Genomic DNA, 72089 nt, shown 5'->3' with positions numbered 1-72089 from the left:
GGTGCCATGAAGCACGCGGCAGTGGGCGCGGCGGCAATACCAGGATGAGGGCTTCACCCCCTTTTGTCTTCTTTACCCAGTTGAGCAAAAGCTATGGAAAATGCTTTCGTAGCAAAAATGTTTGCCTTCTTTTGCTGCCGTGCCCACGGCCCGTACTTGACTTGATGTGTAGTTTAAGTGTTTCACTGCGATTCTTGTTGCTCCTGGGGGGTGATATCGAGGAAAACCCCGGACCAGACAATACGATTTCGGAGCAATTGAAGTTGATTGCAGCAGACATACAGGAAATAAAGAAAGGAAAAAATGTAACGAACCAGAAGCTGAACGTTATTGAAAAGAAGCTGAAAGAGATAGGAAGCCTTAATTAAAAACTCATTGAATGTGAAAAAAGTAACTGAATTGGAGCAACAGCTGTCCTTAATGACAAAGAAAATTGTTGATTTAGAAAATAGAAGCCGACGATCAAACCTGATTGTTTTTGGCATAGTGGAACAAGAAGAGTCTGACGAACAACTTCAGACTATCGTAACAAAAGATATTCTTGAAGATAAGCTGAAATTGACAATTTCAGGTACTGAAAGAATACATCGGCGCGGTAGACGAAAGGCAGACAATGGAGGCAAAGATAGACCTGTGATCCTTATGTTACTAGGCTACCGTGGTAAAGTGAACATTTTAAAGCAGTGTTCTAAATTTAAAGGGTCTACCTATTCAATCAGCGAAGATTTTTCACAAAGTGTCCGAGAGGTAAGGAAAAAGCTGTGGAATCGAACCAAAGAAAATCGTGACAGGAAAGATTAAAGTGAGGCTGACGTATGATAAAGTCCTAATAAATGGTTCTCTTTTCACATGGGACAATGATAGCAACGACATCGTTGAACTAGGATCAAAAAACGAAGAAAGCGAAGTAGAGCACAGTGTGGAACCACGGACCACTCGGTCAGGGCGCGGCAAACATTGATCAATGTAGAAGTGCGCAGCCTTATCAAATCACCATGAATGAAGTAAAATGTAAAAAATATTAACAAACACTTTTTTTCGTTGTCTCCATGTGAATTCGCGGTCTGCCGTAAATAAAACTGCTGATCTTGAGTACCTATTTAATAAACTAGATACATTTGAAGTGTTTATGATTACGAAAACATGGTACTCCTGTGATGAAGAAGTGGTTAATATGCCCGGGTACAACTCGTTCTTCATGAACAGATCGTTAAACCGTGGTGGCGGTGTTTGTGCTTTAGTAAAAAAAGTGTATAAATTGTGGCCTAGTATCAAGATTTTGTTGTTTCACTTGTGACTACGAAATGGTCTGCTTAAATTTTGACCGCACTATTATTGCAGTTTGTTACCGCCCTCCTGATGGCCGAATTGCAGAATTCTTTTCTTTCGTTAACATATTTCTTGAATTTTGTGAACTCTAACAACTTCAGTGTCATTCTAGGCGGCGATTTTAATGTAAATCTGCTTTCCGATAGCAGCGCATCAAAAGATTTGCTTCTGCTGCTTTCCGCAAATGGCTGCATTAACACAACTGATACACCTACTAGAGTTACTATGCATACAAAATCACTTATTGACCTTTTTATTACTAATTTTGATGAAAATAGCATTGTGTCCGCTGTCTTTCATCATGACATTAGTGATCATTTCCCAGTACTGCTAGGGGTGAAATCAGGCATGAAGAAAAAACCAGCACGTGCTTGCTTTCATCAAGCGATAACTGAAAAAACCTTAATTCTTTCAGACAGGCTGTTTCAGATATAACCTGGTCTGACGTCCTCTCTATGACAGACGTCGACGCCGCTTATGATAGCTTTCTTGATAAATTTAAAGTGCTTTACACCCAACATTTTCCATACAAGGCGCACGTAGCACCTCTAATAGGGCGCAAGGAGTGGATGACGTCACAATTGCTCAAAGAGATACAATCTAAAGAAACAATGTACCAAGACTTCAGTAAAACACGTGATCCTGAACTATTAGCAAGATACAAAGTCCTCAGAAATAAGCTAAACAAAAAGTTAACGCGTACTAGGGCTTCGTATTACTACGGAAAATTCGAATCATGGGACGGTGATCCCGAAAGTTATGGAGCCAGATTAACAACCTTGTTTTACGTACACCGCAGCCTAGCTCTCCTCAAAAAGTACTTATTCAAGGACGAAGTGTAAATGGGCAGGAACTAGCAGAGGCGTTCAATCAATATTTCGTTACCCGAGAATACCAAAGTTCGTCAAACATGTCATATGATGCTCTCATCAGGCAAAGCAGCGATTCTATGTATTTAAGTCCAACTGCATGTTCTGAAGTATTCACTGCGTTTTTTAACATGAAGAACAGCAGATGCCATGATGCGGATGATCTACAGATACGGCCTGTGAAGCATGTGTAAGATATTCTAGCTCCAATTCTTGCACATATATATTTAAGTTATGAATGCGGAGTGTTTCCATGCCGCATGCAAATTGCTAAAGTGACTGCCTTGTATAAGAAAGGAGATAAGCTTCGTGTTTCAAATTACAGCCCAGTTTCCGTGCTGCCAATCTTTTTTAAAGGACTGGAAAAAAATTATCCACACGCGAATATTATGCTTCTGTGACAAACAGCAAATAATAACAGATTTGCAGTTTGGTTTTATCAAACACAAATCTACCGAGACAGCATTACTAAGCCAAAAAGAGTATATCTTACGGTGTTTCGAGGAAAGAAAACTTGCCCTTGGTGTTTTTATAGATTTCTCGCAGGCTTTCGACTACATCAGTTATACTTTTGGCAAACCTTTTCGACTGCGGCTTTAGGGGTCGTGTTCATGCGCTTCTTTCGTCATATCTTGCACACCGCTTTCAGTTTGTAAGTATTAATAGCTGTCAATCCTCAGTAAAAAAAGTAACTGCTGGCGTACCTCAGGGAAGAATCCTTGGACCGCTTCTTTTTAACCTATATATAAATGATATCGTTAATCAATGCCTGCATGCGAAGTGTGTTATGTATGCAGATGACATCTCACTGTTCTTCTCATCAAGCTTATGTGGAGATATGATAAACGAGGCAAATAGGACACTAAGTGCACTCCATCAATGGTCCCTTAATAACCAGTTGAAAATTAAAGTAACTAAAACTAAGGCTATTATATTGAGACCAAAAATAAAAACATTATTATACCATGCAATCTTAAGCTAGGTCTGGAAACGATAGAAATTCTAGACAATATTAAAATATTAGGGGTGTATCTCAACAGCCAGTTAAGCTGGGATAATCACGTTAACGCTGTCATCAGTAAGCTTTCTCGTGTCACAGGTATCATTAACCGGCATCGTTACTTACTTCCATGCAAAGTTAAACTTCTCCTGTATCATACGCTCTTTATGCCCCAAGTAAACTATGCGCACTTAGTTTGGGGAACCACTACAATTACCAATTAAAATAAGATTTACGTTTTACAGAAAAGGCTCTACGTGCAATACTCAATGTCGGTTCAGATATAGAGACATGCGACTTATTCCGCCAGTTCAAGGCCGTAAAAGTATCTCAAATGTATAATGTTAGGCTGGCTGAGAGATATAAGAAGGACCTAAGACAAAATGTGAATTACTTGCGTGACACGGCACACCTTTCGCTAAATGTACAAGTTTACCCTAGCAGACACAGCGAACTATGGCATATTCCAACATGCCGCACAATATATGGTACATATAGCCTAACAAACACGCTGCCCCGTCTTTTAAATAAATTTCATGCCGCAAAAGTTGATGTATCACGAGCATGCCGCGAAAATATACAGGATGTATGTGCTACTTTTTAGATTTCATCATGCTTTCACTACTTCCTTATCTCTTTCGTTGCATAAAGTGTTGACCTGATTTGAATATTCAATAACATGTTTTTCTGTGCAGTATATTTTTCTGTTGCTTTTTTGTTGTCATTTTTTTGTGTACACTTCATTTCCTCATTGTCTTTTCTGGTGACTTTTGTGTACGTATATTGTCTGCTGCCCTGCAATGTAGGGGCCGAGGGGCATGTCAAGCCACAAATTCTGGCTTTTTTCCCTCGACCCTCACCATGTATACATGGGAAATAAATTAAAATTGAAATTGAAATCGTCCACGAGGAGCTACGCCAATTACTGCCATCCTCCCCACATCCGCAAGCAGCGACTCTCGTGGACGTGGTACGGGAAGAAGTGCAACAGGCACTTGGCGCCCCGACGGCCACAGAAACCCAGGCCATGACCTACGCCGCTGCAGTACGCACTCCTCAGCACCAACGACAACCCCTGCGTCTTCCCCAACATGAACCACTTGTTCCCAAACACCGCCGCCCAGCCTATGAGCGACGCTCAGGCCCCAGGAAATGCAACGCCTGGAGGACTTCCGACAACCGGCCGTTGTGCTTCCATTCCACTAAGGCCAGCCATAATCTTCGTCACTGCACGTACCGATGTATCAGTCTTTGAGGATTTGCCGTTGACGCCCTACGATCACGCTTCGGCCAAGGTCCGCACGAAATCGACTAGTACCTGCGTCAAGAGGAGTACACGCAGAACCGCCTTTCGCGCTCACCATCGCCGTCCACCTCGCGCTTTCCGTCACCACGCAGCAGCTACGCAGCCGCGGTACGAGGAAGGCCTCCCGGCCCCCGTAGGGGAAACTAAAGACAGCAACCTCTGGAGGTGAGGTTGCTCATGAGCGAAACTCCAAAGGTCCTTCACCCAGCATGCCCCATAAAGACACTGCACCCGCTACACCGCATGAAGAAGCTCAACTCGCGGCACCGACGCCGCACGAAATGGCAACCCCAACCACGACGCGACCTGCACTCAAAACGACGCCGCCACACAGAAAAGCTCCGACCACACGCCCAACCCGTGACTCGCATACGCGACGAAGCCGTGACCCGACGCCGAAGTCGAATTGCAATGCAAGAGCCAAGACATCAGACTTAGAAGTGACTATCGACGGCTGGAAAGTTACCTCTCTTGTCGACACAGGAGCCAATTGCTCGGTGATGAATGACACATTCATTGCGCAGCTGAAAAAAGTCATGACCGCTTGGGACGGCCCATATATTCGCATCTCAGGGGGCCACCTCATTACGCCATCAGGACGATGCGCAGCGCGAGTGACTGTCAAAGGACATATCTATCCTGAGAAATTTGTTGTGCTACCACAATGCTCCCGCGACGTGATCTTGGACATTAATTTCCTTAATGAGCATCAGGCGATCATCGACCTGCGATCCAAGCTGATCACGCTTTCGACAAACGAGGCCATTACTTCGATGATAACTCTGGAAAATCACGTTGCCCTGAGTGTCCTGGAGGACGAAGTGAGCATCCTACCTCGTTCAAGCGCTATCGTGACCGTAGGCGCCACGAAAGCCATCAACTCTGAAGTAATCATCGAGGGGAACATGCAGTTGATTCTAGACCACGGAATCTGCATCTCAAGAGGCATCGCACATTTCCTAAATGGCCAGACCGAATTACTGCTAACTTCAGCGAGAGAGAGAGAAACATTTGTTGCAATCTCGATGAGATTAGAGGTGGGCCGTCGTCTTCATCGTTGACGTCTGGCCTCTTCGCAAGGTCGGGCCCCTATTCCAGGGCTCCGCTGAGTAGTGCTGCTTCGCATGCGTGCTGCACAAGGGCCCTTTGGGCTGTGAGCTAGCTGCTGGTGAGCAGACCCTCCCATTGCTCCGCACTCGGGGTTTTGAGTTTGTAGAATGCATAATTGCGTTTGCTTTCCCATGTAATGTGGTATAGCGTGGGGGTTGCCCCGCACCACGGGAATGTGTCCCTCAATTCTGTATAGTACATTTTGTGTAGAATGTATAGGTTGAAGAATGTTCCTGTTTGCAGTCTCCGCCAGGCCACTGCTTCTTGTTGTGTTAATGAGTTGTGTGGCGGAGGGTACTTGAGCCTCTGTCCTCTGTAGCAATTTAGCAGCTCTGCATATATTTCAGCGAAGAATAATGGCACATTAACAGAGGAACGACGACTGCTTTCTTCGACGAAACATCCGACGTACGTGACTCCTTCGCCCTCTACGACCCCTCCCCAGAAGATTCGCCTGACCAAGAGAACTCGCCCACTTTCAACATCTACCCAGTCCTGCCCCGGAACAGACAAGACCAGATCCGCAATCTGCTTCGAAGCTACAGCGAGTGTTTTTCGTCATCGCCGAAGGTCTGACAAACGCCGATTGCCAAGCATCGCGTTATAACCGACCAGCACGCCAGACCTCTCCTTCAAAGCCCCTACCGTGTGTCGCCGCGAGAACGACAAGCCATCCGGGATCAAGTTGAAGAAACGCTTCGCGACGACATCACCCAGCCATCAAAAAGCCCATGGGCGGCACCGGTTGTTCTAGAAAGAAATAAAGGCAGCGCACTTCGATTCTGCGTTGATTACTGTCGCCTGAACAACATAACAAAGAAGGACGTCTACCCCCTTCCCCGCATCGACGACACACTGGACCGCCTCTGCAACGCCGAATATTTCTCATCGATGGACCTCAAGTGCAGCGACGGGCAAATTGAGGTCGATGAAAGAGATCGCGAGAAGACGTCATGCATCACTCCGGATGGGCTCGTCGAGTTCAAGGTGATGCCATTTGGTCTCTGTTCCGCACCAGCGACGTTTCAGCGAGTAATGGATACAGTGCTGGCAGGCCTGAAGTGGCAAATTTGTCTGGTATATGTAGATGACGTCGCTGTCTTCGCCTCGAACTTCGATGAGCACCGCAAAAGACTCCGAACAGTACTAGACGCCATCAAGTCGCCTGGCGTAACCTTGAAAGCAGAGAAGTACCACTTTACCTATGATGAGCTGCTGTTTCTTGGTTACATCGTTAGCAAGAAAGCAGTACGCCCAGACCCGCAGATAACAGCTGCTATTGAAAAGTTTCCACCGCCAGTCGATAAGAAAGCAGTGCGCAGATTCCTCGGGTTGTGCGCATATTACCAGCGATTTGTGAAAACTTTTGGCTCAACGCCGAGTCCCTGACAAAACTGGCGAGGGCAGATGTTGCCATTTAAATGGGAAGCCCCGCGAGATGAAACCTTCAAAGAACTTCAGCGTCATTTACAGGCCCCTCCGATCCTCGCGCATTTTTATGAAACCGCCGATACTGAAGTTCATACCGATGCAAGCAGCATGAGGCTAGGCGCCGTCCTCGTTCAAAGAAGCGACGGGCTGGACAAAGTCATCGCATACGGTAGCTGCTCCCTTTCCAAGGCCGAGGCTAACTATTCCACGACTGAGGATTGCCTCGCGATCATCTGGGCTACGTCGAAATTCCGCCCCTACTTGTACGGACAACCGTTCAAGGTAGTCTGCGATCACCACCCGCTGTGTTGGCTTGCCAATTTGAAGGTCTCCTCTGGCCGCCTCGCTCGATGGAGTCTACGCCTCCAGGAGTTTGACGTGACCATCGTTTACAAGGCCAGACATAAACACTCTGACACCGGTTGCCTCTCATGAGCCCCTGTAGATGCGCCGCCGCCGGACGACAATGAGGACGCCTTCCTGAGAACTATCAGCTCCAGCTCTTTTGCCCAGCAGCAGCGCTCGGACCCCGACCTAAAACGCCTCGTCGAGTACTTGATTTCACCCCCCGCCTCATTCAAGTGAGGACTTTCTTCTTTCTGTGTACAGAAAGATGTCCTCATGAAGAACTTCGCAACGAACAAAACAGCCTACCTCCTTGTTGTGCCTGCTTGTCTCCGCGAAGAAGTTCTACAACTTCACACGACGAGGCAACAGCTGGACATCTCGGCTTTACTCGCACCCTCCGCTCCATTCAAGACAAGCACTACTGGCCCCGACTGTCTGCCGATGTCGCACATTATGTGAAAACCTGCCGATATTGTCAGCGCCGAAAGACCCCTCCCACCCGACCAGCAGGATTTCTGTACCACACTGAACCCCCTTCAAGATCCTTTCAGCAGGTCGGCATGGACTTGCTTGGTCCGTTCCCATAGTCAACGTCTGGAAATAAGTGGATCATCATAGTGACAGACTACCTGACCCGCTACGCCGAGGCAAAAGCCCTACTGAACGGAACAGCAGCAGAAGTCGCCAAATTTTTCGTGGAGTCCATTTTTCTGCGACATGGCGGCCCCGATGTGCTCATCACGGACAAACATTATGGTGTTGTAGATAGGGACAAAAATTATGGTGACTGATCACGGACAGAGGAACAGCATTCACGGCGGAACTAACGCAAGCCATCCTGCGTTACAGCCAAACCAGCCACCAGAGGACAACTGCATACCATCCGCAGAACAACAGGCTGACCGAGCGCCTGAACAAAACCATCGCCGATATGCTCGCCATGTATGTTGATGCCGAACAGAAGACCTGGGACAAAATCCTGCCTTACGTCGTCTTCTCCTACAACACCGCAGTGCAGGAGACCGCCCAGATGACACCTTTTAGGCTCGTCAATGGCAGAGAGGCAACGACCACGCTAGACGCCATGCTACCCAACATTACCGAAGAAGAGAACGTCGACGTCGCCACCTACCTTCAACGCGCAGAAGCAGCTCGAAGGCTTGCCCGATTACAGATCAAATACCAGCAGCGGACCGACGCCAGACGCTAAAACCTACGAAGACGCAACGTGGAATACAAGCCAGGAGACCAAGTCTGGGTTTAGACGCCCATTCGCCGCCGTGGATTGAGTGAAAAGCTTTTGCGCCGCTATTTCGGCCCTTAAAAGGTTCTTCGTCGGCTAGAATTATGAGTCATCCCTGACGAAATGAGTACATCCCAGCGACGCTGCATACGACCAGAAGTTATCCATGTCGTCCGTCTGAAGCGGACCAAAAGTGTTTGTTGGGAGGCAGCTCTCAGCGTTATACGACTTCTACAGTGTAGCCTGAGTGTCCAGTGACGAATATTTTATTGCATCCCGACCATCAACACACAAGGTGCCGCCCTTCTCTAGTGTTCAGTGCATGTGTATGCATATTGCTGCAATATTTGAATATTTGGGGTTATGCAGTGAATATCTGGCCTTGCCGCTGCTTCATTCCACTCAGTGTTGCTTCAGAAATTCCTATTCGTTGGGTACAGTGTGAGCTGTGATATTTTTGTTTGAAAGCTTTCCCTCCTGCAGAGAATGTGTTGTAGTATGAATTCGCGAAGACAGTAGTGACGTTGTGCCATCAAATTGGCTTGAAGATGAGCAATGCTTTTGGCCAACAAACCTCAAGGCTTCAAGGACAACTAAAGCTGTGAAATACAGGGAAGTGCCCAACTCGACATACAAGAAGCATAGCATCGTCATCTTAAGCATAGAAGGCAGGGCACATCAACATTTCCTACACCTCGTTTCCGTTTTTTGTGGCTGGTTGCACGTATTTGAGGAATTTTATTTTCAAAATGAGTCAAATCCACAAACCGAAACTTAAGTCAACCTAACCTGTAGTGGCAAGCAAATCCAGTCAACTTTCCTTTGAAGAACAGATCGGAATGAAATTGATCAAATGGTGCCCACCAAAACAGCTCGCAATTCAAATTTCAAACCGAAAATGAGCCAGATCCTTCTGCTGTATGGATCGAAATGAGCTAAATCCATTCACCCAATGGGAGAGTGACTTGGAGACCACGTGATTCAGCCAACAAGGCAGCCGCATTGTAAGTTTGCCCCTGATAGCACGGTCTCTTTCATAATTCTCAGGGATCTATGAATCTGAAGTCAAGAATTATACAAATTCTGCATATATGCAGAACGCTACCGCGTCATACCCTTAATGTTTATGGTTTACGGGGTTAAACGTCCTGTTGCGACGCATGCCTATCGAAGCTCGACCGACGTTACTATAGGGTAGCGTGGCGTCGTCGGCCGGCTGCTGGCATCCGGTAGACCATGGCGACCGAGCAAGGACGAGACGATTTCTAGTGCGAAACTTGCACAGTTTATTCCAAGGTTGGTGAAAGATAAAGAGAAGATAATGAATAGCTTAAAAGTACACTTAGGAGCCCCTTAAATAGGCTCTTTACAATCGTCGGAGAGATCTTGCTTCCGTCGACGTCACGTGACTGGCACAGAGTCTGGTTGGCGCAAAGAAGTCACGCCTCATTTCGACGAGGCATGGTGAGAGAAGGTCGGGTGAAATTCCTTTCTGCACGTGGTGTCAGACGCCAACCAGCAGGAGAAGTCACGCCTCATTCCGACGAAGCATGATGAGACACGGTGGGGTGAAATTCCTTTCTGCACGTGGTGCCAGACGCCAACTCTGTCAGGAGACGTCACGCCTCATTTCGACGAAGCATGGTGAGAGACGGTCGGGTGAAATTCCTTTCTGCACCTGGTGCCAAACGCCAACCGTAACAGCATCTCCGGCGGGGGAGGAAGATCCCGACGCGTAGGGGCCAGCAGCCGCTATGCGAGGGATCGGCGTTTCAGTAGCAGAATTCCCCATAGAGGTGACGACCCCTTAGTTCGTATCTGGTAGGTTCCTGGGAGTTGTCATCAGTCCTCGTGGCGCTCTTGTGGCTTTTCTCCCTGGTCTTGTCCGGTGAAATTGGTCTTGCAAACAGGTCTCGCAACTTTTCGTGTCCGGCGTGGGCAAGCAATCCCCCAGGATAGTGCCGGACCTGCAACCACAAAACAGCGAGCGCAAGGCCACCCTCCTCTAAGACACACTAGGGTTTTAAAAAAGAAAAGAAAACCCGCTACAGCTTTCCCCTTACTTACGCGCGTCCCTCCCCCCTTAACACTAAAAACAGCCATTTCTTTAAAGCGCTAAGACGTGGTTAGTAAAATCAGCTAACAATCGGCTACACTTCGAGAAAAAAAAACGCATGAACGAACATAAAAATACCACGGAAACACACGTGAGCATGAGGCTTTTGTTACTCTAGGGGCAACGACTCAAGCCGTCGGCATCGCCGTTAAGCTTACCCTTCTTGTAGCGAATATCGAAGGAGTACTGTTGAAGAGCCAAGCTCAAGCGCAAAAGACGGCCGTTTTTCGTAGACATGGACTGCAGCCAGGTGAGGGGACAGTGGTCAGTCTCTATGGTGAACCTTGAACCAGCGATATAGCAAGCTAGCTTCTGCACCGCCCATACTACGCAGGCGCATTCCTTTTCTGATGCACTGTATGCTTCCTCCCGAACTGAAAGCTTTCTACTGGCGTACAGTATAAGGTGTTCGTTCTCGTCATCTCGCTTCTGACAGAGCGCCACCCTCATACCCCAGTCGCTGGCATCACACTGAAGAATGAATGGCTTAGAGTAGTGGGGTGCGTTCAACACTGGCTGACTCGTTAGTGCTTTCTTCAGCATACTAAAAGCCTTTTCTTTTGCGTCATCCCACTTTATCGTTTGTGGTTCTGTTTTTCTGAAAGCATCCGTTAAACGACTCGCAATGTCGGATTACCGCGGGATATATCTCTGGTACTAACCCGCCAAGCCAAGGAATGATCTGATGTCCCGCTTGGTGTGTGGTTGCGGGAAGTTGTCTATTGCGGTCAGTGTAACCTCGGAAGGCCGACGATGACCTTGCCCTATTACATGACCTAGATAAACTACATCCGCGCGCCCTTATTGGCATTTGGGAACCTTAAAAGTTAAGTCGGCCTCTCGTAGACGACCCAGAACGGTTCGCAGGTGTTGCATATGGTCCGCTCATGATGAAGAAAAGATCGCTATGTCATCGAGATACGGAAGTGCAAAGTCCTCCATTCCTCGTAGCACCTGGTCCATAAGGCCAGAGAAGCAATATGGTGCATTCTTCAATCCAAAGCTCAGGTCTTTCGGACGAAAGGTTCCCATCGGGGCAATATACGCCGCAAGCCTGCTTGCCCTCTCGGTCAACGTAACCTGCCAGTACCCTCTGACAAAATCCAGCGTAGAGATGAAATTAGCACTGCTCACTTTCTCAAGCCTTTCCTCGATATGCGATATTGGATAAGTCTTGTCCTTCGTGATTATATTGAGCCTGCGGTAGTCGATACATGGTCGCGGCTCCTTTCCTGGGACCTCAACCAAGATAAGAGGCGAGGTATAATCACTCTCTCCGGGATCGATTACACCTAGCTCTAACATCTTGTTTATTTCAGCGGTCATGATTTCACGCTGACGAGGCGAAACGCGATAAGCTTTCGAACGGACTGGGTCCGACGAGGTTAACTCGATATCGTGAACGATCGCAGTGGTCCTGCCCGGCGTGTCCGAAACTACGTCTTTAAATTCAAACACGAGTTTCCTCAGTTCGGCCCTCTGATTGGGATTCAAATCCGCCTGTTCTACCAGCTTGTCAATGGTCTCGTGAATGTCTTTTGCCTCCGTCACGGCTGTTAACTCCGGAAAGTCGACAGGCATCTCCTCAGGTTGGTTAAGGGACATGTTCACAATGGCATCCCTCTGCCGGTAGGGTTTAAGTAGATTTCTATGGTACACTTGTGGTGTCCTTCGTTTTCATGGTACCGCGATTACGTAGTTTGTTTAAGATATTTTCTGAATTATGTCAACCGGTACCTCCCATTGAACCTCTAGCTTGTTTTTCACTGAGGTTTTCAGGATCATTACTTTTTCCCCAACTTCAAAGCGTCGCGTGCGAGCCGTCCTGTCATAGTAATGCTTAGCATTGCTTTGTGCCTTACGCATTTCCTTCCCTGCTAAATCTTGAGAAGTGTGCAGACGGTCCAACAGCTCTAGCACGTAGGCCACAACCGTAGGATCGTCTGCCTGGCCTTCCCAGGCTTCTTGAAGAATGCAAAGAAGGGAGCGAAGGCAGCGTCCGTAAAAAAGCTCTGAAGGTGAAAAACGTGTTGATTCGTGCGGTGCAGTTCGAAGCGCGAACATCGCTGCAGGCAAGCAATTCTCCCAGTAGGCTTTGTGCTCATAACACAGGGCTCGCAAAAGCCGTTTCATGACTGAGTGGACTTTCTCTACCGCGTTTTACTGCGGGTGGTACGCTGAGTTATGAATGATTTTAATACCGCACCTTTCCAGAAACGTCGTGGTCAGTGCGCTCGTAAAGACGGATCCTTGATCTGACTGGATTTCTGCGGGAAACCCTACTCGCACGAAGATAGACAAAAGCGCGTTAACGATCTCCACCGAGCTTAATTCCTTGAGAGGCGCTGGCTCGGGAAATTTTGTTGCGGAGCATAGTGCAGTAAGAATATGTCGATAGCCAGACAGCGTTGCAGGAAGTGGCCCCACTGTGTCTATTATGAGCCTGCGAAATGGCTCCGTGATAATGGGAACAAGTCTCCCTGGTGCTTTAGCCTTATCTCCGGGCTTGGCTATGCGTTGACATGTGTCGCAGCTTCTTACAAATGCTTCTACGTCTCGAAAGCAGCCGGGCCAGTAAAGTTCCTGCAATAAGCGGTCCTTTGTTTTATAAATGCCCACATACCCTGTCCAAAAGCCCCCGTGAACCAGGTGCAGGAGCTGCGACTGGTGTACTTTCTATAGAGGACGCCTGCCCTCTTGAGGAACTTTACGTTCCTTTTGGCCACACCTTCTTTAGCGTCCGGACTTAGGTTACGCAGAGTGGAATCTTTTTCCCGCTCAGCAATCAACGTGGCATGGCTTACATTCAATAACTTTTGTCTGCATTCTGCCTCGCGAGACCTTTCAGGCTCCGCTGCTTTCCTGACCCCTTCATTAGCTGGTGTACTTTCTGCATTATCCCCTATAAGGCTGTCCTGTTTGGTTCTGGGTGACGAATCCTCCGTTAAACTTGTGTCCTCCACCACTGGACACCCATACACTGCTTTGGCCGCGAGCTCCCTTGCCTTGGAACGAGTTAAGGCTTGCACTATCCCTTCACTAAACCCGATTCCCCTGTGTCGCAGCAAATACTCAGATTTGTTAGAAAAGAAATATGGATATTGAAGCGCGAGATGTGCCGAGACGGCAGCTTCAGTGTCCAGTACTCCAAAAGGGCCTTCGATACGAATCTTGGCCACCGGGAGACAAGCACTGGAGGTTTCCATGGCTTGCCTTATCCAAGCACATTCTCCCGTGAACTGGCCTTCCTCTACGTACGACGGATGCACCACGTCCATTGTGGCGGCCGAGTAGCGAAGCACTCTACACGGTTTTGCCATTTACCACGAGGTCTCGAATGTACGGTTCTAGCAATTTCAGATTTTCCTCGTTACTAGTTAGTGACAACAACAAAAATTTGGGATTTTTGCATCCCACGGATATATGCCCTGTTTGCTGGCAGTTGTTGCAAACTATTAGTTTCTTGGCCTCGAAAGCTTTTTTTCTTTTGCCTTTCTGCCTTCTGTTCGGGTGACTCCTCCCTTCCCTTGCTGCTCTCGTCACTACTTTTCACCGAAGCTGATCTTTCCTTTGATTTATACTGATTGGACTTTGATCATCGCTCTGGCTTGTCGGGTCTCTATTTAGTCACCTCCTTCTTAGGAGCTTCGTTGCCTTCGAACGCACGGCTGGTTACGTACTTCTCAGCGAGATTGGCCGCTTTCGTGATAGTGTCTACGCCTGGCCTATCCTGAACCCAATACTTGATGTTTACTGGCAGCCGGCGGTAGAACTGTTCTAAGGCAACGCACTGCATTGTCTTTTCGGCATCGCCGAGTGCACCCTCTTCTCTGAGCCATTCCTTCAGGTTTACCTCCAAGGTGTATGCAAAATCTGAGTATGACTCGCTTTTGGTCTTCTCGACTTCAATGAATTTTCGCCTGAATGCTTCTGCTGATAATCTGCACTTTTTAACCAGGTTTGCTTTGACTTTATTGAAGTCCTCTGCTTCTTTCCCCATGCGGGAGATGATATCAGCTACCTCACGTGGCAGTAGCGTAAGCAAGCGTTGCGGCCACGTGTTTCTCGCGAATAGTGCCTTCTCACACGTGCGCTCAAACTGTACCAGAAAAAGACCTATGTCCCCTCCTACTGCGTAGGGTGCCATCAAGTCTGTCAGTCTGCACTCGCTTTCACGTGCCTCTGTGCTAGGTCTTTCAGTATTTTGAGCTTTCAGAAGCTCAATCTCTAGGCGCTTCATTTCGAGGTCGCGCTCTTCTTTGGCCTCTAGTCGCGTACGCTCTTCTTTTTCCTCTAGGCGCTTACGCTCCTCCTCTTTCTCTGCGATGCTCTCTCGGCCTTCCTCCAGTTCATCGTCGTCTGCCCCGATCGCTTCGATCGCCTCTATGATATCCGGCTTTCTCTTTGATTCGGCAATTTGGAGGCCCAACTCTTTGGCCAAGCTCAACAATTCCGGCTTCTATAGTGCCTTCAAGTTCATTGCTGCCCTTAGTGCTGCTAACTCTTCGCTCTATAACAACCTTGACGTACTCAAAACTTCCGTCACCGGTTAAAGAAAAATCACTCCATTGTACTTTCCACAAAATACGTAAAGCCAAGTGATATCTTAGTGAAGAAAAGCCGTGCACTCACCATATGCAGTCATGAATCCTGACACCTTCCTTCCGAACGTTGTCGCCAGGACGAAGAGGCTACGGTCTCGTAGTTGTCGTCCAAGTTGGGGTCTCCAGGGTTCGGTTTCCAAATCGCTGCCAACCAGTTGTTGCGACGCATGCCTATCGAAGCTCGACCGACGTTACTATTGGGTAGCGTGGCGTCGTCGGCGGGCTGCAGGCATCCGGTAGACCATGGCGACCGAGCAAGGACGAGACGATTTCTAGTGCGAAACTTGCACAGTTTATTCCAAGGTTGGTGAATAATAATAATAATATTAATAATAATAATAATAATAATAATAATTGGTGTTTTGGGGAAATGAAATGGCGCAGTATCTGTCTCATACATCGTTGGACACCTGAACCACGCCGTTAGGGAAGGGATAAGGGAGGAAGTGAAAGAAGAAAGGAAGAAGGAGGTGCCGTAGTGGAGGGCTCCGGCATAATTTCGACCACCTGGGGATCTTTAACGTGCACTGACATCGCACAGCACACGGGCGCCTTAGCGTTGTTCCTCCATAAAAACGTAGCGAAGAGAAGAGATTGAATAGCTTGAAAGTACATTTAGGAGCCCCTTAAATAGGCTCTCTATAATCGTCGGAGAGATCTTGCTTCCGTCGTCGTCACGTGACCGGCATGCTTCCGTCGACGTCACGTGACCGGCACAGAGTCTGGTTGGCGCAAGGAAGTCACACCTCATTTCGACGAGGCATGGTGAGGGAAGGTCGGGTGAAATTCCTTTCTGCACGTGGTGCCAGACGCCAACCCTGTCAGGAAAAGTCACGCCTCAATTCGACGAAGCATGGTGAGAGACAGTCAAGTGAAATTCCTTTCTGCGCCTGGTGCCGGACGCCAACTGTAGCTGTCCCCGTAACAATCGTAACAGTCCCAAAGCAACCCAGGCTATAAGGAACGCCATAGTAGAGGGTCCGTAAAATTTTGACCGGCTGGCTTTCTTTAACATGCACTGACATTGCACAGTACACACACCTTGAGCATTTTGCCTTCATCAAAATGTGACCATCGCGGCTGGGATCAAACCCGCGCCTTTCGGGTCAGCAACCCAGCACGATAACTACAAAGCCACTGTGACGGCTTCGTCATACTGTTATGGTGGAGCTTATGTGCCCCCTCCAGTTTTTTTTTTGTTGTGTGCCCGGCAGTAGACTGGGAATGCCTGGGAAATGCAAGTTTTAATGCTTGTGGCCGGCTAAGGATGACTATAAAAACTGGCGGGGGCACAACGGATTCACAGTGGGCAAAATTTACACTGTGTGCAAATGCTCTGGACAGTGTCAACACGGGAAAGCCGGTGCTTCAAATCCACACGAAGAGCGTCAGCACAGTGCAAAACTAAAAACTGCAATAAGCAGCTCCATTAACCACTTCTTGGCAGTTTCTGCAGGTAACCCCTCTGATAAATCTGGCCTCAGATTTGACTGATGAATGCAAAAAGCATGAGTTAGTAACTGATGCAGAGATTCTTTGGACACTTAAAGTGACTTGTTCAAGAGAATGTTTCCGGATAGCGAAGTTGCCAAGGCCTTCAGCTGTGGAGAACAAAAATGTGCATATACATCACTTGCCATGGACTCAGACCTTATTTTACGTCTTCTCTACATTGAGCACTAAATTCAGAAATCAAAGCATTCCTTAAAACCCTTAAAGACCCGTGATATTAAAAGATCTATATTCAAGGCCTTGAAAACCCTTGAATTTTTTTAAGTACTGGAAAGTCCTTGACTTTTACAATCTGCTAGGCTTAGTGGTTTCGACTGAGCGTGTGGCCACATGCAACAAGTCCTAATCCAAGTCAATCCAGTGTACTTGTTCCTTGCTTTGTGGCTTACTCGCTCACTAAACCGGACGACGCTCTGACTGTGCTGTGGTCAGAGTGGTTCTTGGACTGTGAAGAAAACTTTTCTGCTATGCCAAGAAGGTGCAAGTTTCAGCGGTCCTAGCCGGACCATTATGTTTATGAGCAGTGGATTTCTCCAGCCCCTTCAGGACACTCATCGCACGAAGTGTAGGATGTGTGGTAAAACCTTTATGCTCCATCATGAACTAATCACGCGCACAACTTGGACACATTTGTTGTTGTGAATATAATTTGTGTATATTACTTCTCCCCTTATCCTCTCTTCCTGTCCCCTCCCCTCTTTCATTTCATTTCTCCATTCTGCCTGCTATCCTTTATTTCCGCTGCCCGAGCTCATGTACTTCAGTATCAGTGGCAGATGCCGTGGCTAGCAAAAATCTTTTCCTAGCTTTTTATTATTATTTTAATAAAAAAACCACTTACTGCTGTATAACCTTTGACATTTCCTCCATGGGCGAGTCAGCACTCAAAAGTCACATGAAAGGCACAAAGCACATTGCAAATATAAAAAGCGAAGTGCCAGAAAACTCGACAGAAAACTACGTAGTGGCTACCGTCATTGAGCGACTGGAAAGTGTCATGCCTTCAACGTCATCAGACTTGCATCATGCATGAAGAACGAACAAAGTTGTGACCATTGCTGAGGTATTGTGGACTTTGAAAGTGGAAGCTTCGCAATACTCGTGTAATTCATCTTTGCACACGAGGAAACTTTCAAAAGATAATTCCTGGCAACAAAATCGTGAAAGCCGTCTCCAGCGGCGAAAATGCGCATATGTCCTGTGTAACATATTCCTCCGTATTTTCTCTTGTGTTTGCAGCGTGAAATAGAACAACACAACTCTTACGCTGTCCTGTTCGATGAGTTATTAAACCACTACCTGCCGTGAAAGCATATCGACATCCACGTACAGCGGCACTGGGATGCCGTTTCTAAAAGCAGCAACTGGCGGCGGGGAACCCTCTCTCACTGATGGCCCACGCTTGACTGCCCTCGAGTAACCCCTTCGCTGCCCACCGGCTCCTGAACCCAACGCCAGTCGACAGCAACGACTTGGTAAGCTACTGAACGTCGATTTTTCAAATAGAACATTCTTCCGCAATGTGTTTTGCCACGCGTTAGTATAATAAACTAATTCCTAGCGTGCCCTGCCATTGTTAATTTTGTCCGGACCTGCCGTGGCTGCGACTCTGCGCCACGGAAACGTGTCGCGTACGAGTAACGCCTGCGTGTAACTGGAGCGGAAGGCCGGCTGGACGCAGAGTGACACCGTATCTTGTCGCCCGAACGTGGGGCGAACTAGGCAATTGAGTAGTGAACTTTGTTCGAGTGAACGACTACTGTCACCCAAAAGGATGACAGCTGACAGGCCTGACTATCTTTGTTCATGCTGTCAGAGCTAGTGGCATAGAATCAGGGCTTCCTACTTGACGCGCCTTTTGCAGGGTTTGGTGTTGAAAATCTTGCACGTTCAACGCGGAATAGCCGAGGGACGTCCCCTGACGCATTGGCAAGACTTAGGTCTGGTATGGGGGCTCCGCATCGGGTGCCTCGCCGCTCCGCGGGGCGGACAGTGAGGCACTTAGGCCTCATCATTCGACGCCATCAGTGGCTGCGCCCAACTCCGTCCGCAATCATCCTAGGTGCTCTCGCAGAATACAATGCAGGTTATGCAGAGTCTAACGGGCATTTTGCATAACGATTTGGAAGCCCTGGCCCAGGCACCACGTGTTAGGGTAGACTGGCCTACCTACTCGGGGTACCATGACGGTACGGGAGCAAATGAGTACCTCGACCGTCTGTTGCATTATCAGCAAGTGGCAGGAATTGCGGACAGCGAAATGCTCACGCGGGTTGTCCCCGTTTCTTTGACAGAGCAAGCGGCTCGCTGGTACCCACTATACGACAACCGAGCAAGGACAACGGAGGAGTTTTGCGCAAGCTTCCACGACGAATTTCTTCCCGCAAACTACGAGTGGCATTGGAGGAGAGGGCTGGAGCTCCGCACCCAGCACCCCGACGAGTCTGTTAGAGTACGTCCGAGCGACATACTAACTTTATCGCCTCGCTGACCCTCGAGCCACGAACACTGCGAAAGTTGAGCGTGTCACGAGACAAGCGCGCTTGACTTTCACGGCCTACCTGAGAAAAATCAGGTTCAGAGATTTGGATGAGCTGGCTGCTGAGGCGAAGCGCATTCAGGGAGACATCCTGTCTGCACGAGCGTATTCGCCGCCACCACCCGCATCGCTGTCACTTGAGCCGCGCTGCGCGTGGCATGGCAGCTCAGCGCGCAGTCCATCGAGAGCTGAGGCGTCAGCACAGTTTGGTGACGAGCATGTCCCAAGGGGTTGGGAGTTGTCTGACCGCGCTTTGGACCCATTCAGCTACGCGTTGCAAACAGCACACGCTGCCGCAGAGCGGAGGAATCTAGGTGAGCTCGCGAGGCCTCCACGTGGCGACCAGCGCCTAGCCCGTCAGGGCCCGGACAACCGTTGCTACCAGTGCGACTAGGCGGGGCACTTTGCCCACGAGTGTGGCCGCCCTCCCGCCCGTGACCAAACACGGTCGGGAAACAGCCGAAGCCGCCAGTGATCGACCTTCGATCCCGCGGTGCGTACACAGAGAACCCCGGTTTACTAGCGCCTTTGGCATGTCGCGTAGGGAGCTCTGTTGACTTGTCAGCGCCGTTCATTGAGCTAACGATAGCTCGAAGGAAATTCACTGCATTACTCGATACAGGAGCAAGCGCTTCTTTGTTCGGTGACGAGGTGTTAAGCCATCTCCGCGAGAATAAAATACGGTTAATAGAGTGCGATACCACTTGTCGCCTCGCGAGCGGCACAGCGCAATCAAGCGGTGCAGCTAGGATAGTGGTTCGCTGGGAAAGAGGCATGCGCCAATGCATCGTTCATCTTCCCTTTTTATCCGCTCCTGTAATTCTTGGACCAGGCTCCCTAGCGAAGACAAGTATTGTGAGAGACATAAGCAGCAGGGGCTACAGGGAGCGCACGACAGGCGCCTTGAAGCTTTTTGCGAAAGCGGCCACGGTGTCACACACAATTCAGACACCGAACGCAGCGCGAGTGGGTGGAGACCGTGACAAATCCACCCCGTCAGCCCGAGAACCAGGAGGCGAGCGGACAATCGCCGCTGAGAGAGAGGGCAGAGAGAAGGTTGCCACAGTAGAAAACTGCTCTGCTGTGGAGGGGAGGTCAGCGCACCCCTCGTTGTCACGAGTGAACAGCGTGTCGGAGAGGGAGAAGGCACAGTTGTCATCGCTCCTCTACGAATACAATGCGACATTCACTGACCGCGCTGGCCTCACTACCCTAGTCAGCCACAGAATAGACACGGGTGACCCACTGCCTTGGAAGTGCAATCCTAGACCAATTAGCTTTGCTAAGAGAAAAGCACTGGACAGTGCCTTAGACGAACTTATCGACACTGGCGTTGTCGAGAGGTCTAACAGCCCTTGGGGCTTCCGGGTAGACTTAGGTCCAAAGAAAGACGATACGTATCGACTTTGTATGGACTACCGCAGACGGAATGAGGTTACGAGAACAGACGCGTACCCTCTACCAACCATTTCTTCTCTAGTGTCCAACCGAGGTGGGGCAAAGTACTTTACAACGCTCGATGCTAGCCGCGGATACTTTCAGGTTGAAATGAATGAGCGTGATAAAGATAAAATTGCTTTCACTTGTCACATCGGCTTTTTCCAATTCAAGAGAATGTCTTTTCGCTTGGTAGGAGCACCCGCTACATATCAGTGCCTAATAGACCGTGTTCTGGGAGATGTGAAGTGGCAACATGCGCTCGAGTACTTGGACGACATCGTGGTGTACACGAAAACGTTCGAGGAACACATGCGCCACTTAAGGGACATCCTAGAGAGGCTGAGGTCCACGGGAATCACTTTGAACACTAAGAAGGCACAGATCGCCGCGACTCGAATAACACTTTTGGCGTTCACGATTGACAGAGGCCGCATTCTGCCGTGCGATGATAAGCATAAGCTTGCGGCTTTCCTTAAGTTTCCGTCCCCCACAGATCTAGCCGGTCTCAGACGCTTCCTGGGAATGGTGAACTTTTATCGCCAGTTCATTCCAGATTGCACAGCGCTGCAGGCGCCTTTGACAAAGCTTTTGAAGAAAGGCAAGCGCTGGAGTTGGGGTCACGAGCGAGAGGATGCACTGCGCAACCTCACCACAGTGCTCGCTGACATGGCTGAGTTGCAGCAACCCGACCTAAACAGGGAGTTTGATTCAAACCGACGCAAGCGACCTGGGCTTAGGAGCAGCGTTGCTTCAGGAGCATGAAGGCGTTCTCCGTCCGGTAGCTTTCGCGAGCCGTTCGTTGAAGCCGGCAGAGAGAAACTACTCAGTGACAGAGAAGGAATGTCTCGCGATAGTTTTTGCTCTGCGAAAGTTCGACTACTACGTCGATGGAGTGGCATTTGTGATCGAGACGGATCACATGGCGCTCACCTGGCTGAGACGACTCAAGCCCGTTTCACATGCAATCGAACCGCTCGCGAACTCCGCCGCCGCGTCTCAAGCGGCCGAGGAAGCCCCAGCGGCTGGAGCTGCGAGGTTCGGGCAAGTTGGAAATTTTCGCGGCGGCGACGCGGCAGCACCGCATCTCAACCAATGACGGCCCGGCGTTGCCACGCGAGTTTGTACGCCGCACGTACGAACTTTTGTTTAGGAAAGAAATTGTATAAAGTGCTGTTTAATGCCTGATTCACATGCAAGCGAACCGCTCGCGAACTCCGCCGCCGCGGCGCGTACACCCTCTCTCAAGCGGCGGAGAAAGCCTCAGTTCCTCAGGGACACCGTCGAAACAAGACGGTAAGCGACGAGTAGTATAAATGTGAAAACGATTTAACAGTTTGCGTACATTCCTCCCAGGAGCTTCTGCAACCTGGCGCCAACCGATTTGTCGGTTGGCAGTGCAGAGCTGCACATGGCCAGTCCTGTGTCCAATGAAAAGGAGCCAGAGGCGCCTCTGGACGAGCTTGAGGCGATATTTCAAGGTCCAGGCTGTACAGAGGGCAGTGAAGCCGGGCTGCCTCCAGCGCCAACCCAAAGCACAAGTGCTGTTCCCTTAAGGGGAATAAAACGGCAAAAAAAAGCGGCAGGCGATTCAAGATACAGAGCGAAAACTACACTCTGTGAGAAACGCCATTACGGCCCTCAGGCCTATGGACGCCTCAAGCCACTTTTTATTATCTCTAAAACCGCAAATGGATGCTACTCCACCACATATGCTCATGCATTTAAAAATGGAGCTGTTGCATGTATGTGAAAAATACAGTCAGGGGCAATACCCAACTGACATGGCTGTGAGAGCACCGCATGAGTAAAAAGAACTAGAAAAGTGTACTATAAAACTACAGGCCTATTTCTCTAACATGCATATGTTGCAAAACAATAGAACACATTATATACAGTCCTGTGACCTTCAAAACCATTTCTTTTCGAATGTTCAACATGGATTCAGGCCCGGCTTGTCATGTACGACTCAACTGGTAGAGTTCTCCCATGATCTATTTTACTCCTTTTACCTTAGATTTCAGGTAGACTGCATATTTTTGGATTTCCGGAAAGCTTTTGACACCGTTTCTCATGCATTGCTGTTACATAAATTATCTTGTCTAGGTATACACACTGCAATAGTAGATTGGATTAGAAATTACTTGTCTGGGCGAACACAGCATGTTTTAATAAACGGCACTAAATCAACACCTGTCACCGTAACCTCTGGCATGCCCCAAGTGTCTGTTTTGGGGCCTTTTTTTAGTCTTTATATAGATGTTTATATAGTCTTTTTATAGATGTTTACTCTTTATAAATGGAATTGTCTAAAATCTAGAATGTAAAGTGAGGTTATATGCTGATGATTGTGCCATATACAGGAATATAGAAAATGATTGTGATGTTAGTAGTTAGCAGAATGATGTAAACAAAATTCATGCTTGGTGCACTATGTAGGGCATGTCTTTGAACAATGCTTAATGTCAACTTGTGTCATTCACCTGTAAACGCTTTCCTGTGAGATCAGTGAATAAACTGGATGGACTACTTCTTGAAAATGTCCAACATTACAAATACCAAGGGGTCTATTTCTCAGAAAATTTAACATGGAACAGACACATTGAATGCTTAACTTTAAAGTCATCTCGTATGCTAAACCTGCTAGACGTATAAAGCCCCCAGAAAGTAAGCTTTACATAACAAACGTTCGTCCGGTACTCGAATACGCTTGAGTGGTGTGGGACCCTCAAAGCTGTAATCTTGTAGAAAACCTTGAACGCATCCAAAACCGTGCTGCAAGATTTGTTTCTGGTAATTGTAACTTTCGCAGCAGTATGACATTAGTTAAAGGGAACCTTGGTATGAAAACACTAGCACACCACCGGTTAACTGCAAAATTAGAACTTTTTTTTTTCCAAATTTACTCTGACCTCACAGGAATAAATGAGAACTTGTACATTTCCCCTCCCACTTCATCTCCAAACGATGTGATCACAAGCTGAGAGTTCTTGAAATGCACTGTCGTGCTGATGTCTACCGTAATTAATTTTTTCCGCATGCTTCCGCACAGTGCAATATGCTTCCCAAGAGCATTGGTGAATGCAAAATGTGTTCAGAGTTCCTGTGTTCATTGTCACGCAGTCTGCCATAGATTAATATCTCGTTAACTTCATATTTTTGGCTGGCATTGTGCTTCATGGGATAGTGTACCCTTTCCATTTCTGCGTTGTAATTTTGCACCGCGGTACACTGAAGACCGTTCGCCGTCGAGATGACTCATCAATGTTACCTATTTAGTTACTTTCTTGCTTTTACCACCTGTGCTTAGCTGTTTGTTTTTGTCACATGATCATTTTCCTCCCATTGTCACCTCTGCAATAATGCCCTTGTGGTGCTGCAGGTACCTGTATAAATTAATTAAAGTATATTTTAGTAAACGTTTATTTTCATGTTACAATTGCTTGCTGCAGCGCACACACGCACACATAGGCGACATAATAGCATTTGCAATAAGGAACGTCTTGCAAAGCACTGCATCGCAAACAACCAGTGGTACAGTCGAGCTACAGACCAGAGGCAGCGGTCAGTCCAGAGCACACACGAGAGACAGACCGTTCGGCGCTTCTCGTTGTCTTCGTTAAGCGCCAGCCTCTGAAGATTCCAAATCCGAAGGCCAGTCTTACAATTTCCCCCGGGCGAAAAGGCACCATCCTGGCACCCTAGGGTGATGTGACGACGGCGGGGCCATAGCATGGTTTGAGGCGGGTCGTGTGGACAATGGCGCTACCTCGGCAAGGATGATCAGGGGACGGCATAAGGGGTTCGATGAGGTAATTGATGGGGGATGTCTGCTGAAGACTATGGTGGGGTCCCTGGTACTTGCTAAGAAGTTCGGAGGAAAGACTGGGAACTGAGGAGGGTACCCAGAGCCAGACCAAAGAATCAGGAAGGTAAACGGGAGGGAGTGCAGGGGGATCACGGGTGCTTTTTTGCTGCTGGGCGCGAGAAGTGAAGGACCGGGCAAGCTGTCGGCATTCTTCGGCTAAGTTGCGGCTTGAGAAAGAGCTGTAAATTCGGTAGCATCACAGGGCAGTAAGGTATAATGGTGTCCATTGTGCAAGAAGGCTCCAGCGGTTCCGGGTTGATGTGCTGGGAAGAGGAATGTAGAGGTCAATGCTCACACAGCATTCGACGCTTCTCGTTGTCTTCTTCGTTAAGCGCCAGCCTCTGAAGATTCCAAAGCCGAAAGCCAGTCTTACACAGTCTTCAGTGCCGCAGCCCAGCTGACGTCCACTGCCATGGCACAGCTAATTGTGTGCTTGTGAAATACTTCTTGAAGATGTCCCTTGTCGCAGCTGCATTACGACTGTAGTTATGGCCAACTGGAGGCTTCAAATCATGCATGGCTGTTGTATCTTCTTGCCGCCACTGACCTTCAGTCACATTGCCGTAACAATCTTCTGTGTCTGCATAATTTGGAGGCATATAAGCTGCATCTTCAGTGAGGAAATTATGCAGGACACATGCAGCCAGTACCACATAATCTGCATTCTCGGGGAGCAGAATAATTACCCGGCGAAAGATTCGGAACCTGGAGGCCATCACCCCAAAGGCGTTTTCAACACACCTCCTGAAAAGAATTTTGATAAAGCACATTGTGTTTGTGATATCTAGAGACGCGTCAAATTATGTCAGCATTCTTTGCCACCCGGCTAGTGATGACACCTTTACAATAAATCAACTTATCATTGCAACAAACCTTGCTCGGCTGAGCCGGTAGTTGTATATTCTTTTGTCGTCATCCAGGCCTCTGCCTGGGTAAGGCCGAAGGAAGTCTTGCCGAAGCTGAAAAGCTTCGTCCCCAATGAAGACATGGGGTGCCATCGTTGACGTTTCGGGAAACAATGCTGGTGGCGGAAGGCCAAGAAGGCCACGCTACGGGGATTTGCCAAATCTTGATGCTCCGAGCGTTCCACCATCGCTTTGCCTTCCATAGGCTCCAACATCTACTAAAATAAACTTCAAGTTGCTGTCAGCGACAGCCATCAGCACTATAGAGTACGTGCCCTGTAATGATGAACAGCTCATATATACAAGATAATAGCGAGATTTGCAAAAAAATGGGGGAGGGCAATGTGGACATTACCTTATAGTTGAAGTACAGGCTTCCTGAATTTGGGGGGCCTGTATTTGGACGTGTTTCCCGCCCACGGCACCTACGCAATGGGGGAAATTCCATCTCTCAAAAAATCCCTTGGCGACCTTCTGCCAGTCAGCGGTAGTTGGCACCTGTGGTGGCAATGAGACACAGGAAAATATTTCTGGTGTAAAAAGACCAGCAGTGCAAACTAAAAACAGGTATGCGAGAGAAGCACCCGTCTTGCACTTCAACATCTCGGAACCAACAAGATCGGCAACATACACTTCCATAAATTTTTAGTGTTTCTAGCAACTGATCACGTGCTGTTTTCTTTTTTGGGGAAGGGAGGACGGTGGCATGTGAGCTGTAGGACTAGTTTACTAATCATGAGATTCAAACTTGCGCATGTGGATGGGAAGACTTAACGAGCTTGCAATTGCTTTTGTAGCATAACTGTTGAGTTTGTATTTAAAGAGACGGGGGGGGGGGGGGGGGCTTCTGGACATGTTACATCTGGACATTCCTGACATGTGCTTCTCCCTTTCATCTCATTGTTTCCTTACCTCATTTTCATTATAGTTATCACTTAAAATGTGTAAATAGAGCAGACAGCGCCTGTTTCACATCATTCGTTGCTGAGCTTTTCCTGAAAACAAAGGTCTTATATTCAGCACTGAATTTTTAAAAAATAATCTTTGTTTATTATGCATTAGAACGTTTGGTGTCTTTCCATTATGTACGTTTCCTGGTCGGCGATGTGAAGCAAAAAACAGGAAAACGATTAAAGCGAATTCCGTAATATAATACTGCCTGGAGCTCACTGGCCTGTGCTGTGAGTCTGCTCTCCATCACTGGTGCACCTGCACAAACAGCGTGCTCTAAAGCCAATATTTAGCTCATTTACCGGAACAAATTAGGAAGCAGCACATTTACGTTCTTTTGCTGCCGACAACGCACCTTGAGGAAAATGGGCTGGAGAACTTGCCACAGCACCTTGCACGTCTCACGGATAACATTATTCGCTGTGGAAATGCCCACTCTGAAGGTCATGGCGACATCCTGAATTTGCATCCCTGATGCCATATACCTAGAAGAAAATGGAGAACTGTCAGCTAGGTGTACTCGTGTCAGCGATCGCCAGTAAAAGTAGGCGCACTCCCTAGGACCTCAGAGTCATCCCAAGTCTTGCTCGTGACGGTATGGGTTCGCGCACAACAAAGAGCTTGGTGAGCGGCCCTTCGACTAAGGAATGCAGCTCCTCAAACTTTTCAGAAGACATCCTGTAGTACTTCTGAAAGTACTCCGTGTCCCCGTTCATGAGCAGCGGCATCTGTAGGAAAATATTGCAGTGTAAAGAACCAGCACACGATAACTCTTCCTATGCGAACAAACTCACCGCGGTGTGAAACTCGGATTCCTGCTTCCGATTCTCCCATAAGGGTCTCACCCACCAGCGCCGTGGAGACGGGAGTTCGAGCAAAGCCTTCGTCTTTTTTAAAAGGCAGTACTCCTCGAGCAAAAGAAGATTAACTAAAGAGTCATCATATGGCGCGCATACATCCATTTCGGCTGTGAGCTCAGTCATCTCATCCGAATCGTGAGCGGCCATTTTTGGAAAGTATCTAGCGATGTTGTACACCGCACGTACGAACTTTTGTTTAAGAAATTAATTTTATAAAGTGCTTTTTAATGCTCAAAACGCAATAATTTTATTGATTAAAATAAACTGTGAAAAAAAATGATAAAAAAAGTTTACATAGCACGCTTCTATTGTTTGCAGGCCACCAAAACCGGCAGCATTGGTTTTCGCAGCGGTGGGAAACGCGGAGCGGCGATGCATATGAAACGAAAGCTCGCGAACCGCTTCGCAGCGCCGCGCCGCTGTTCACTCTGTTCGCCAGTTCGCTTGCATGTGAACCGCCCTTAATGCTTAAAACGCAATAATTATATTTATTTAAACAAACTGTGAAAAGAAATGACAAAATAATGCTTTTATATTACGCTTTTTTTGTGTTTGCAGGCCACCAAAACCGGTTGGAGGCGCATATCTTTTGCCAGCAACATTGCTTTTCGCAGCGGCGGGAAACGCGGAGCGGCGATGCATGTGAAACGAAAGCTCGCGAACCGTTTCGCAGCGCCGCGCCGCTGTTCGCTCTGTTCGCCAATTCGCTTGCATGTGAACCGCCCTTCAGCGAGCCGAGCGGCAGCCTAGCGCGTTGGTCCCTGTTACTGCAGGGTTACGACTTCACCGTGAGCTACCGCAAAGGAAAAAACAACTCTGTGGCTGACACACTATTGCGAGCGCCTGTCCAGTGCGAGGAAGGTCACGTGACCGACCGTCCGACAGCCGGACAGAATGAGGGACAGACCCGAGCCGTAGCCCAGACCAACCCTTGATCCAGGGCGAGAGCGTGAACCACGTGGACTACGCGAGTTTCTTGGGGATCGTGTTCAGCAAAAAGTAGCTGCTCGAAGCTCAGCCGAAGGATCCGTTTTGTCGAAAGGTGTTCGACAGGCTCCGGGAGCCGGGCGGCGTATTTCCGTTTGCTAGCCGTCGCAGACAAGCCCAATGTTGCCCATGCCCGTTCCCGACAAGTGCAATGTTGCCAAAACAGACGCTGCAGCCAAGTGCAGTGTTGCCCACGTCCGTTCCCGACAAATGCAAGCGTCTGCCAGGCCCAAGTTGTATTGTAGTAACGCTAGCCTGGCCTGCATTTGTGCGAATAGGTGAGTGTCACAGGCAGTGTGTAAAATTCCTGGCCTTTCAAAAAAAGAAAGCCAATATTCCTTCTGGCACTTTTGTTTCATTGTCGGTGATTTTTCTGCGTAACCGTCGCTATGTTGAGTCATTTCTCTTAGCGGGGCTGCTGTAATGTCCCTGCCGGAGTGGTTTTTGTATGATGTAGGTTTTCAGCGTATATTTTCGTGGTTTACTGCAAAAATTGTCACGACAGTTCATACTCATTTTGCCCATTCTTCGTCTTGGGTTGTGGCACTTTTTTTCAAATTGCTGAAGCGTCAAACGTTCATATCTATCTCACACCTCTCATGAAAGCTGCGCGCGGTTACAGGCGACGTTGTCGCATGATTGATTAGGCGAAACTGAAATAAAGGAGCTTGTGTCAATTGTGTCAGGTAACCTAGAACAGTGTATTGGGCTGTAAGATCATTTCCTTAATTTAGACACTATTGCAAGCAGTTTCATGATGGCATGTACTTGTTGTCTTATCTTAACATTGTGCACAGGAAGGAAAAAATCCCACTAAGCACAACCTCCCCTAAATAAACTGTGCAAACAGTAGTCATTATTAATATTGCATCTACTGCTCTAGGTCGTAAACATAAGTGATATTGCTTCTGAAAGTGCAAGCTTCTCTCACTTAGAGACCTGCTTTCCATGCGTGGTTTATGTGCTTGCTCCTTTTATCCAATGCATAATGACCCTTTTGATGTTGTGTAGTGAGCCTCCCTATGATGGCTTGGAGCTTATTTAGTGTCCTAAAATAAAAAAAGGTGGCTACTTCTCTGAACATCAATATTTTTTTAATAGTTACTTGCACCACCCCATAGCATCCAAGGAGTTAAAAATATTGAAAAAGAAAACAGTCTACTCATTGAAATCATAGAAGAAAGTACCATTGGATAATATGTGAACAGTACTTGACACTAAGCTGTTCTACTCTAGGATAGGTAAAAAACAGAAGAATAGAAAACATCACCCTTTAAGGAAAGCTTTTACCTTGAAATGCTTGAATATGTAATTAAGTTGTTGGTTGAGTATATTTTTCACGTTTACAGCAGTTTTAGCAAGCAAATATTGTAGAAAGATTTTAATCAAAGATTTTTCCCGTGGTCGTTCTGCTGCTGTTTCTATTTCAGTTTGCATTTTCTCTGTCATTCTGAGTTGCTGTCTTTAATTTCCCGGCGGAAATCAAGCAGCACTGTTGTGAATTTTTTCAATTTACTTCTAAGTGGCCATGTATGCAAGCCCCAACAAACACATCCATACTCAAGTATAGGTCAGACTTGACTATCAGCTCTATTCTGAAATCACTTTGCAAAATGACCGACTCTCTACTGTAATAAACCAGGAGATGATGGCTGCCTCGTTCCAAATGTAATTCACATGCTTAATCCAAGGCCTGAGATAATAAGCACTCCTAAACATAAATTTCTTGCTTGTTCTTAATGTAATATGATTAGCTCTGTACCTATCGAAGTGATTACAACGCTTTCTTGTAACGGTGATGTGAACAGTTTGCAAAGCTTTTAGCAAAGTAGGTGAATCATACACAATTTGTGAATTACACAGGAGGAATATCATCAGGACCAAATACCTTGGCCTATTTAACATCTTGGAATAATATACCAATCCCTTTAACTCAAAATCTGACCTTCCGCATGCGGTGTGAATCTAACAGTATGTGAGCAAGGCGGCATGCATATGACGAATAACCACTGCAAAGTTTTGTTTGACATACATTATTGTTTATTCAAAAACTACTGCAGGCATGAGGTAAATAAATTAGTAGAGGAGGAGGCCACGAGTAGAAACTGTCAGAGGGACCTCCTGTTATTAAATGTATATATGACGCATATTAAACATATGGCAGATAGCAACTACGTATCGGAAAACAGGTGCAGCAGGAATTAACAATCACAAAAAATTAGATTAAGCATGCTCAATTTTACAAACTCATTAAGGAACATGGCAAAAAGAGAACACAATACTATAAGCACTCAAGCAATAAAAGCCATACACAATAAATACAGGGTTCATTGGCATGGCAAATGAAGGTAATTAAAAAGTACACACGTTTTCAACCTTTTATGGAATGATGCTTCTGTACTAGATGATGTGATGATTGTTTGTAGAGAGTTGCAGACAGTGATTGCTGAGAATAATAAATAAAAACGAAACTCTAGAATATCATCGCTTTTCAAGCCAGGTATAGAGCTGTTGTCCGCACCAAAAAAAAAATTTCCGGGCGTAATGTACAGTATACCGTGCAGAGACTGTAAAACCATGTGCATGTGGGTGAAAGTGCAAACTTCGTTGAAAGGTTGAAACAACACCAGTATGATGTTGCAAACAAGAAAGCTTCGTCAAATGCACTCTTCGAAAATTCTGAAATCAAGCAGCATAATATAGATTGAGCAACGCGTGCATTTTGAAAACAAAAAAGAATCTCCAGAGCTGTCTATATCTAGAACCCTTAATGATCCAGGCAACCAAACACACTCTTAATCGCACTGGCGGGGCACTTCCTAGTGCATACGCCCGCTGCCTAGGGCACATTTTCAAGCTTAAATAGCCAGCCCTACACGTGTGCACCTGTTTGTGAACAAAGCTTCCATGTGGGAGCTGAAACGTCATTTAGGAGTTCATTTTATTTTGCTCGGTGTTCTGCCTTCTCCACGTACAGCCCGACCAGACAGGTTTCCGTCCAACCCTCGACTTCATGCAGCAAGCATATAGTTTCTAGAAAGGCCAACAGGGAACCTAAACTGAAACGTCAGCATGTGTTAGTTCATGCTCTAGGTCATCCTGCTAGGATTGCAGCCACGGCAAAAAAAAATGTGAAGTTGCTTCCATGCATGTTGCACAAAGCATTATCTAACATTGTCTCTAATTTTAAGTTTCAGTGTACTCCAAAAATGCAGAAAGATGACCCTGAGAAACTGCCAGAAAGCACATGTTAGGTCCAACAGGTTTGCAGCATAAGAATCCAGTTGTCTAAAAGCTTCCTGCTACATTTTATTCCATTGCAAGGAAAGTAACTTCAAACACTCTGTGGACTGCAGCTACTAGCCTGCTAAATATACCTAATAACTGAAACAGGTGCAGTCAGACTCCGCAGCCTTGGCAAAAGAAGAATAGGAAATTGGAAAGGGGTAGGTAATGGAGGCAGCACTGCAGCAAAAACCTTCTTATAACCAAAGAGTAGACATGAAGGTTTATCATGAGAGGCACTGAATGGAACTGTAAAGTGAGACTGCAATTGATTTGTGTCCTAAGTCTGTGTACATAATGATGTATCAAAAATATCGTTACAATAGGATGCATATATTCTTAAATACTGAATAGAAAATTCCTGTTCACAGTGTCAGCATGGAGACTCTTGTTTTGTTTTGAGTTTCAGATTGCTAACTGTTTTAGGGCAAGAATAATATTGGGGAATGGAAGATGCTCTTGGAGTGCACATTCAGAATGTAGTCCAAAGTGTTTAAGGGAAACACTAGAGAGGTAAAGTGCATTTTAATTAGGCTGTAATTACTCATGAGTTTCTACTTGATCGCAGTTATACGGTTGCAGAGCAAAGCTGGACAGCTTTCTCAGAAGCTTTGCAGATGAAGGAAAATTCGTCTTAGTCTGGGGATAAAACCAGGGACCACTGCTTGCCTGGGCAGTCACTCTACATTTAAGCTAACTAGGATGCCTAGCAGATGTCATGGTGAGGTCAAATTGATCAACAACCTGAAGCAAGAACGGTGTTAGTCTCGCTCTGAGCTGTTGATCAATTAGCTCTCTTTACCTAAATGGTTTGAAGCTTCTGACACCATGAGACACTATGCAGGAAATAGTTCGGGATAGCCCTTGTCCTTTTGCTTCTGACAGCCTATGCAAAAGTTCTCGAGGCAGCATGGTCACATTAAGTGTATGTCTCTTCAGTCTTCTTTACGTGCTTGAAATTAATCCAGAGCCCTCCACTAAGGCGACCCTTGTAGCCGTCGGGTTGTTTTTGGATGTTAAACCCTACAATTTACAAAATTTCCACGTGCGGTACGCTGGTGCCGTAGATGGGGCAGAGAGAAAGTCAAGAGAGAGGCAGTCCAGTGATCTTTACGCTGCTCAGAAGTCATGTCGCAGGTGTTGAGCAAAGGCGCAGCGGATTCGAGGGCAGAGAGGCTGGCAAGCTCGGCCAGTAGCGGGGAGCGGGACAAGGCATCAGCATCATGGTGCTTGCGGCCCGACCGATATACGACACGTATATTATATTCTTGTAGATGGAGAGTCAATCGAGCCATGGCAGGCGACCGGAGGGATCTTTTAGCGAAGAAAGCCAGCATAGGGCATGGTGGTTGGTGACCACGTCAAAAGGACGGCCATTATGATAAAGTCAAAACTTGCCAAGGGCCCAGACAATGGCCAAGCTAGGCCACCTTAGCCAAACACTCTTTAGTATACTTCATACATTATTTAGCGACTGAATAGCGAGGTGGAGCTGCAATAAACGTTTTTCCAAGAACTCTCGTCCCGCAAACTTTTGTGCCCGATAGTACATATCTGTACTATGTACATATCTGTACATATCTGTGCCCAATAGTACATAGTCAAAGCGCTTCGATCACAAAAACAAATGGTGAAGTTGCCTTCCGAGTGCAATCCTTGCAGTTTCGGCTTTGATTTTATGGTTGATAGTTTTGTCTAAAATCTGTACTTTCGTTATTTTTGCTGTCAGCTTTCATTGTTTTTATGGTGCTATTGTGGTGTCATTTCTTAATAATTGTGAGCTATGTTTCCAGCGCATTTCGTATCACTTGCAGAAAAAGTTCATTTCGTAGGTAGCGTTGTAGCGCCATCTGCCTGTGACGACCTGCCCATCGACATCAGCATCGTCCTGCGTGCCGCGGGTCGTTTGTATCTGTGGCTGGATTGGTGCTGTTCTTGCGTTTGTTGTAACACTTAGTGCATCTTTAAGCGCAAGCAAAATAGTTATGCAGCAGTGTTCAAGTTTGATACGTTGGAGCCAGTTCAGGTGAGCTTTCCGTGCTGCGCGGCTACCTACACGGCCTTCGTTAGTACTGTACTAATTTTTTGGAAAACAGCAGTTGTACCTTATAGTCACTTTTCTCTTCGGAGGCTTTTACTGCTGCGTAATCCTATCGGACAGAGTCGAGTTCATACCGCGTAAATGTATGTACCACCGGCAGCAAAAGTTATTGGGGTGCGTGTTCTCTGGGAAGAAAAGTTATTGTGGGGCTTCCTCGCGACCTAGTGCTCTAAAAATGCTACCAGCGTGCGGCGAATGCAAGTCCCCTCGTTCAGACACTTCGAGCGATTGGCTTACGTGGCGATTGGCTACTGTGCCGGATTTCCCGGGTTCGAACCCGACTGCGGCGGCCGCGTTATTGATGGAGGCCAAACGCAAAGACGCCCGTGTGCTGTCCGATATGAGTGTACGTTAAACATGCCAAGGTGGTCGAAATTATTCCGGAGCCATACACTACGGCACATCTTTCTTCTCTCAGTCCTTCCTTTACCCCTTCCCTTACGGCACGGTTCAGTTGACCGCCAAGATGCGAGACAGATACTGCGCCATTTCTTTTCCCTAAAAACCAATCTTCTTCCCCGTACACTCCCACCTCGTAAATTTTGCCTGCCGATAGCACCTCCGTGTGACGCGATTCGAAATTGATCACTTCAGGCCTGACCTGTTCAATTAAGCACACAGTTAATTTTCTTAGAAATACTGAGCGCAGTGCGCGAGCTCAGCCACTGTGACCCTGTATAGTAAACGGGTACCGCACAAGGGGGGGGGGGGGGAATGGTAGGGTTTAACGTAGTTAAACCGAGTGTATGTGTGAAAGCACGTGCTTAGCCTGGTTGTCTCATGGTTTTGGTTTGCTTGGTCGTCGGCACTTCTGGCGACGTGATTAGTTCTAGAGTAGTTTTAGTTGATGAAAGACGACGACATGCAATGCACAGCGCGAGCGTGTGTTGCAGTTTAACGCGAGCCGGGGTCGTCTGCGGCAGCAGCATAGTGCTCTCGTGCACAGGCCAGCGAAATTGATCTGCTCACGCCGCCGCGGGATCGAATTCCAGTTGCGGCAATATTTATTTTATTATGTGTGCCAAGGTCATCCTCAAGGTCAAGCTTCACACCAACTTTGTGAGCCAGTTAGACCTTGTGAACTAGTACTTTCACACTAAAATATTAGCCCTCGTGAGCCAAAATGACAGTGACGTTTACAATTGCTATACAGTTGATGCCTTCATAACCGTACAAAGACACTCCATAAGCACGTCCAGCTCGATTCAGCAGCCAAATGAGTGTGAACGCGGCTACCAGTTCAGTTTGACATAACTAGTGTTAACAGAGGTCATCAACATGCTTCAGCAAAGCATCTGTATTTGATAGCCTCTTCTCTCTTTTTTTTACTGTAAGTGTTTTTCACCACCACTGCCTGCTCATAATGACAAATGCTACAACTGGTTAACATGTCTTGTATTTGGCAACAGCATGGCAAGACAGCCTAATACATTTGTAGCGAAGTCTGCCAAACAAGTTGTGGTACTATGTATTGCTGAACTTGGCATCACCGTATGCTGATATTGTGAAATAACATTGAGTGGCCGTTATGTCTTCTTGAGTTTTTCTCAGATCTGTCTGCTGTAGGTCAAAGTTTGGGCACATGAGCGCAAAACAGATTTGTTGAAAATACTTTTCATGCAAACAGTTACTTATGGTACTGAGTACTGTGTAACAAGAAAGTATCTGCTGAGACTATGTTCAACTGTAAAAAATGTCTGAACAGTGAAAAGTAAATAATTCATAGTGTTGTGGCGCAGGGGTTCACTCGAACCCGGGCTCCGTTGGGTAACGTGTCCGAGCCTTCAGGTTGACGAAATATGGAACTTCAAGCTTGGGAAAACGAAAAACAAACGGGTTTACTGGCACTTTTCATGAAACTTGATTACATAATTTAAAAGGAAACAGAAAGAGCAAACAGTCAAGAATAAAAGTTCATAGCGTCGAGCAACTGGATGAGCCTTGTCGTCAGGGCCCAGAGCGACCGTTCGTACTCAAGACACTCGTTAAATACACTGAGGCTCCGCCTCTTTCACCACATGATTCACAGATCGGAAGAGTCGCGGCACATAGCACGCTGAGTCCTGTGGGAATGGGCGAGGAGGATACGGAGGTCCGCTGCTACTTCGTCCTCGGGAATGCGCTTCTGCCCGCTTTCATTCGTCATTGGCAGCAGCGGCACCGACGAGCGAGCAGCATCTCAAGCCACATCTTCATTGTGATCTAGCAGATACAGAGCTGCCTTGACTGTTCGGGCACATGCGCATCGCTGGTGATCAAGAACGACGCCTATCACCCTGGAAGCTGCCTTCCTACGCCGCTAATACCAACACCCAGCGCTGACATCGACGGAAGGCTACAAATACAGCGAGACTGGACTGGCCGATCGCATTGGCAGCAGCGCCACCGACGAGCGAGCAGCATCTCAAGCCACATTTTCATTGTGATCTAGCAGATACAGAGCTGCCTTGACTGCTCGGGCACATGCGCATCGCTGGTGATCAAGAACGACGCCTATCACCCTGGAAGCTGCCTTCCTACGCCGCTAAGACCAACACCCAGCGCTGACATCGACGGAAGGCTACAAATACAGCGAGACTGGACTGGCCGATCGCATTGGCAGCAGCGCCACCGACGAGCGAGCAGCATCTCAAGCCACATTTTCATTGTGATCTAGCAGATACAGAGCTGCCTTGACTGCTCGGGCACATGCGCATCGCTGGTGATCAAGAACGACGCCTATCACCCTGGAAGCTGCCTTCCTACGCCGCTAAGACCAACACCCAGCGCTGACATCGACGGAAGGCTACAAATACAGCGAGACTGGACTGGCCGATCGCATTGGCAGCAGCGCCACCGACGAGCGAGCAGCATCTCAAGCCACATTTTCATTGTGATCTAGCAGATACAGAGCTGCCTTGACTGCTCGGGCACATGCGCATCGCTGGTGATCAAGAACGACGCCTATCACCCTGGAAGCTGCCTTCCTACGCCGCTAAGACCAACACCCAGCGCTGACATCGACGGAAGGCTACAAATACAGCGAGACTGGACTGGCCGATCGCATTGGCAGCAGCGCCACCGACGAGCGAGCAGCATCTCAAGCCACATTTTCATTGTGATCTAGCAGATACAGAGCTGCCTTGACTGCTCGGGCACATGCGCATCGCTGGTGATCAAGAACGACGCCTATCACCCTGGAAGCTGCCTTCCTACGCCGCTAATACCAACACCCAGCGCTGACATCGACGGAAGGCTACAAATACAGCGAGACTGGACTGGCCGATCGCATTGGCAGCAGCGCCACCGACGAGCGAGCAGCATCTCAAGCCACATTTTCATTGTGATCTAGCAGATACAGAGCTGCCTTGACTGCTCGGGCACATGCGCATCGCTGGTGATCAAGAACGACGCCTATCACCCTGGAAGCTGCCTTCCTACGCCGCTAAGACCAACACCCAGCGCTGACATCGACGGAAGGCTACAAATACAGCGAGACTGGACTGGCCGATCGCATTGGCAGCAGCGCCACCGACGAGCGAGCAGCATCTCAAGCCACATTTTCATTGTGATCTAGCAGATACAGAGCTGCCTTGACTGCTCGGGCACATGCGCATCGCTGGTGATCAAGAACGACGCCTATCACCCTGGAAGCTGCCTTCCTACGCCGCTAAGACCAACACCCAGCGCTGACATCGACGGAAGGCTACAAATACATCGAGACTGGACTGGCCGATCGCATTGGCAGCAGCGCCACCGACGAGCGAGCAGCATCTCAAGCCACATTTTCATTGTGATCTTGCAGATACAGAGCTGCCTTGACTGCTCGGGCACATGCGCATCGCTGGTGATCAAGAACGACGCCTATCACCCTGGAAGCTGCCTTCCTACGCCGCTAAGACCAACACCCAGCGCTGACATCGACGGAAGGCTACAAATACAGCGAGACTGGACTGGCCGATCGCATTGGCAGCAGCGCCACCGACGAGCGAGCAGCATCTCAAGCCACATTTTCATTGTGATCTAGCAGATACAGAGCTGCCTTGACTGCTCGGGCACATGCGCATCGCTGGTGATCAAGAACGACGCCTATCACCCTGGAAGCTGCCTTCCTACGCCGCTAAGACCAACACCCAGCGCTGACATCGACGGAAGGCTACAAATACAGCGAGACTGGACTGGCCGATCGCATTGGCAGCAGCGCCACCGACGAGCGAGCAGCATCTCAAGCCACATTTTCATTGTGATCTAGCAGATACAGAGCTGCCTTGACTGCTCGGGCACATGCGCATCGCTGGTGATCAAGAACGACGCCTATCACCCTGGAAGCTGCCTTCCTACGCCGCTAATACCAACACCCAGCGCTGACATCGACGGAAGGCTACAAATACAGCGAGACTGGACTGGCCGATCGCATTGGCAGCAGCGCCACCGACGAGCGAGCAGCATCTCAAGCCACATTTTCATTGTGATCTAGCAGATACAGAGCTGCCTTGACTGCTCGGGCACATGCGCATCGCTGGTGATCAAGAACGACGCCTATCACCCTGGAAGCTGCCTTCCTACGCCGCTAAGACCAACACCCAGCGCTGACATCGACGGAAGGCTACAAATACAGCGAGACTGGACTGGCCGATCGCATTGGCAGCAGCGCCACCGACGAGCGAGCAGCATCTCAAGCCACATTTTCATTGTGATCTAGCAGATACAGAGCTGCCTTGACTGCTCGGGCACATGCGCATCGCTGGTGATCAAGAACGACGCCTATCACCCTGGAAGCTGCCTTCCTACGCCGCTAAGACCAACACCCAGCGCTGACATCGACGGAAGGCTACAAATACAGCGAGACTGGACTGGCCGATCGCATTGGCAGCAGCGCCACCGACGAGCGAGCAGCATCTCAAGCCACATTTTCATTGTGATCTTGCAGATACAGAGCTGCCTTGACTGCTCGGGCACATGCGCATCGCTGGTGATCAAGAACGACGCCTATCACCCTGGAAGCTGCCTTCCTACGCCGCTAAGACCAACACCCAGCGCTGACATCGACGGAAGGCTACAAATACAGCGAGACTGGACTGGCCGATCGCATTGGCAGCAGCGCCACCGACGAGCGAGCAGCATCTCAAGCCACATTTTCATTGTGATCTAGCAGATACAGAGCTGCCTTGACTGCTCGGGCACATGCGCATCGCTGGTGATCAAGAACGACGCCTATCACCCTGGAAGCTGCCTTCCTACGCCGCTAAGACCAACACCCAGCGCTGACATCGACGGAAGGCTACAAATACAGCGAGACTGGACTGGCCGATCGCATTGGCAGCAGCGCCACCGACGAGCGAGCAGCATCTCAAGCCACATTTTCATTGTGATCTAGCAGATACAGAGCTGCCTTGACTGCTCGGGCACATGCGCATCGCTGGTGATCAAGAACGACGCCTATCACCCTGGAAGCTGCCTTCCTACGCCGCTAAGACCAACACCCAGCGCTGACATCGACGGAAGGCTACAAATACAGCGAGACTGGACTGGCCGATCGCATTGGCAGCAGCGCCACCGACGAGCGAGCAGCATCTCAAGCCACATTTTCATTGTGATCTAGCAGATACAGAGCTGCCTTGACTGCTCGGGCACATGCGCATCGCTGGTGATCAAGAACGACGCCTATCACCCTGGAAGCTGCCTTCCTACGCCGCTAAGACCAACACCCAGCGCTGACATCGACGGAAGGCTACAAATACAGCGAGACTGGACTGGCCGATCGCATTGGCAGCAGCGCCACCGACGAGCGAGCAGCATCTCAAGCCACATTTTCATTGTGATCTAGCAGATACAGAGCTGCCTTGACTGCTCGGGCACATGCGCATCGCTGGTGATCAAGAACGACGCCTATCACCCTGGAAGCTGCCTTCCTACGCCGCTAATACCAACACCCAGCGCTGACATCGACGGAAGGCTACAAATACAGCGAGACTGGACTGGCCGATCGCATTGGCAGCAGCGCCACCGACGAGCGAGCAGCATCTCAAGCCACATTTTCATTGTGATCTAGCAGATACAGAGCTGCCTTGACTGCTCGGGCACATGCGCATCGCTGGTGATCAAGAACGACGCCTATCACCCTGGAAGCTGCCTTCCTACGCCGCTAAGACCAACACCCAGCGCTGACATCGACGGAAGGCTACAAATACAGCGAGACTGGACTGGCCGATCGCATTGGCAGCAGCGCCACCGACGAGCGAGCAGCATCTCAAGCCACATTTTCATTGTGATCTTGCAGATACAGAGCTGCCTTGACTGCTCGGGCACATGCGCATCGCTGGTGATCAAGAACGACGCCTATCACCCTGGAAGCTGCCTTCCTACGCCGCTAATACCAACACCCAGCGCTGACATCGACGGAAGGCTACAAATACAGCGAGACTGGACTGGCCGATCGCATTGGCAGCAGCGCCACCGACGAGCGAGCAGCATCTCAAGCCACATTTTCATTGTGATCTAGCAGATACAGAGCTGCCTTGACTGCTCGGGCACATGCGCATCGCTGGTGATCAAGAACGACGCCTATCACCCTGGAAGCTGCCTTCCTACGCCGCTAAGACCAACACCCAGCGCTGACATCGACGGAAGGCTACAAATACAGCGAGACTGGACTGGCCGATCGCATTGGCAGCAGCGCCACCGACGAGCGAGCAGCATCTCAAGCCACATTTTCATTGTGATCTAGCAGATACAGAGCTGCCTTGACTGCTCGGGCACATGCGCATCGCTGGTGATCAAGAACGACGCCTATCACCCTGGAAGCTGCCTTCCTACGCCGCTAATACCAACACCCAGCGCTGACATCGACGGAAGGCTACAAATACAGCGAGACTGGACTGGCCGATCGCATTGGCAGCAGCGCCACCGACGAGCGAGCAGCATCTCAAGCCACATTTTCATTGTGATCTAGCAGATACAGAGCTGCCTTGACTGCTCGGGCACATGCGCATCGCTGGTGATCAAGAACGACGCCTATCACCCTGGAAGCTGCCTTCCTACGCCGCTAATACCAACACCCAGCGCTGACATCGACGGAAGGCTACAAATACAGCGAGACTGGACTGGCCGATCGCATTGGCAGCAGCGGCACCGACGAGCGAGCAGCATCTCAAGCCACATCTTCATTGTGATCTAGCAGATACAGAGCAGCCTTGACTGTTCGGGCACATGCGCATCGCTGGTGATCAAGAACGACGCCTATCACCCTGGAAGCTGCCTTCCTACGCCGCTAATACCAACACCCAGCGCTGACATCGACGGAAGGCTACAAATACAGCGAGACTGGACTGGCCGATCGCATTGGCAGCAGCGCCACCGACGAGCGAGCAGCATCTCAAGCCACATTTTCATTGTGATCTAGCAGATACAGAGCTGCCTTGACTGCTCGGGCACATGCGCATCGCTGGTGATCAAGAACGACGCCTATCACCCTGGAAGCTGCCTTCCTACGCCGCTAATACCAACACCCAGCGCTGACATCGACGGAAGGCTACAAATACAGCGAGACTGGACTGGCCGATCGCATTGGCAGCAGCGCCACCGACGAGCGAGCAGCATCTCAAGCCACATTTTCATTGTGATCTAGCAGATACAGAGCTGCCTTGACTGCTCGGGCACATGCGCATCGCTGGTGATCAAGAACGACGCCTATCACCCTGGAAGCTGCCTTCCTACGCCGCTAAGACCAACACCCAGCGCTGACATCGACGGAAGGCTACAAATACAGCGAGACTGGACTGGCCGATCGCATTGGCAGCAGCGCCACCGACGAGCGAGCAGCATCTCAAGCCACATTTTCATTGTGATCTAGCAGATACAGAGCTGCCTTGACTGCTCGGGCACATGCGCATCGCTGGTGATCAAGAACGACGCCTATCACCCTGGAAGCTGCCTTCCTACGCCGCTAATACCAACACCCAGCGCTGACATCGACGGAAGGCTACAAATACAGCGAGACTGGACTGGCCGATCGCATTGGCAGCAGCGCCACCGACGAGCGAGCAGCATCTCAAGCCACATTTTCATTGTGATCTAGCAGATACAGAGCTGCCTTGACTGCTCGGGCACATGCGCATCGCTGGTGATCAAGAACGACGCCTATCACCCTGGAAGCTGCCTTCCTACGCCGCTAAGACCAACACCCAGCGCTGACATCGACGGAAGGCTACAAATACAGCGAGACTGGACTGGCCGATCGCATTGGCAGCAGCGCCACCGACGAGCGAGCAGCATCTCAAGCCACATTTTCATTGTGATCTAGCAGATACAGAGCTGCCTTGACTGCTCGGGCACATGCGCATCGCTGGTGATCAAGAACGACGCCTATCACCCTGGAAGCTGCCTTCCTACGCCGCTAAGACCAACACCCAGCGCTGACATCGACGGAAGGCTACAAATACAGCGAGACTGGACTGGCCGATCGCATTGGCAGCAGCGCCACCGACGAGCGAGCAGCATCTCAAGCCACATTTTCATTGTGATCTTGCAGATACAGAGCTGCCTTGACTGCTCGGGCACATGCGCATCGCTGGTGATCAAGAACGACGCCTATCACCCTGTAAGCTGCCTTCCTACGCCGCTAATACCAACACCCAGCGCTGACATCGACGGAAGGCTACAAATACAGCGAGACTGGACTGGCCGATCGCATTGGCAGCAGCGGCACCGACGAGCGCGCAGCATCTCAAGCCACATCTTCATTGTGATCTTGCAGATACAGAGCTGCCTTGACTGCTCGGGCACATGCGCATCGCTGGTGATCAAGAACGACGCCTATCACCCTGGAAGCTGCCTTCCTACGCCGCTAAGACCAACACCCAGCGCTGACATCGACGGAAGGCTACAAATACAGCGAGACTGGACTGGCCGATCGCATTGGCAGCAGCGCCACCGACGAGCGAGCAGCATCTCAAGCCACATTTTCATTGTGATCTTGCAGATACAGAGCTGCCTTGACTGCTCGGGCACATGCGCATCGCTGGTGATCAAGAACGACGCCTATCACCCTGGTAGCTGCCTTCCTACGCCGCTAATACCAACACCCAGCGCTGACATCGACGGAAGGCTACAAATACAGCGAGACTGGACTGGCCGATCGCATTGGCAGCAGCGCCACCGACGAGCGAGCAGCATCTCAAGCCACATTTTCATTGTGATCTTGCAGATAACAGAGCTGCCTTGACTGCTCGGGCACATGCGCATCGCTGGTGATCAAGAACGACGCCTATCACCCTGTAAGCTGCCTTCCTACGCCGCTAATACCAACACCCAGCGCTGACATCGACGGAAGGCTACAAATACAGCGAGACTGGACTGGCCGATCGCATTGGCAGCAGCGGCACCGACGAGCGAGCAGCATCTCAAGCCACATCTTCATTGTGATCTTGCAGGTTAGTGGAAGTCAGGTCCACATATCAATGTTTTAAGGGCACAGGGTAAGCCCTATACTTCCCATGCATTTTAGGCCATGTTGAGGTACATGTTTCTCACTAACTAATAACAGTAGCCTAATAATATATATATCATTGTTTGCCAAATTTTGTGCTCTCTTTACTGAACTAGAATATTTGAAATGTGTTCAAAATTCGATTTTTAATAAAATTTTTCTGGCCTTTCTTTGCGCATTTCAAAATTCATAACAGAATAACTGCTCAGTGAAATTGCTTAATTCAAGTTCAGTAGTTGGCAACACTTATGTAGATTATTGCAAAAAAAAAATCAACCGTCTGTCTTGAAAGGCATTGGAAATAATGGTACCTTTGTAAGAAAAAACACTGTTTTGAGATAATAGAGCGTAAAGAGAAAAAAGATGTGAAAAACCATTTTTTATTCGCAGAAACGCCTCCATAGTAATTGGTTTAATAGCCCCCTGCTTCGTAGTCACTGTCGCCGTCATTTTTTCGCTTTTCGGCTTGTCGTTCTGACTGTCGGGCCTCTTTTGTAAGCTGTCGTGTTGCTCGGTCCGCAAAGTACATGCGCTTATGGTCAGCTTCCCTCAGCCACTTGATGGTGTTGCTCCCTGGGTTCAATCCACACGCCTTCAAAACGTTGGCCCGTGCGATGCTACCATCATTAAATGAAAGAACAGCATCCAGTGTTGCCATTCGTAGGGTCCGAAGCCTAACAAACACATTCTTTGGCGCGCGTTCCCAAACATGGTTGAACGACTCATTTGCATTTTGAGTTCGCCCATGCAGGCACTTCTCTAGGAGCTCAGCCTTCGATAGCTCCCTATAAATGGGTTTGATAGCTGCTCTGTAGCACATCCTCTTCCTGGAAGCACAGAGAAAATCTTGAAAGCTTCGATGTCGAGGAGCTGGCGCGTTCGGCGTTCGGGATCTCATTCGGTCGTGGACATCCTTTTTCTTTTTCACGATGAGCGTAGCGGTTGCCGTGAAATTCACGCCTGACGAAGGCCTTCTTTGCCCTGGGCATCTCAACTTATCAGCAGCAACCAACACCGGCACAATTTACAATACTGATCGAAAGGGATAGCACTCGGACGCAGCTGCATGAAGGTTGCAGAAACGTGGAAAAAACGTGCAAAGCGTCTCAGGATTGTCTTGGCTAAAAAAGAGGAGCTGTGCAATAGTTGCCAGACAATTTTTTATATGTAGCTGATTTTAGACAAGTTTCGAAATCAGGTGGTGGACTTTTTGGTTGAAAAAATTGACGTTAATCCTGAAAGGGGGCGTGGCCGCTCACTACTTGGTTTCGGAAAAAGCGTTTTTCAGCCGTAAATATGGCTTTCTGAGCAAAGTGCGATCATGGAACATGTGTAGAAAGAATTGAACTTCTAAAATTCCAAAAGAAAAAAAAAACGATTTTTTTCTAATTTTACCTTACCCTGTGCCCTTAAGTATCATTTCAATCGCTGCTGCTGCTGCCAAGGCGTGACGTTTTGTGACAATGCCCCCACATTTGCAGTGCTCTGTGTGTTCTGTAGATTGCACCTCGTCAGATGGCACTATTGACTGCAGTGAGTGTGGTCACAGATACCACACTGGGAAATGCGCCGGAATTACCGATGCTACGCTCAAAACAAAGGGAGATGAATACCGTAAAGCCTGGCGCTGCATCTTTTGTAGGCGCTCGAAAGCACGCACGCCGGCTACGCAGGATGCAAAACTCGCCAGTGATGATAGCACGGATCTGAGGATCTGGATGATGGCAATTAGTGATAAGCTTGACCAACTGCTGCCTCTTAAAGAAACGATTGACGGTATCGAAGACTCATTGCAGCTGTTAAGCGACCAGTACGATGATTTGCTTTCACGCACAGAGCGGAACGAGCGCGAGGTGAAAGAACTAAGGAAGAGGGTGGAAAAGGTCGAAACACAGAATGATGATGTCACTCAACTGAAAGATGACATTGATGACCTTGAATGGAGGAGCCGCCGCCTCAACCTAGAATTTCTTGGCATCCAAGAAACTGATAAAGAAAACCTGTTGGATAAGATAAATGCACTGACTGCCCAAATTAAACTTCCTGCACTCTCAGAGAATGATGTAGTGGCAGTTCACCGTCTGCCAGCAAAAAAAGATAAGATCCCAGGCATAATTTGTCGTTTCGCAAGGCAAGCTGACAGGGACGCGTGGTGGCAAAACAGAAAGAAACTGCAAGAAGCAGACGGAAATATCTTCGTGCTAGAAAACCTAACGAAAAGAACCCGTGCACTGTTGTTCGAGGCTAAGAACTGGGCAAAAGTTAAGAAATACAAATACGTGTGGCATAGCAATGGCCGAGTTCTGGTACGAAAGGCTGATGGACTGAATGCAGAATTGGTAGCGAACGTTGGCGACCTGGAGAAGCTTGCCTAAAGGCGGATGACCCATGAATATGGCGTCCTACGTTTTGCCGCCCGACTTCCAGAAACACATAGGGAAACCGTTTTTGCAGTCATTTAAATGCTTTCATCTGAACATAAGATCAATCAAATATAAAAAATTAGGTCTGGATTTACTTCTTGATGAGCTAAATGAGTCACTAGATTGTGTATTGCTAACTGAGACATGGTCAACGGACAGCACCGACGTTTATAAACTTGCTGGGTATAAATCTTGTTACTTAAATCGCTCCTCTGGAAGGGGTGGCGGAATTTGCATTTTGATAAACAAAATGTACGAATATGAACTGCTTGAAAATTTTTCCATCGTTACAGATGATTATGAAATTGTATCTGTTCTTGTTCACAACAATTTGTTGGTAGTTTGTTACCGTCCTCCACATGGAAAGATGGCGCCTTTCTTTGACTACTTAGAAACGCTGTTCTCCTTTGTTGATATTAATCGTTATAGTATTATATTTGGTGGTGATATTAACATAAATATGACGAATGCTTCTTTGCAAACTAACTTTTCTGCTTTGTTGAACACGCATGGCATTAGGAACACTATTGATATGCCAACGAGAGTGACAGAAAGTTCATCCTCATTAATTGATGTGTTCCTTACTAATATTGACGCATGTAGAATCAAAGCGGGTGTACTTACGTCAGATCTCAGTGATCACTTGCCTATATTTTTGTGCGCCAAAAGTCAGTTCAGCAAAAATAAAGCACGACATGCATATTTCGTTCAACATATGACACACTGCAACCTTTCCAAGTTTTATAGCAAAGTTTCACGCACTTCGTGGGATCAAGTTTTTGGTAGCGAAGATGCGAACGTTGCTTATGACACATTCATGAAAATGCTGAAACCAATCTATGAGGAGAGTTTTCCTTTAGTAGCAAGGAAGAACGGTAGAAAAATCCGAAAACCATGGGTTAACGCAGAACTTTCCGCGAGGATTAGAAAAAAGAATAACTTGTATCACCAATTTGTCAAAAGCAAAGACAAAAAAATACTACTAGAATTTAAAGCTTTCCGTAATCATCTAGATAAAGATATAAAAAAAGCCAGACGTGAATATTTAGACAATGTATTTATGCCTGCAGCAGGACAAATGGATGCAGTTTGGCGTAGACTGAACTCGATGCTAAATTACAAGATAGGAACTGAAAAAGTGTGTAAGATAAAAAGACATGATGCTGAGTTAACAGGAGAAACCCTCGCGAACGCATTCAACCAACATTTTGTTCAAGGTAACACCGCCATTTGCTCCAATGACCTAGCAAACTTTCCGCGTAATGATAACTCGGTGTTTCTGACTCCAGTAAGTGAAACAGAAATTGCAAGCATAATTCTGAATTTAAGAAATAGCAGTGCCAAAGACGTAGATGGAATTCAGGTAAAACCAATCAAACACGTTGCACATTTTCTTGCTCCATGCTTAATGCATGTACTTAATTTATGCTTTCAGCAGGCCATATTTCCGCCCAAAAGGCAGGTCGCTCAAGTAAGCGTGCTATATAAGAAAGGTGACAAAAATGATATGGGAAATTATCGGCCCATATCAATTCTTTGAAAAAGCTATTTTAAACCGATTGACAGCATTTCAAGAAAAACACAAATTGCTAGCTAGTAGCCAGTTCGGTTTCCGCAAAGGATTCAGCACTGAACTTGCCCTCTTGACGCAGAAAGAACACATTTTAAGCGGTTTGGAGAAAGGTAAGCTAGTCTTGGGCCTTTACGTTGACTTCTCGAAAGCATTCGACACTATCAGCCACGCAATACTTATTAGGAAGTTAGAACATTATGGCATTCGCGGAAAGGCCGGTGTTCTTATGGAATCCTACCTTAAACATCGTACCCAAATTGTAGCCATTGGTGATTCTTTATCAGATGCACTTCATGTTTCCCAGGGTGTGCCGCAAGGCAGCATCCTGGGCCCCTTTTTGTTCAATTTGTACGTGAACGATGTTTACGGTATCGCTCCATCCGCTACTTTTGTGAATTATGCGGATGATACAAGCGTGTTTTTTCACAGGAGAATCAAGTGATCAGCTAATAGCTGCAGCAAATGTAGCGCTTGCTAAGCTTGATGAATGGACCCAAAAAATAGCTTGAAGATTAATGCTGATAAAACTAAAGCAGTTTTGTATCATACTAGGCACAAAAACATACACACAAAACACAATTACACTACGGTCAACTCCTGTAGAGATTGTGTCTAGTTTTAAAACTCTGGGTGTCATTTTTCAAAACACAATGTCATAGGATGCCCACATAGATTATATTACAAAAAAACTATCACAAATAGTAGGCATTGTTTCGCGAAATCGCCATGTATTCCCTCGCCACATTCTGATGCTGATTTATAATGGTCTTTTCTCCCCTAGACTTAATTATTGTCACTTGGTGTGGGCATCGACTACTAAATCTAATATAGACAGAGTGCTCATTCTCCAAAAAAAGTTAAGAGCTGTCGAAAATGTACCAATGCACTACCACACACATGAATTATTTAAAAAATACAATGTAATTCCAGTAACAAAATCCTATGACTACCGGCTTTGAAAGTTGTTCAAACAAGAAACTAAATGTAACAATTGTACTACTAAGAACATACCTCAGCTAGAAATGATTGTAGATTCATACCAGACGCGTCATTTTGAACCATGGAAGGTTAACACAAGTAGAACTACATGCGGTCTACAAATGCTGCAAAACAAGTTACCCCGATTACTAAACAGTTTGCAAGCTAAAAATATCCAACTCGACAATATAACTTTCAAAGCACTGCGCGATCTTTTCAAAACGAAGTAAAACGAGATTTTGTGTCTATAATATTTCCCCATAAATGTATTAAAAATGTGAGCACGTGTTACACTGAAATGTGGTAACAATATATATGTTTTAGCGTTTTTCTTGTAATATGTTGTATTTTTCACTTTTGTGATGTTATAAAATATGCTGTGTATAAACTTTTTTTACGACATTCCGCAAATTGCCAATGAAAGGGGGCCTGCGGCCCTGTCAAGCTGGCTTCTGGCAGCTTTTTCTGCAGGCTTCCTGCATCATGTAATGTGATGTGAATAAACTTCTTCTTCTTCTTCTTCTTTTTCTTTTTCTTTTCCTTCTTTTCCTTCTTCTTTTTCTTCTTTTTCTTTTCCTTCTTTTCCTTCTTCTTTTTCTTTTTCTTTTTCTTCTTCTTCTTCTTTTTTTTCTTTTTCTTCTTCTTTTTCTTTTTCTTCTTCTTTTTTTTCTTTTTCTTCTTTTTCTCTTCTTCTTTTTTTCTTCTTTTTCTTCTTCTTTTTTTCTTCTTCTTTTTTTTCTTCTTTTTTTCTTCTTCTTTTTTTCTTCTTCTTTTCCTTCTTTTTTTTCTTCTTCTTTTCCTTCTTCTTCTTTTCCTTTCTCTTTTCCTTTTTCTTCTTCTTTTTCTTTTTCTTCTTTTTCTTCTTCCTTTTCTTCTTCTTTCCTTCTTCTTTTTCTTTTCTTCTTTTTCTTTTTCTTCTTGTGTATCGTCGGTCGCGTCTCACGGTCCGACACAAGGGGAGTGTGCGTGGGAGATTCCACGGGTAGTTTCCCCGAGACATCTTTTTTTCTTTTTCGTAAGGTCAACGAGGGGTCAAACAACGTGTCCCTAGCAGGGTTGTGACAATAGTTAACAGCAAATTGAGAATAAGGAAAGGAGCATTACAAAAAAACCTGTGTTTACTTATAAGAACAGATAACACAGTGCCCCCAAAAATATCTGGGAGGAATGTATGCAAAAGGACATAGCAAACACGTTTGAAGTTTTCTGCCAGCATCTCGTTTCCCCCCCCCCCCCCTTCCCAGAAAAAAAAAAGCTTGAAGCATGTTAAGAGTAATTCAAGAATGGGTACAAGTGTTTAAGTTCATTCTAAATATAGATTTTTTTAAGTATTTGCAAGATACCAAGTTATCATGAGAAGTACTGAATATAGAATATTCAATTTGTGGTAGAAGAAGCACCAAAAGATATTGACAGAAGAACTAGAGGGCTGTGCTGATCCTGTGCCATTGTCTTGTGGTGCTGCTGTTGCCATGGTATACCAACAACTCACCAATGTACGGTTCTCCTCTGTTGTATGTTAGCTATGTGCATGTTTGACAGAGTTTTCCATGGCCACTTTTGTTAAATCCTATCATCCAGAAATATTGAGTCAGTCATGACCATGTGCTGCACTGCTATCTTCTGTTTTGTCAGCCTCAAAGGTTTGCAGAATGTGGCTGTGTAGGAAAAACTTCATTGGTGCGGTGGTGGCTTGTGTACCAGTTGCCTGGCATTATGCCAGTGAATGGAGCGTGCATGTTCCCTCATGATTGCCTTGGAAATGTTGCTATTAGTTATGGCGCATGTATATGAGTTTATCTGCGGACCCAAATTTCGTTCAGTTTTGTCAAGATCATACATGTCAGGAGGGCTGGTACTTATTATATCAGAGCAGTGTGAATGTGAAAAAACATACTGCAGTGAGTAAATGAAAACTAAAATGACTGGTACGATGTAAAGCTGCTGGAACCACTCACCAGTTCTTTAAAAAGTGAACATATCACTACTGAATTAAAGCTTCTGTTTGGGCGAGTTGGTAATGATCCATTTGCTTCAGTGGTTGTGTTGCTTGTCTTCCTTTCATGTGTTCCGTCTTCCTGCACTCTTTAACAATCACATCACTACTACGCTTCACAATTTTTTACCTAATGTGTTTGTCTTGGGTGGCTTGCGAAAATGGCTCAAGCTTGCAGATCTGCAATGTCAACAGGCCGGCATATCAAGGTCCACAGAATATTAAATTATGGAATAACTTAGACGGTGATCTGCGTGCATTGCTAAGCAATCAATTTCAAAAAGAACTGCCTAACTATGTTATTGACATTGTTGTAAAAAAATGCTGTGTAGCCCACCCCTGTTATGCCTCTAAGAGAAGAAACAGCAGTATGTGTAAATAAATAAAAAAATACTTGAATGCTTCCTTCCCAAAAAATTGATGCCATGCAATGACATCATTTTTTAGACATCAACTGATAATCCTTATCGCATGCTTTGTAGCATTTCAAGCCTTTGTAGCATTTCCAGCAGTCAGCCTGTCTATAAAGGCGTTTTTTGTTATTGTTTCAGCGATGTATGTGCCGATTAAACCAAGGCGCAGTGTTAGTGCATGAATCTGTCGATAAGAAGAGCATGTTTATTACTGTTTATCAACGTGTACTGTACGCGTTAAGTGGCATATGAACCAATTCACTCACACATGGATAATCTAGTCCGCAGAAAATGTTGCTTATTTCGCACAAAACGCGACCACAGAATGGAAAAAGCCAATTCAGCAGCGAGAAGGGGTAATCGATGTGTTGTGGGTGTGAAAAAAGATCTATGCATGGGGACAGAATGTCGAAAAAATCTCAGGGACCATAATCAGCTTGGCATTCTTTCCGGCTTTCCTCAGCAGCGCCTCGCGGAAAGTCAACTTCATGCGACCGCATGTTCCCTTTAAAAGCGTACCATACTGTACAGAAAACAAACATCCACATCAGTGTGACGCTGCATGTGACCGAAGGTGTGGTTTGACTGCCAATTTATGAGGACTGGAAGGAATACATCACTCGTCTGACATCCGCACTGCGCAGAAAGTTGTGGGAACTCTGGTGTGCAGCTCCGTAACTTATGTTTCGAACAGAAAACTCGCAGTGCCTTAGTGCGAAGTACATTGTAGGAAATGGCTTGTTTGATGAGAATGGGCCTGGTCTTGCAGCGTCAGTAATTGTAATTTTTATTTTTGGTTAAGTATACAGACAATGAATACAGGGGAAAGGATGATGCACTGCTGCTGCTGCTTGCCATTTACTGTTCGCACTCTTGCACAGACTTATGCAGTAAAGAGTGCTGGCACTGTGAACGAATAAGAATCATCATCATGACGGCAGGTTTCTGCAGTAAAATGTGAGCCGGAGTAGATGTGCAGTTTTTTCTTTTCAGACTATGAATTATTTCTGTTCAGACAATTTCTCAGGTTATCAGATATGCTTCTTCCCGTTACAATATGTCAAAGATATGTTGGCATCTGCATACTCTGCAATGAAAGCTGAGGAAACCACCATTCTCTGACTTACATTTTTGCAATGCTCGTGAAAACAATCATTTAAAAGTACCCCAGTCTGCCATTAAAGAAACTGTACCTAAGACAGTGGGATCCAATGTACAATGAATCCTGTGCACTAGAAATTCGGCCGCCGCGGCCGGGATTGAACCCGCGTCTTTCGGGCCAGCAGCCGAGCGCCATAACCACTGGGCCACCGCGGCGGGTGTTGAGGTATAGTCTCCAGCGCATTTCAGCTGTTGCATAGCTTGAAAATCAGGCAGCAAACTATTGTCAGTGTCTTTTTTCTGCACAGCACTAGCTGCATTACTTTGTAGGATGAGGGCAACCACTTCTGGGAAAAAAGTGTACAAAGAAATATGTAAGGAAAAAATTCCACTGCACAATATTCAGTGTATTAGATCCTGCTGTCATCGGGCAGGTGTTCAGAAGGGCACACTGGGGTACATATTATTTCCGCTCCTCACGCCACAGTTTCACCTGAGGCTGCGGGATGTGAAAATAAATTTTCAAATGACCACCTCTATAAGCATTTCAACATTGTAAAGAAAATAATGGAAGCTTCACCAACTTTTGTTGCGCCAACCTGCGCCTGCAAAGAGAACAAAGCCACTCAAAAAATAATGAAAACAAACCTGTTCACTTGCATTGGGATGACCACTCGGGGAAAAGAAAGCACACAAGAAAGACAGTTGCAGTGAAAATTAAGCGGTATTTGGTCTTGAGATGTGACTGCAGTTAAGTGCAGAGGAACTGAGCTTAACAGCAGTTCAAAGCTCTAAATTTACAAGTATAAGCAGCAAGAACAATTTAATTTAGTCCAACCAGTGAGGAATGAAACCGAAATTAAACTTTGGAAGTTAGACAGGTCCAACAGTTGACCTCGGCTTTGACGCACAGACTCTAGCATCGATACTGACAGATTCGGGAACGGCTCAACTCAGCAGTGCAGTGTCTCATTGTGCAGACATCCTGCACAAGAATTGAAATTTCGTTAGGGAGCATGCAAATGATGCTAACATGAACACAGAAACATATGCAAACAGATAGGTGAACCAGGGAACCTATAACTCCAGTACAAAAGGTGCAAACGCACACAGAAACCTGGAAGGATTCTGCATAGCCAACAAAGCCCACATTTACATTGGCTCACCATCATTGATAAAGAGCAGCCAAGAAACCGCATTCCTCTCAGGGAGGTCACAGGCAAATGAATGTGCGCATCAATGACATCCTCCTCGTGAGCCTTCAGGAATGCCTGCAGCTGATGCAGTAGACCAGGAAGTGATGAACGACTGGTGAACAAGCAAGTCGTCTACAGGGCCATTGTGGATACAACAGCAAACACAGAATCGGACACCCAGTGCGAATCTTGCCATCATGTCTCTCATGACCTGTGAGGCACTTCGCACCGCAATACAACTTTTGCGGCCGGGAAAATGTTCACGTTTCTATGATTATAATTAGCAATTCACTGCTTGTTGTTATGCAGAAAAGCATACTGTAATCCCACGGTATATATCTGAATAAATGTCTTATTTTTATTTTGTTTCCCAATTTGTTATGGACAGTCTTGACGGGAGACGAAAGTACCATATGAACGAGGCATGCCTCTATAACCATGCAGTAGTCGAAAAACACCACCTGGTTTCGCATGATATGCATGGCCTTCCTAAAGAACGCCCCTCATCCCTGCTATGACAAAAAAAAGTACATAAATGGTAGGGCAGTAAGTTGAGCACACAGAAAAGGTATTATGCAAAACTTTCTGAAGTAAACAGCAGCCAGCCAAACAAGCTTCAGTGTTTATTCAGAGAGTCCCTTCAATGTTCCTGTTATGAGGAAGCCCACTAACTTTGCATGCATCTTCTAATGTGGCTGTATCAAAGGACGACCAGCATGATAAACACTGCCACTATAGTGGGAGTGATGCATGGGGAGACTCTTTGGATACAAATAATGGCAAGGGGTCACCTTTATCTCTGCCATGGAAGAACAGATGTGCTAACTTGCAGACAGTGGCTACATACAGAGTGCTACAACGTGGAGTTTTTGGAGTGCACCCATTGCAATAAACAGTCTCACAGCAAAACTATGCCTGCATCATGGTCGGCTGCTTAAGTGTCAAGCAAAAGTGATTTCTGCATATTTCCAACCAGTCTGCTGGCACTTAGTGATTGCCAAATGGCCATTACTTCAAACAACATTTCTGGTCATGTGCCACTCTGTGTCAAAAAGAGGTGGCACCTTGCCCATTTTCAAAGTTCACTCGCACTTGACAAGGAAATGCGAGAACCAGTCAGAAAGGCAATGCAGCAAGCAATACGGCACTCGATGTAAACAATAGGATTTCAAGTCAGCATGATATGTCCGGCAGTCTGTCCCACACCTCCATTTCAGAAGGGACGCAACTTTCAACAAAATTTAGTTTATTTCTAGCTGTATTTACATGAAATTTTTTGAGCAATTTAAAAATAATTTTGTGACTGCTCTCACCAAATGTCACTGTTTTATGTGCAGAACATTATTTTCCGATATATATATTTTTTTTGAAACCTGCAAAGCTAAGAAAATATGGCAGAAGGCTAGTTCAACATTCATTGTTCTTGCACGGTGAAGTCATTCTTGTAATTCTTTTTGTTTCGCAAAGCTCAAATTTTTGTTTTGAATTTTTGAGATTCAGTGTTTGTTGACATATTAAAGTGAGAAGACAATTTCATACAAGAAATTTAAAATTCATAAATTTGAAAAAAAAAGCAGTTGTATAGACCTGGGCTGCGGTCCTAGGAGTGCAACGAAACAAGTGGTCCAGAAAACATAAAACTGTTGGGGACAAGTATGCTCCGTAAGGCATGTATCTAGGCAGAAAACCTTAACAGAGAAAATTGCCCGTTTCTTGAATGTTTCGTCACTATTCACAGCCACCGAGGTTCATGAAACAATTTTTTTTACAGTACTTCCCAGTCGATTTCAAGAATTAAATTTGGGGACAGCAGAGTCACTCCACACGAAAGGAGATGCACCAAATTCTTGGTATTTTAGATTTTGCTGAGAAAATTCATGGAAGACCAGTCCCAACAGAAGAGTAGAGACCTTTCAAAAAAAAAAAGAAAAAAAAATCTCCGTATATTATGCTCTAAAGTGTAAGACATCACCTTCATCTGGGCATATTGCAAGAATTATTGTTCAGGAACCGGTCCCTGTTGGCAAAGTTTATCTCTGCATGTAGTCAGGTATTGAGATGCCCTGTCATGCCTCAAAAAATAAACTGTGGATGATGCCATTTTGGTTTAAAATGGAAGTGCTAACAGGAGAAAAATTTGAAGATTTCCACATTTTTTAAACTAAACTTGGAGTCTAAATTTAAGCAAACTTTTTTGAGTTTTGCCTGAAACCTTGATCTAGCACTGTTTGATTTAAACTTGAACCTAGCGTTTTTCTGTAATTTAATAAAAAGTACATAGATTTTTTCGGAAACGGCCACATTGAGGACCAGAAAACGCTATGTGGGCAACGGTGCTAGACAAAAAAAATAGCCAAATGTCAACCCATTTAGTTTCGCATATTAAAAAAAAAACTAGAAAAATATTTTTTGTTGGCGAGAAATAAATTTTTATAAAGGAGTTCCAGCGATGTGGTGCCAGCACCTGTTATGGTCCGTCAGGTAAAACGCTGCTTTTATTTCCGGCCTTGCTAAACTCTAGCAATTGCCATTAGCATTGGACATATTGTGAGAAGATGGCGCAACGGAGCCATTTCAGTGTTTTCATTTATTCTTAAAGAATATGTTTGGGCGGAATACTCATGGTATACAGGATGTGCCATGTTATTCCCTATAGATATGACCTAAACGCAGGATTTAAAAAGCCAATCTGAAAGCGTTAGATGTATAAGCATTTATTATTTACATTGCACTTGAGTGAGGCATCCGCCTCACCGATTATTCAACTTCCCAAGCTGTGGTGTACAGCAAATGCAATGTTTAATAAACCATTTGTATTGAATTAAATCGGACACCTTGTATACGCACAAAATATGAAAGGAGACTGCATACTACAGCAAAAAAGGGGTTATAACATCATGTGGCCTGAATTGGGAACAGCTGGGGATAAGAGTTAATAAATAATACCTAAATAATCTGTGATTTGCTGATGACATTGCCTTGCTGAGTCACTCACGAGATGAATTGCAAAGCATGATCAATGATTTCGACAGACAGAGCAAAACGGTGGGTCTAAAAATTAACATGCAGAAAGCCGAAGTAATGTTCAATAGCCTAGCAAGGGAAAAGCAGTTCACAATTGGAAGCGAGATGCTGGAAGTGGTAAGGGAATATGTCTACTTAGGGCAGGCAGAGACCTGATCCGGATCATGAGAGGGATATAACTAGAAGGATAAGAAGGGTGGAGCGTATATGGCCGGTTCTCTCAGATCATGAATAGCAGTTTACCAATATCCCTCAACAGAAAAGTGTACAACAACTGTATCTTGCCGGTACTCGCCTATGGGGCCGAAACGTAGAGGCTAACGAAAAGGGTTCAGTTTAAGTTAAGGACAACACAGCGAGCCATGGAAAGAAAAATGTTAGGTGTAACGTTATTAGTCCGGAAGCGGGCAGAGTGGGTGAGGGAACAAAACGAGTTAATGGCATCCTAGTCGAAATTAAGAGGAAGAAATGGGCTTGGGCAGGGCATGTAATGCGAAGGCAAAACAACCATTGGTCCTTAGGGGTAACGGAGTGGATTCCAAGAGAAGGCAACAGTAGCAGGGGACGGCAGAAAGTTAAGTGGGCGGATGAGATTAGGAAGTTTACGGGGATACGGTGGCTGCAGCTGGCAAAGGACAGGGTTAATGGTAAGGACATGGGAGAGGCTTGTGCCCTGCAGTGGGCGCAGTCATGCTGATGATGATAATGATGACGATAGATGGCGTGCTCATATACTTTTGTCGTCATTCTTAGCCATATAAAAGCCTCAGTTACCTTCCTTTCAGCTTTACCTCTTGCCTTTGCAAAGAACACTGTGTTATCAAGGGCAGGGCAGCAGCCATGTTTCTTGCATTTACTACAGTGCATTGCCAAATGGGCATACTCCCACACGGTAGGCGAATCTCGGCCTGTATTCCAATTTGTGTCCCTGTTGAAAACATCCCTTTCAGTGACACCTAATTGGCCAAAATGCCAGAAGCAGATGTGCATCTACTTCCGCCATTTGGGGCAGTCAGGTGTCACCGAATGGAATTTTGAAAAAAGACTGCGCAAAACAAACAACACAGGAGAAAGACAGACGAAACGAGAGCAACTCTGCAACTGTGTATTCACTTGGAAAGCGAGTGAATAGATCCGCAAAAAGGCTAGACCACGCTTCAACAAGCTGGCTATCCTACTCTGCTCAGTTGCCAAAGTGTTACTGAAAAAGGTTCAAAAAAGAAGAGTGTAATAACAGAGCAAAAAACGATGTTGCCAAACAGAAAACTAAACCTGTGATAATTCCTTATTTTCATAAGATGGCACACAATCTGAAACATGTTGAGGCAAAGTTTAAAGTTCGTGTAGTTTTTCCACCTCCAAGAAGCTGTTCTCCTTGTGTAGCAAAATGGATTCAAACAAACCGAAAAAAGCAGAATGCCAGAAAAAGCATGTGACGCTGTTTGTGAAATGTGCAGTGGGTGTAGTTTATCAGATCCCGCTGACGTGTGGGAAATCTTACATTGACCAAACGGGCTGATGTATTAATGATAGCCTTGCTGACCATAATCACACTTTAAAGAACGGCACGTGTTCTTTCTTACCACATTACTGCAAAGCCTGCAGGGAAAAAGAAGAAAAAATGCCAGGCGAAGCTGAAGGAAACAAAATCCTAAGCAGGGGCAAAGATACTACAGCCCGTGATCTTATATAGGCGTTCCACATCAACAAAGGCAGAAGAGATTGTGTAAGCACACCCTCGCTTACAATTGACCGAAAAAAAAGTCTCTTTTTAGATATGTGCTGAGACATTTTTTTCTATAGCCATTTGTTACCTTATTGTTTCTGCTTGTGCGCATGTGTAGGTCCCTCTCTGCTCTTGCCTTTTTGTCTATATATTCACTTGCTTCAATAGGTGAATAAACAGTTGCACTTGTTTCGTCTGTCTTCCCCCAGCGTTGTCTGCTTTGCGCGTCTGTTTTCAAAACCATGCACCAACTTAGCCCCCGAGAGAGTATTACCGAATGGGATGTTTTTGAATTAGCCGCAAATTGGAATAAAGGGCCGTGTTGATGGCCCTGAGGCGCATTGTATTTTCTTATGTCTTTTTGTGTTAACTCTTTCAGCTCTCAATCTTTAGGTCCGCTCGATTCGCCTCCACTTCGTGAACTGGTTCTCGCGGTGCTGCCCTTCGCCATTCGTTTCAGCGGTGCAAGATGGCGCCGTCTGCACGACGCCATTCTTTTCAAAAAAGTGCAGACGTTGTGCACGTCTAGTTCAGGAAAGTGCAGGAAAACTGTGCACCTCCTCAATGGCCGGTTCCGAAATGGTGCAGCTGTAGCCGCCATGGAAGCAGACGACGGCTTTCGCGACAATGGCTTGCGCTTTGCGATAAACGGCGGACATACTCAAATTATTCCACTCGACGATGACAACAGTGCCTCACACGGGCCCGCCGACTCTCATGGAACGTGAGTGGTCACCCGAGAAGGCGACGACGGAGGTGGGGACGGCGGCCCTCGCCGGCACCTTGCATCTCTCGGCCATCGTGCCCTCGACGGACCCGTAACCGGCGTCTATCGATCCTTTCTACTAATAAAGTTATATTAGTACTCGAAGCCGGTTATGTTAGCTAAAAAGTAAACACGTGTATACAGCGCATGATGCACGTTGTTGCAACAACCGCTTAGCATGCAAGTCGGCGCACGCGCACCTCAGTCGTGTTCACTAAAAGAACACACGTGCGTTTCGCTTAGCTGCCGCAAGGTTGCATCGAGACTGATTCATGGCAACACTTCGCTGCGATGTGCTGTTTGAAAATTCTTCACGCGGTTCGGGATGTTGGCGGCCGTTTATTTGGGCGCCACGCTGCTGGCTGCAATTTGGTGGTGACGCCAAGGCTAGCAGACGACCAGGCCTGCACTCGACCATTAGTTTTGGAAGTAAGCAGCACTTGAACTGCTGGAACTGGCGCTGCACGCTCGCGGCACCGCTGCGGAACTTTAGAAAACTGGTGCAGGGAGTGCAGGCGAATCGAACCGACCTTTTTGCTCAACCTTGGGTACACCTTGGCAAGCTTACGAGAGGAGGTCTAAAATTTGTGGCCGTTAATTGATAGAACGAAAGACAAAGGTTGTACCAAAAGAGTCTATTCATTCAAACATCTCTCACAATATTTGCCCTTGATGTCAGTGTGTTTCTTGTTGTGACAGATTTATTTTTCCTAATATGCTTTGAAATTATTCCTTTGTAGCTTTTGCAATTCATTGTTCCGAGTGGCAGTGGTCTCATTTCTGGAAATAAACAGTAGTCCGAGATGAATCTTCATTCACAAAATGCTGATGGAATTCAACAAATCAATAGGTGGGTCTGAGCTCATAGTGAAAATGGTGCAGTATCCTTTTTCATTTTTGTTCTTTCAAGAATGTCGCCGTTGTCTTTGCACCATCTCCACATTTATCTCATATTTATAGTTAGTATGTGTATTTGGAAAAGCACCATGAAGCAGTTATGCCTCTAAAACGACATAGGAACGCCACTCTAAGCTTGACAAGAGAGAACATTCATGCAGCAAAATGTATTGCCAAAGTCCACAAAAATTTGGAGCTCCTCGCATAAATTGCACCAAAAACATAGGCTTACTCGTTACCTGCCTGCAGCTTTCTTGACGTGCGAAACATAATGCAGGTAAGGCAAGGAACACACTCGCTACCTCTCTTCATTGCTCTTCAAAATCTGTGTGTGTGCGTGTAGTTCTCATTCCTCCTCCTTCCTTTCTTGCTTTTTCACTTTTTTTACAGGACTATACCCACACCAAATCTTTGCTTGCGTGTTTTCTTGCTTGAAACGATGCGTTATACATTAGTATATATGGATCACCCCATACACATCAGTGGCTAAATAATTTACAATCGAATTTCCTATTGATGCTGTTTTGATTCCAGCAGCTAGGAGATGGTTGTGATATCAAAGGTCGGTGTACGCCACATGCGGCATAAAATAAACTGCAATATAACTGCTCCTTCTTTTTTCATTAACTGCAATGCTAAAACCAGCTGTCTCAAGAGTGAGGATGACTACAAATAAAGAAGCAGAGACCTATACTGACCTTTCATGTCATAGCCATTGTCCGGCTGTCTAAACCGAAACAGCATGAGAAAATAAATTGAATTTTAAATCACATAGCAGGCCTAGCTAAATACCACGTGGTGATCCATGTATTCTAATATCTTATGCTTCACTACAGAGAAGACAAGATGCAACTAAAATTAGGTGTCATTTTCGAAATTGAGTGACAGTATGCCATTTACTGTGGCCTCCCTTTATTCTTGTTTAACCATGTTCACCATACATCAACGTTTTCATGCAGTTCAAATTATAGTAACTACATGAAGCTTATCTATGTAATAAAGTACACTACTTCCACAATGTATGAAAGCACTCTGACTGGCACCTACAAAATGTGCCAACTTTCTTCTTCTGTCATGAGCATGTTTGCAATTCGTAACGGTTGGAGAAAGCTTAGCCAGCAGCGCAAGCGGCCATCTCAGCAAGAATGAAACTATTAATGACCTCACTGACACCATGCCTGACCTCATCTTTTTTTTAAATGCATATAATTTCATACATGTAGAATTGAAAGGGAAATTAGCACAGCTCAAAACGGGACTAAGACTTTGCAAGTTTGTTCAGCGTTACACTATATGTATGAGCCTTTCAAATGTTGAGAACTGGAAGTAATATCCTCACTAAATTCCCTTCAGATATAGTTTCATGCACCTACATTTCGAGCAATCTATCTCGAGTAAACATGCACTGAAGCTGGGTGCAACACTAATGAGGTGTATATTTCAGTGTTTGCCGCTCAGAAACTTTGTACGCCACAGCTACCTGGAATATGAAATTGCGCATATGAAAGATCTGTTTTTAGATGGACCAGCTTATTATTAGTCATTATACAACCTCACTTACACAGCTTCAGACCCGATATTTAAAAGCAATCTTTGTACAACGTACAGTTATGAGCAGGTTGTATTGCTCTCTCAGTGCATAGCAATCGTGAACCTCATGTTAACTAAATTATTTAAGGATAAAGTGCACTTTTGAGAGTAATTTTAAAGTGCTCTGAAAAATTTCAGCCCCCAAATGAATGCTGCATAACTACACACAATATAAGCTTCAGTTATGACTGGGCACAAATCAAACAAAACTTAAAAGAACATTGAGGATAAATTAAAGTTGACCAGCTACTCGACAGACTATTATATACTAATGTCAAAGGAACTGCTGTCACCGAAAACTGAGCTTTAATAAGACGGAAAACACCAAAAGGTGAACTACAGGTGTTGTCATCACCAGCTGATTTTGCAGGTAAACTGCGTGCGTGCGTAGGCACCAAATTTTGGGCATATCCAAAAAAAGCCAAAAAATACCAGGAGGTTCTAAAACATTTGCATTATTGAACAAGATGAAAATAGCCCAAGTTTTGGCAAATTTCTAACAAAAAAAATTACCTATTATATTTACCTGTACCATTCACGGCTTTTAAAGCCAGAAAATACCAGGAAGATCTAAAACATTCGCATGATTGAACAAGATGAAAATAGCCCTAGTTGTGGCAAATTTCTAATAAAGAAAACATTACCTAGAATATTTACCTGTACCATTCACGGTACCTTGTTCTTCACAACTTCTTTCTTTTCCGCTCTAAGAAGAAAGTCCACAGGGTAAACCGTTCTGTGGTCGTGGAACGCAGCCATTTGCACATACATTGAATTAAGCTTGCCCAAACGGCACTCTTTTACGCCATGTATTCATGCAGTCTCTTACGCACTAAAAAAAACGGACAGCCCAATATCCCAGATAAATTGGCCAAACGACACTCTTTTACGCCATGTATTCATGTAGTCTCTTACGCGCACACACACAATCAATTACTCACCTTCATTAAACTTATCCCATACCACCCCTACGGCAGACATCGTTGCTTCACCGCTTCACCGGCATCGAGGCAAAGAATGAAAGCGAACAAAATACCCACCTTGAATTAAGCTTGTCCAAACGGCACTCGCATAGTCTGAGAGTCGCCGCAAGCGGCAGTCATCGTTGCTGTCATCGAAAAGCACGAACACCCAGAGGCGGCAGGGCGCCGCCATTTGCAATTACCGGCGTCGCGTCCATTTTCCACATTTTGCCATGGGAACAGCTGCTCCGCTTGCGCGTTGGTGTAGGCAACCATGGCATGTACATAGTTGTCATGGCAACAGCTGCTCCGCGCGCGCGTTGGCATGGGAGCATTGGGCTTGTCTGCAGCGGCTAGCAAACGGAAATACGCAGCCGGGCGGCAGGGCCGCCGCTCACACGGAGACAGCTGGTTTTGCTGTCGGTGCGGAGCGTTTGGAAACAGCTGGCAGTGCTGTGAGCGGGATGGATTCGAGTCTGCTGGATTCCGACGGCGTCCTGCTGAGATATATATCCTCCGAGAACGACACAAACGAGGCGTTCAAGGTGGTGATGCCACGAGCGTTGGCAGCAGCACTGTTAAGCTACTTTTACGACTCATGCATTGCTGGGCATGCAAGCGACTTCAAGACCTACACGAAGTTCTCTAGCTTTGCTACCTGGCTTGACATGAAAAGGGACGTAATACGCTACGCCCGCTCGTGCCATGTGTGCCAAAATGTGGAGCCCCGAGGCGGACGACTACCCGGCCTCATGCACCCGATTAACAGCCAGACTCCCTGGCAAATCGCGGCGTGTGACATCATGGGACGACATCCTACGACGCTGAGTACGAACAAGTTCTTGCTTGTGGTCAGGGATCACTTCAGCAAGTGGGTTGAACTTTTCCCTCTTAGAAAGTTGATGGTACGAGTGATCATGGAGAAGCTTATGGACGTATTCACCTGGTTCGGTTTCCCAGAGCAGCTGATAACAGAGAACGCGTCCTACTTCACTGCTAAGGTGTTCATTGATCCGTGCGCTGCACTCGGCATTAAGCACAAGAAAACGACCACCTATCATACTCTGTCGAACCCCACGGAACGAGTCAATCGCAACGTTAAGCACACGCTTTTCGCGTACTCTGAGAGGCACAAAGATTGGAACTCCTATCTGCCGGAGATCGTGTTTGCTTTCCGTTTGACAATTAACCGCTCAACTGGGTAAGCGCCGTCTTCTCTCAATCTGGGTAGAGCACTGCTAAATCCAATGAACCGGATTCTATCGGACAACAGAAGACGCCAGTCGCTTCGCCAGCACGAGCTGAATACGTGACACAGCTGCGCACTAGGATGACGGAAGCCTTACGCAAAGCTCCCCGCAACCTGGCCACTGCTAGGTCACTGCAGAAAGCACAGCACGACCGCTCGCACTGGGATGCTCACTAGGAAGAGGGCGATCTGGTGCTTCAACTCCAGCACATTCTCAACAACGCTAGCAAACAGTTTGCGGCCTCGTTGGCACCGAAATGAATCGGGCCGTTCCGCGTGCGAGAGAAAATTTCCTCGCTCGTTAACGGGCTCGACGACTTGCGGACATGGGCATCCTCACGAGGGCGTCCTCACCCACACCTAATGAGGATTTCATTGTATGAGGTGAGTGAGGATGGGCGCATGAAAATTCGTGAGGACGAGGCTGAGGGAGGAAAGACACGATGAGATGAGGGCGAGGGAGGGCAAGATGCACGGCCTGAGGGCGAGGTTGATGACCTGAACTGTACTCCAGGCTAACGCTTTTTTCTGTGCAGCCCGTTATGAATTCCAGTTATAGAGTGCCAGTTCTTAGTGTGAAGGTTCCCGGGGAAGACGCAGTTTCGGCAGGCGGGAGGTGCACGAGGTCGCCACGGAGTATTAGACCGCTGACAATACTATGCCGAAAAAAGCGGTCTTCTAACTCAAAAGCCTATTTTTAAAAACTGTGTAAAGTTTTAGGTGAAACGCACTGTATAGTGCGCTAACAAGGAGGCACTGGTCGGGCCGTCTTACATTCGGTGGACACCTGAACTGCGCGTAAGGGAAGGGATAAAGGAGGGAGTAAAAGAAGAAAGGTGCTGTAGTGGAGGGCTCCGGAATAATTTCGACCACCTGGGGATCTTTAACGTGCACTGATATTGCACAGCACAGGGGCTCCTTAGCGTCTCGCCTCCATCGAAACGCAGCCGCCGCGGTCGGCTTCGAGCACTGAAGTGCATTTAGCAGAAAATTGTTAGCACAGGAAACCGGAAAGATGAGCACACTAACACAGGATAGGCATGAGGTGTCAATAGAATTTTGTTGCCAAGCAACTTTTTACGGCATTTACCACACACAACTTGCATTTTGTGGAAGTAGACAGCACAGAAGATCCCGCAAATATCAAGCACGTCCATTTTGCACAGCCACAGCAATACTCAGGCAAAACGCATTTGTTTTCAGTAGCCTGAAAAATCATTAATGCTTTCAGTATCGATCTCACCAGTCTTGCGATTATTTTATTTGGCTATACAATAATGACTGCTTTCCTTATCTTGGTGACAACTGAAGTACAGTGCCAGTGGACCGAATGGTCTCGAGATGTGCTTTGCTTCAGACACACTATCATGATAGTCCTCATAAGTATATGCGATTGTGTGTGTCACGTGTTGCTTCTGATATATCATATGGAATCTTTTTCCTGCCTAGTTCCTTAAGTTGTGGATTGTATCCGGCAATGTGTGGTTGTCACAGAGAGCTTGGCTCGGCAATACTCTTGACTTCACAGTTCACGCCTGTCCTGTGTTAATGTGTCTCTGTCATCTTTTAGTTTAGTTTATGGAGTTTAATGTCCCAAAGCGACTCAGGCTATGAGCACGGCCGTTGATGCAAACCGCGAAGCAAGGTGCGGCCAGTCACGTCGCGCCACCGACAATGGGCGAGCGTGTCTTGACGGAGCTTAACAGTCGCGACCGCTGTTTTAGGTGAGGGCGCCACATTTCGGGGACAAGTCGCCCGGATTATCGGGAGTAGACTCCTGAAGCGCGCCTTCTTCGTCGTGTCCGAGCGCGCTTGCCTCATGCTGCTTGTGTTTGCAGTGTTTCCTTGGGACTTGTGACCACACATTTTCCTCGCTTCTGCAATGCTGGATTTGCAATATTTTCTGTGCGCGTGAGTAAGAGCGTTTGACTTGTGTCTGCCACGCAAGCTTTGGGCTGTTTGTGAATGTGTGTGTGTGTGGCAGTCACTTCCGTGTACGGGGCGCGATGCCGCGTAACTGCTGTGTGCCACTATGCTCCTCAAACGCAAGAAAGGACCCCACCGTGAAGTATCACGAGTTCCCTGAGAACTACAGCGTCGAGAAGCGTGGTTAAAAATATCTCTCGCCAAACACTGTCAGGGAAAGGAAGCAAGTGGGAGCCAAGCGTCAGGTCTCTGGCATGTTCCTTGCATTTTACAGAGAACGACTATAAAAAGAACACTAAGGTCAGGCTTCTGCTTCCGAATGCAGTCCCGCCCGTGTTTGACAAATATCCTAGTACATGCAAAAGGAGAATGAAGACCCAAGAAAATGCCAGCGAAGGAACTTTACTGATAGCACACTGGTTGGAGTACGCCATGAAAGTGACAACTCAGGAGAAAGCGTCAACGTGAGTGAGTCTCGTGCACTCCTCCAGAGACGCGGTAGAAGCGCTCGATCTAGTGGCTGGCATAGAACAGTGCGGTTGTCCGGTTGATCAGGCTTGCCAAACTACAGTCGACCCCGACTATATCGAACTCATTTATGTCGAATTACCCCGTATATCGAACAATTTCTGAACACCGTAATGTTACAATGAGAACATATAGAAAAAGTATGGTTAAATCAAACAAAAATAGCAGCCGCACGCGATATATCGAACTTTAACACCGCAAAATTTTCCCACGCGGCAGGCGGGCCAGCTGCCGGCACCCCCCTCCTAAAGTGGTTTAGCCTAACTTCGTGTCTGTGGCGTAGATCTCCCTCCCTCAGACAGCCACCCCCTAGAAAAAGTGGTGCGACCCATCTCTCGCTCTGTCACAGCCACGTGTCACGTGCCCCTGCGCGCAGTTCAGTTGCAAGTCGCGTCCTCGGAACGTACATACTTCTCGTCCGCTCTGTTTAAAGGGAAGCTGAAACGGTTTTCAAATCGCATAGAACGCTGTGGTTGGGAAGAAAGGACCTTGAAAATCATAAGTGTAAATTTTTTCCCGATTCTGTCCGCAAAGAGAGCTGCAATCGCTTCTTAAAGGGACACTGAGGAGAAATTGAAGTTGGCTTGTATCGATAGAATACCAGCTCCTGATCGCAAAAACGCCGCTCTTACTGAAAACAAAGCTCTTGTAAGGTAGAAAATAGCAAGAACCAAAATACAGGTATTGCCACCACAGGCCAATCTCGCAAGTACAAGCGTGGTGACGCCATAGGACAAGAGACGCCACCTTGGAGGAATTTTCCATCCTATTTGGTTTCGCGAATCTCTGAGGCCGACAAAGGTAGGTTGCGCAGATAAATATTGAAGTAAGTTTTGTTTTAAAACCAATAGAGTACTTTTATCACACAAGGAAGGCAGGCAAAAGACAAGCTGAATGTTGGAAGCAAAGAAAACGGATGCTTGGCGGCGCCACAGGCGGCCAGGAGAGTTTCTATTTTTTATGGCGCTTCTCGTCTATGAGCATTGCGTGCCCCGTGGTTTTGATTTTGACGCGCTTCGATTTACAAGCGCCGAATAGCAGAGGAACTCCAAGTGCCGCTTCAAGTGCTAGTTAACATTTGAAGGGGCCTGTTAAGGCTTGTCGGATGATCGCCACGGTCGATGAGAAGCTATGATGGCACGATGGTCGGAGATCGTACAAGGCAGCACTTGTGTATTCGCACGCTTGCCCGGCGAAACATTCCCGGCTGAGCCAGTCAACTTCAAACTACTTAACGGAAATCGTTTATTAGGGACGGGAGACAAGGAACAAGGCAGTTCAGAAAAATTGCTGATGGCCTAGCTCTGTTAGGCCAGGATATACCTAGCGAAAGCGCCGAGATTTCTGGATCAGAAGAGTGCATTCACTAGATGCGCCTTTATTGACGGCTGTAACTTGAGCCGTCATGGCGGAGCGGTAGCGCTTCCGCCTCAAACGCCGAAAGCCCTGGTCCTATTCCCAACCTCGGCACTGGACTTCTTTTCTTTTATTTAGTGAGTGGGCGGGGGGTTTCAGTGGCTCCCATGGATGCCGCGGCTGAATACGTTGGTTAGCGGTTAAGCGCAGGCTCTTTGAGGCGCGTTTATGCTGCGGCGAGGCGCGAGCGCGCACGCCCTGCACGGCGAAGTCACGTCGGTCAAAGCGAGACCCTCTATACTCCAACTGCGCTCGACCGCCGACGCGTTCGGCGGCTTCGGCGCACTCTGACCGCATTGGCGGGGAGATTGGAGCATGTATCTATTTCGCGCCGAGTGCGCCAGCCGCCGCCGGCCCGGCCAGACTGATTTGGCTCCGCGGCGAGGTGCGCGTTATATTCAATAGCTGCGGCAGTTCGGCGGAGCTGTTCTTTTCGAGCTCGGCTATTTTAATCCATTCACAGTTATATCTGAAGGTACATGGAAGTTGGCGAGAGAGCCAGATCCAGTGGACCCGTTGGATCTAGCGGAAGCCGTTGAAGCGTCGTGCGCCGGCTTTGGTTTCAAGCCGCCGACATTAAACGCGACCGCCCTCGAGCACCCATTTGTTTTTGTGGCAAAAAATAAATAACTTGGTCCATGCAACCGTGGGAGACCTCGACGCTGCCTGCTGCGCTGTGCAACCACTCCGTCCAAGGAATCCCAATCCGTTGGCCCCAAAGCCCCAGCCAGCCTCCGATGGGCGCAACGCACCCCTCGCGACTCCCCGCACTGGGGTTATGATATTTAGTTTGCAAAGGCTGCTCTCTGAGGAAGGGGGAAACCATCCGCCGGCGCCTAACCAAACCGTGCTCCCTCAAAAGCATCGCACGCTCTGTGGGGCTGAGGTCGCTGAAATGCAGGCCAGAGTTTTTGCGAGAACTGCATCGTCGGGTTCGGGAACGAGATCCGTCGTAACGCTGGCAAGACGCCGGTGCAAACGTAAACGAAGCGACGGTGGCGGCCCCCGATAGATGCCTTCAACGTGTGGCGGCGGTAGCTTTCATTTCGGCAGCTGCTAGACCGCACCGCTAGCCGCAGAAATCACGGAGTCTCCGTTTACGTCACGTTTCACGTCACTCCGTTCTGTGTCGTCATAAGAGTTCTCCGTGTCGTCATAAGAGTTCTAGAGTTTGAATCGGAGCGGCGGGCAAAACATTTTTCAACTTCGAATCCAAATTTCTTTGAAATAAATGCATCTTTCACTCCCGGACAAGCGTCAACAAAACCTTGAAATGCCGAACTATCAGATATTGCTAACAAAAAAATTTTGATAGGGTTCTCAGTGTCCCTTTAAAAACCCGCCGGCGGCACGCCCTCGTCGCTTCCGGAAGCGCCGGGTGGGGAGACGGCAGAGAGGGAGAAATGGCGGAAGTGACGCCATTCACGGAAAGTCGGCCGTCCGTCCAACTGCGCTTGGTTCGCTGCGGCCCGCGCTTTGGCGAACCGCAGATCAACGTAACCTTGTGCCAGCGCCGTTTACTTTTTCTCGTTCGGGCGTCCTCTGTAATGCTTGAAGCCGGTATATAAACCAGTTTTGGCATGACATTTCTTTCGAACAGCGCTCAGCACACAGCTTGGTAGAATCCATCGGTTGTTCTCCTCCAGCCTCTTCCACGTTAACAAGATAACCTGGTGGTACGCAGCATGACGAAACTGCTTGCACAAAATATGTGCATCAATATTTCTATTTTCGTTATATTACTTCCTTACCTGTTTGTAAACTCTTTGCCTTTTCCAACTGGTTCACATCTATGCTGAGCTAAGGCTACTTACAGCACTCTCTTTAAGGCACACAGTCTTGAACTCTTTTAAGCTCGTTATGCACTGTGTGCCTTTTTGCTTTTTTCCTGATTGCTCGCACCTCATGGCAGCACAAGCAATTCTCTTAATCTTTCATCAGCGCGCAGCAAACACAGCTGCTGCCGGCCTGAAAGACGCGAGTTCGATCCCGGCCGCGGCGGTCGAATTTCGATGGAGGGGAAATTCTAGAGGCCCGTGTGCTGTGCGATGTCAGTGCACGTAAAATAACCCCAGGTGGTCGAAATTTCCGGAGCCCTTCACTACGGCGTCCCTCATAGCCTGAGTCGCTTTGGGACGTTAAACCCCCATAAACCATAAAATCAAACGCAGCTGCACCTAACTGAACAAAAAAACTATTATATAAGCATAGTATACTTGAGCAAAGTAAACATTTGCATTCATGAGCGCTTGGTCATGGCTGACGATCGACAATGGCGCCAGAATTCATGCTAATTTGTCCTTGAGTCAGAACGGCAAAGTTGTCGAGCCGCGGTACGCATACATGTATGTCATCCACAAATAATTCTGCTTGTTGTCTCGATACGCAACAGCAGAAACTATATCTCGCAGCACACTAGTTTTGATGAGCAGCACTGCGAGCTCCGAAACGCAGCCATAATTATTGTTCAAAAGCGTGTTGAGCATGCAAAAAAAAAAACAACGTATGGGGGTAAGTGTAAAAATTTTATGGTAGAACAGCAGTCCAAACATGCGACACATGGACTGAGTGCACACGGGAGCTTCCTCGCGGTCACCTCGTCTCTTCGCGTTGCAGTACAGCAGTGGACCTACTCCAACTCATCCAGTTCGGCCTTCGGGAGTAACTAGGCAAGCAACTATAAATAAAGAACAAATGCTTTACCACGTGTAAGCGTACCGCTGATCTGATTTAGATCATGTTTACAGGCATTACAAGAACTTGGTCAAGAGAAAAAGCCAGCGAAAAAAAGACGCAGGACCAGGAGAAGACACACAAAGACTGTCGCCGGAAAGAATTTGGTGGGCAGGGTTTTATGCAGCAGCGGTAGGCAACAACGTTTCGGCACAATTTCCCTTTTCTTTATTGCCACTTGCACATGCACCTACACAAAAGATATGCACGCGCATACACCTACGCAAAACATACCTATCAGTCGAGATTTGGTTTTCGTGCTACCCTGGTAGGACGTGAAAGGTCCATACTGGGTTAACTAAATTTCTGGCTTGCAGGCGCCGCCATGCAGTCGGTTCTCTAATACTTGGCTTCTTTTCCGGCGGTGGCACCAGTTTTCTGTTTAGTCTGTAGTTCTCAACGATTTCGGTATAGGTTTATGCGCGCTCGTCCAGGTTCCGCCAGTCCGCCGGTTCCAAGGTTACCGGGAAGCAAAGAATATGGCAATTCCTTGACTACCCCGGAGTCGACAAAGATATTGATAGCAGAGAAAGCTGGGAAGCCCTGCTGCGCAGCGAAGAATCAGCTCGGCAGAAACAAGCAAATCCGCCTGCCGGCTGAGGCCGCGAAGAGATAAAATCTCTTTGTTACCCTTTAGTCACGGAGGCTCTGGCCCCCGCCCTCCAGGCCTGCTTGCTGGGGGCGGTGAGTAGTAAGGGTCTTCATTTGCGGTGGAAATAAAAGCTGTCATCCATCTATCCATCCATCCAATCGAGATTTCCAACACGTGAAAATGTCGCGACTTGACTTTCGCTGCCGGCGCACTCCGCGGCGTCGTTGGTTCCGCCGTTTTCTGAAGCTGCTGATGGCTCGAACATGCATGGTGAAAGTCCAAACTGTTCACCACTGCTTAAATTATCCATAACTTCCAAAACGTAGTCCTTAAAGACCAGCTGAAGCAACGCGCTACGCAGCAACGCCGTCGGTGCCAGCCGGAGATCACCGTGGATGACGTCACGACAGTCCCGGCCAATCGCGAGCAAGAGCGGCGTTTGCTCGGCGCCCCGAGGCGATGGTGCGCGTTTTCTTCTAAAAAACAACTTTTGCGTTTATTTCCGCTTTTTTTTATTGAGATATTCTTCTTCAGCGGACTAAAAGCTATAAAATGACGTAGAGAACTACTTTTTTTCGAAAACTGCTTCAGCTTCCCTTTAACGAGATGGCTGCCAGAAACGGCAGAACTTGACAATATCCGCAAAGAAAGATATTATCAAAACAGTTGAACGTGGAGAAAAGAGGCCTGGTGTCACCGCAGCGTACAATATTCCAAGCACGCCGAGTACGGTCTTGAAAAATAAGGCCGACATTAGGGCTAAGGCGGACAAGAGGCCTGGGCCCGGATTACGGAACTCGCTCCGAGCGCTCTACAATGGGAGAGGTGCGTTTCCGCAGTCAACGCAAAGAATCATGGGAAAAATCGTCTGCCAGCTACCTCCGGTTCCAAATTGCTCAGCTGATTGCATGTTTCTCCCTATTCACCGCGTATGTTGACATCGATTGTGCAATAATTAGCTGGTGCTACTAATCAGTGATTGCACTGAAGCATCGAAAGAGAAATGCGACATCGCCTCAAACGCAGTCTGGAAGTTGATATGTCTTGTAGTCTGCCGCAGTTGATTTTAGGGTGAAGAAACGATCTTGGGACGTGACGCACTTTTCTTTCCATTATATGGTTCGTTGCTCAGCACTGGGTTATCGCAGTACCTCCACCGGAGGCAAAAAATTTATCGTTTTCCATGGGATCAAAATCGTAAAGTGGGCTCTTGCCGTCAAGTGCTGGACAGCGAGCGGGAATCTCTGTGTGCCTAGCGTCGAAGCCCGAGTGTACAAACGGCACTTCGTAACTGGCAAGTGTTCGCTGCCGGGTTTTTTTCTCTTTCCAAGTGAACTGCTACTAGCCACCAGAGTTATCTGCACAATGTATTTTACTGTGTTAATGTAGGTGCTCCAAAGAAAGATCTGCAAGATGTCGATTAATTAGTGCCGTCACTATTCTGGCAAGAGGAGAAGGCGTCTGAAGCCGCGATGAGGACAACGAACAGGTGACCTTGTAGCGATCGTTTTTCAGGGCTGCATGCTTACTGGTACTATGAAGTTATTCCAGGTATTGTGACCTTGTGAAGAGGAAAGAGGCCGCACTTTCATCCCGTCAGTTGGTGGTCTGTGCTGCAACTGGCACATCTGTGCCCCGCGATGCCGGCACGAGCGATTTCAACGCAAACGGCGTCGATGTAAGCTCAGTTCATGAGGTAACAGTGGAAGATTCTTGGCATCGAGAACTTGCTT

The 72089-nt window shown here is 47.1% G+C and overlaps 1 protein-coding gene across 1 annotated transcript; it reads left to right on the top strand.

Annotated features, from left to right (window-relative positions):
- Positions 1-44887: 44887 nt before the first annotated feature.
- On the top strand, positions 44888-46104 carry LOC144100715 (uncharacterized). The gene has a single exon (XM_077633556.1). It carries the CDS (start codon positions 44986-44988, stop codon positions 45640-45642), a length of 657 nt encoding a protein of 218 aa, XP_077489682.1. The 5' UTR covers positions 44888-44985; the 3' UTR covers positions 45643-46104.
- Positions 46105-72089: the final 25985 nt, after the last annotated feature.

Source organism: Amblyomma americanum, chromosome 8, assembly GCF_052857255.1.
Source record: "Amblyomma americanum isolate KBUSLIRL-KWMA chromosome 8, ASM5285725v1, whole genome shotgun sequence".
Lineage (NCBI taxonomy): Eukaryota > Metazoa > Arthropoda > Arachnida > Ixodida > Ixodidae > Amblyomma > Amblyomma americanum.
Note: the sequence above shows the minus strand (reverse complement) of the source record. Positions and strands in the feature narration are given on the sequence as shown.

Coding starts and splice junctions, on each gene's coding strand:
- LOC144100715 (XM_077633556.1), top strand. CDS start 44,986: ATGATGGCAATTAGTGATAAGCTTGACCAACTGCTGCCTCTTAAAGAA.